This window comes from Mirounga leonina, unplaced genomic scaffold (assembly GCF_011800145.1).
Source record: "Mirounga leonina isolate KUSES-001 unplaced genomic scaffold, KU_Mleo_1.0 Mir_173, whole genome shotgun sequence".
Classification (NCBI taxonomy): Eukaryota; Metazoa; Chordata; class Mammalia; order Carnivora; family Phocidae; genus Mirounga; species Mirounga leonina.
The window spans coordinates 85,185,525-85,246,472 of record NW_023270447.1 but is presented as its reverse complement, the minus strand read 5'-3'; the positions used below and the strand labels follow the sequence as shown (position 1 = coordinate 85,246,472).

Below are 60,948 nucleotides of genomic sequence, written 5' to 3'. Positions count from 1 at the left end.
GAACCCCCAGGCCCAGGTCTTCCACCCAATCTGTGCTGTTGCTCCCGCCTGCCCGCTGACCTTAGTTAGGCAAGGTCTGCTCTGGCCCTGGCAACGCCTCCGTGTAGAACCCGATAGCTGGACTCCCACGTTTGGAGGGCGTAGGGGTGGAGCTGGGAAGGGCTTTAGGGATGAGAGGTCAAGTCTGGGGAGGTGAGGTCTTCGCCAAGGCGGCTTGGCCTGGAGCTTCTCTGCTTCCTTCCCCAGGGCTGACCTCGCAGCAGCCGTGCGCACAGGGGTCATCTGACTGCAGGAAGCAGTGTGACCCCGACTACTACCTGGACAGGGACGGCCGCTGCAAGGCCTGTGTGACCTGTTCTGGAGGTAAGGGCCTTGTTCTCCCCTCCAGGGGCAGCTTCGGGGGAGGGGAGGCCTTTTGGGGGGGGGAGTAGGCAGAGAAGGTGGGGAGCATCAGGATTTGGTGCCTGGACTCTGAGTTGGCCCCCTGGTGCCTCAGTTTACCCCTCTGAATTTGTGAATTGATATCAGCCATGAAGTTTTGCATCCGTTTTTAGAGAGACTTCCTTAACATGTTTCTTCAAGGGAGGAACTCACATTTATTGAGTTTAATCTTCACAAAACCCCTTTGAGATTTTTTTTTTCTTTTTTTTAAAGTAATCTCTCTGCCCAACTTGGGGCTCAAACCCATGTCCCTGAGATGAAGAGTCGCATGCTCTACAGACTGAGCCAGCCAGGGCGGGGGGTGGGGGAGGAAAGTCTTTTCTTATCCCTGCTTTACAGTGAGGAAACCCAGACTCAGGCAGGTCAAGGGCCTTGCCAAAGTTACAAAAGTCTGGTAAGTGGCAGATCTGGAGTTTGAGCTGTCTGTCTGACACCAAGAGCTGTGTTCTTTACCTAAGACCACAAGTGCTTCCAGGAGGAGGCTTCCCATAGCACTTTCACTGTCAATTTCTTATTATAGTTCTTGAATGTGGTTTGTGTGCTCTCTGGTGTTTGTTTTGTCTTGTGTGGGTTTTTTGTGGGGTGGGGTTGGGAAATTTGTTGAGATTTCTTGCACCCTAATGTTCATATTTTTAAACCATGTTTAGTGTGTTTGGGGGAAAAAATGTGTGTTCTGTTTGTTAGGTACAAAATTCTCTATATACCTATCAGATCAAGCTTGTTAATTGTGTTATTTTAGTAATATGCATTCTTTCAAAATGATTTTTTAAGTTTATTTATTTAAGGAATCTCCACACCCAACGTGGGGCTCGAACTCACGACCCCAAGATTAAGAATCACATGCTCTATCGACTGAGCCAGCTAAGTCCCCCGAAATAATATGCACTCTTTATTTTTGCATTCTTATTTTTGTCACCTTCCCAAAGGTTGACGTCTGAGATAGATGTGTAAAATCTATCTCCCCTGTGCTTGTTTTTCATCAGATTTTCATTGTGTTCTGTTTATTTTTCCTCTCTATACGTCAAAGCTGTTATTAGGTACAATGTTCATGAATACTGTGTTTTCTTGGTGTGTTAGACCTTTCACCAGCATGAAATATACCTCTTTGCTCCTTACAGTGTATTTGCCTTAATTCCATTTTGTTTGATATTAATATTGCCATTCTTCTTTGTCTATGTTAGCATTTCTTTGGTATATCTTTAAGTTTTTAAAATTAGTGACTGCATTGTATTAAATGAAAGTTATAGGCATTCATTATAAAGCATTCAAGCAATACATAAGTGTGAGGAAGAAAGCCAGCTCTGCCCCCTTCCCCCTCGTTGGATGTCTGACTGACACTTCTCTGTATCTCTGTATAGAGGGAAGAATGGGAATGTTCGCAGCCAGACAGACTATACACACATAGAGAAAAGGGATTTTTTTAAAAAGATTTTCTTTATTTGAGAGAGCGAGAGAGCACGAGTGTGTGCATGCGCGCGCACACACACGAGAGGGAGGGGCAGAGGGAGAGGGAGAAGCAGACTCCTCGCTGAGCAGGGAGCCCAAGGTGGGCCTCGATCCCAGGACCTGAGACCTGTACTGAAGGCAGCCGCTCAACCAACCAGGCACCCAGGCACCCTGAGAAAAGGGATTTTTAAGAGGATGGGATCATACTGTTTATGACATTCAAGTGATTACATTTAATTTTATTCAAATGTATCAGAGAAGGAAGAAACTAAAGTGAAAATAAAACAATCACAAGAGAGCAGTTTGTAAAAATAAAACCCTCTAAAATTAAGAAGAGGCTATGAAAATCAAGAAGCAGTTGGAAATCATTAAAGGAATAACTATCTCTTGTGGTAAAATCATGTTCTGCTTGTTTCAGTTTTTGGGTGGGATAGGGTAGATTGGCTTCCTGTAATGAAAAATGAAGTAATTAGCTTGCTGCCTCCTTATCCTCTTCCTGACTTTTATTACTTACTTACATTTTTTTTTTACTTTGTTATTGCCTATGGTGTTTATATTCTTTTCTGTAACCTTCAGTCCCTTGGCCTGTTAGCTTTACTTTGCTATTTAAACTTACTCATTGTGCACTATGAGTACATTGAACACAGCTTCTCTGTTCCTGAATTTTTCATTTTGATTTATTGCTTGATTGGTTAGATTTCACTGACCTGTACCTGTACCTTTTTTTTTTTTTTTTAAAGATTTTATTTATTTATTTGTCAGAGAGAGAGTGCACAAGCAGGGGGAGTGGCAGGCAGAGGGGGAAGAAGGCTCCCCGTTGAGCAAGGAGCCCAATGTGGGACTCATTCCCAGGACCCTGGGATCATGACCTGAGCTGAAGGCAGGTGCTTAACCGACTGAGCCACCCAGGCGTCCCACTGAATTTATATTCTTATTAACTTCTTTTATAGTGTGAAGCACTCTTGGGATTGCTTCTGTTTTAGAGTGGGTTCTTTATCTTTCCAAAATGTATTTCTGTCTCTTTTAGATCTTTCTCTTTCTTTTTCTGTCTTCCCTTCTCCCTCCCTTCCTTCTTTACTGCTATAGTGTGTTTGCACTTCTCTATTTTTGCTTAAGCTTAGCAGGGGCAGCAGCTCTGTTACTGCCTTCTTTCTGCCCTGATACAGTGTGACTTCTCCTTTACACCCACCCCACCTCACTGGGCTCTGGTTTGTCTTTTCTGCTCAGAGCTTCAGCTGGGGGCTGAGCGTTCCTTTTCAAAAATACTGTGGTAAAATGTACATAACATAAAATTGATCATTGTAACCATTTTTTAAAAAGATTTTATTTATAAAAGAGAGAGAGGGAGAAGCAGGCTTCCCGTGGAGCAGGGAGTCCAACATGGACTCCATCCCAGGACCCTGGGATCATGACCTAAACTGAAGGCAGATGCTTAACCGACTGAGCCACCCAGGTGCCCGATCATTGTAACCATTTTAAGTGTACTGTTCAGAGGCATCAAGTGCATTCACATTTTTGGCAACACTCTCACCATTTCCCAGCTCCAGAACTTGTTCATTTGCCCCAGCTATAACTTTGTCCCCATTGAACAGTAGCCCCCTAGCACGGTGCCCCCAGCCTTTGGCAATTACCATTCTACTTTCTGTGAATTTGACTACTCTAGGAAGTTCATATAAGTAGAATCCTAAAATATTTATCTTTTGTGACTGCCTTATTTCCCTGAGCATCATGTCTTCAAGACATTGTAGCAGGCCTCAGGCTAATACACCATTGGATGGATCGACGACATTTTATCCATTCCTGCTGATGAACACTGTAGTGCTTCTCCCTTTTAGCTGTTGTGAGTAGTGCTGCCGTATACGTACGTCGACCCATAATCTGTTCAGGTCCCTGCTTTCAGTTCTTTTGGGGTATATACTTAGCAGTGGAATTGTTGGGTCATGTGGTCATCCTGTTTAATTTTTTGAGGAATCCCGAATATTACTTTTGAAACTGATTTTAGGAGCCGGAGGGCCTGGGTGGGAGGCAGAGTGCAGCCAGAGATGGGCGTCGTCCTTGCTGGGGGAGGGATCTGCCTTCCCTTCCATCAGAGGCATTACCAGAGCTCCTGCTACCCGAAAAGAGGTGTACCCCACTCCCGGGGCCTCTGCTCATTTCCACTGGGCCTGCCTTTCTGAAAGCAAGTCCAGCAGCCTTTCCCACCTTTGCCCAGGCCTGAGATACTATGTTTGGGCTGCTACTCTAAGGGCTTTTTCCTTGAATTTTCCAGGGATGTCTACTGTTTGCCCTCAGTCTGCCTCTCCCTTAGATTTTCTAGAATTCTCAGGACTTTATTCTCTGCTCAGTACTGCTCCTGGGGTGCAGGCGAGAGTTAGGGGCTACTCCTGGGCCACTACAGCTAGGAAGAGACAGATGAGAGAGCCTCATGAGATGGTTTTAGGGGCCAGGCCTGGGAGAAACGCCTATCATTTTTGTCCACATCTCATTGGCTAGGATCCTGTCACATGATCCAAACCCAACTGCGAGGGAGGCTGGGAAATGTAGTCTTTCTGCGGGCCAACATGAAATGAACGGGTAAATACAGCCTTGTGCTCCAGCGGATTCTTTTTTTATGGGTTCGATTTCCTTTCTCTCCTTCCTTGAGCTCCAGGGGATTCCGTTTTATAGCTGCAAGTTTCTGAGACTGTTAATTGTACTGATTCTAACGGCTTGTTCCGTGGTTTTTGTTTTTGTTTTCTTTTTCTTTTTTTTAATCTGCTCTTTCGAGAGTTAGTTCTTTTTGAGTTTGGACCTCTTTTTTCTTGGTGCTGGTTTTCTCTCGTGTTTGGTGACGCTTCTGCACACATTGTATCTGATCACTGGGGTAGGGGAATGTGTTCTTTAGTGGCTGATCTTCTGGGTCTGCAGGGTCCCTTCCTCCCACATAGGACCAGCCCTGGGGCACTGTCTCGCTCACCTCACCCAAGAGTCTCCTGGGGGAGTTGCTTGGCTTCTGGATCTGTGGCATAAGTGGATGAGAAGCGTGGGGAGACTGACCCAGCTGGGTGCTCCTGCTGCAATCCCTATCGGCTTCCCTGGGGCCTGCCCGTGCCCTGTACCCGCTGGGAGGCTGGAGTAACCCCCACCCCCCACCCCCCACCGAGCCTCTCCCAGAAGAACCCTCTTGGGTATATTTTGGGCTGAAGGCTTTGGTCTTCTTCTTCCATGCAACCCCACCTGCCTTCTGTGTTTCAGGAAGCCTTCGCCATTTCTGGTTGACCAAGGATGCCTTGTGTAGCTTTCCACGAATGTTTGCATTTGCCGATTACTTATACCAGTGATTTTTTTTTTTCTCTTGAGATAAAATACACCATTTTATTTATTTATTTTTAAAAATTAAGTTACTTATTTATTCTTGCAAGTAAGCTCTACGCCCAACATGGGATTTGAACTCACGATCCTGAGATCGAGAGTGGTGAGCTCTACCGACTCAGCCAGCCAGGCGCCCCTAAAATTCACCATTTTAAAGTGTGCAATACAGTCACAATATGCAGCCACCACCACTATCTGACTTCAGAAAATTTCCACCTCCCCCAGAAGAAATCCCTATCCTCCCAATTCTCCTCCCATTCCACTCCCTTCCAGTCGCGACTCTACATTCTATCTGTGTGGATTTGCCTACTTTGGACCTTTCAAAGCCATTAATATATGGCTTTTAGTGACTGGCTTCTTTCACTTTGCAGTGTCTTCAAGGTTCATCCATGTTGTAACACGGGTTCTTTCTTTTTGTGGCTGAATAATATCACATTGTATGGATAGACCACATTTTGTTTATCCGTTCATCGGTTGATGGACATTTGGGTTGTTTCTACTTTTTGGCTATTACGAGCAATACTGACATGAATATTAGGTTTAGGATCCTCCTCCCAAACCCCTGGCAGCCTCTGATCTTTTTAATGTCTCCATAGTCTGGTCTTTTCCAGAATGTCACAGAGTTGGAATCACATGGCACGTAGCCTTTTCAGACTGGCTTCTTTCATGTAGCAATATGCATTTAAGTGTTCCCCGTGTTTTTTTTTTTTTTGGCCCATTTTAAAATGGGGGCATTAATTTCTTTTTAATATGATTGTACTGACGTCCGGGGATCTGGGCGGGGAAGTGGAGGCTGCCTCATTGGCCCCGCCTGGCTTCTTGCCCCCATTGCAGGAACACTCTGGAAAGAAGGGCTGAGCATGCCAGCTCCCTGCCCAATGGGAGGCCAAGGCGGCATCTTCTGTCACGTGCCAAACTGGCTCTGAGGGTTCTCTAGCTCCCTTCCCCGTCCTCCCCCTGTGCCCTGTGACCCTTCTTTGTGTCCCTTAGATGATCTTGTGGAGAAGGTGCCGTGCTCAGGGAATTCCTCCCGCGTCTGTGAGTGCCGGCCTGGCATGTTCTGTGCCACATCAGCCGTCAACACCTGTGCCCGCTGCATCCCCCACTCCGTCTGTCCCACAGGGATGGTCGTCAGGTTCCGGGGTAAGTATCCCCACCCTCAGCCCAGCACCAAGATCTGGGCCCAACTGCACCCCTCCCCCGCCACTGCCCCAGATCTCCAAACGACCTCCGACCTCCCACTTCCTCCTTCCTGTTGGACAGACTGCTGTCTCCTTTCGAGATCCTGTAGGTGCACCAGCCACTGCAGAGCCCCCTTCCCTGCACTTTGTGTCCCTGGCTCAGGAGACCCTGATGGCCGGAGGCACAGGCCTGCCTGGATGAGGTCTTGGATTGGCTTGAGGCTCGGGGCAGAAGTTCTCTGATGCCTGGTAAACAAGAAGCAAACCTCAAGTCTCTGTCCTGGGAGTTCCCCAGAGGATTAGGGCCAGTTTCCCCAACTCACTATTGAGGCATTGAGAGTTAGAGTTGCTGAGACACTTGGGTTTCTTTTCCAACTTGCTGTGTGAGCCCAGGCAAATTCCTTACCCTCTCTGGGCTTCTAATTTTCTGACAATACAAGGAGGCTTGTGGCCAGAAAGGAGGTAAGGGGCATGGATGCTGTGTGGGTGGTATTGAGGGCACCTTTCAGAAGGGAGGCATGGGGGTGGGTGGGCTTCGGACCATGGCCCCATAGCGGTGCCACGGCCACACAGGCCGGGGAGGGGGCAAGATGGAATCAGAGGGAGCCACGCCCACTGGGGAGAAGAGTGCCAGTACCCAGCCCATGACATTCCCACTTCTAACCTGGTCCTTTTCCAAAGCCCCATCCTTACCACCCTCTCTCCCACTGTCCGTCCTTCCTTTCCTTCCCTCACGCCCGACAGCCAGCGCATCTCCCAGTCCCATGGCATTTGCTCCCCTAATTCTGTCTCCCATTCATCACCCCCAGTTCCTCCTGTCATTCCTTGCGCATGGCAGACAGGCGGGGCCACCCTTGCAAAACCAAATCTGATTCTCTCTCTTTCTCTCTGTCACACAAACACACATGCACACACACACACACACGTGCTAAAAAAACACTTTAGTATCTTCTCATTACTCCAACGATAATGACATGATTCTTTGGCAGAAGAGAACAGGTTTTTGGAGGCACTTCTTTTTTAAAGTCTGTGCTGTTTGGCATTTCTGGGCTGCTGGCTTATTTGGCTCCATGTCTCGGATAGATGAACAAAGAGAAAACCCAAGGGACTCACCACTGTGTCATTCCTTGGGTTCCAAGGCCTTCTCCTCTCCACTGTTCAGAGTCTTCTTTGTTTAGACACATGCACATGGCGTTTAGCTGTCTTTAGTGGGAGGACTAGGGGAAAGGGCACCCACTCCATCTTCCCAAGGCAGTCTCCAGGATGTGATCCTGTACGTGGTCCTGTGCCATGCATGTTGTCCTTCCTCCAGCCTCAGACTCAGTGCCTCCTTTCCTGGCCCCACTTGATCTGCTCTCTTTCGATTCTGTGGGTGCGCGGTGTTTCTCCCTCTTACCAGGCCTTTGTGCATGCGGTTCCCTCTGCCTGGGACACGCTTCCCTCCTGTTCACTCAGTCAGCTCCTCAGCCTTGAGCTCTCTGTCCAGACATCACTTCCTCAAGAGGGCTCCTGCGACTTGTCACAGGTCACGTCTGCATTGTGATCTCTTATCACACAGTGTTTTTCGCAAACATGGATATGAACATTTGTGTCTCTCTTGGTTTGATCAGTGCTGGCCTCCCTCCCTGGGCCGTAGCTTCGTGAGGGCCAAGACCATGCCTATGGTGCTCCTGGTCATCTAGGGCCACAAGCAGGGCCAGGGGGTGGAGTGGAAAATGCTCTGGGCTGGGCATCAGACACCTGGGGTACTGTTAGCTTTGCATGTGTGGGGCGTGTTCCCATCCCATCCTGGGCTTCAGTCTCCCACCGGTAAAATGTGACGTTGTCACTAGAAGGCCTTGGGGGACTTTCCAGCTCAGAAACTCTTGCATCTCTGGGAAAAGTAGTGGAGGTCTGTTGTTCCAGCCCGTGAGGCCCTTTTCGTGGTGTTCCTGCGACTGCCACGTGGTGGCGCCAGAGGCCTCTCTCTGCTGCCCCTGGACCTTTGCTGCCCCTAGCGGTCCCCCTGGCCACATGCGGCCAGAGAGCATTTAAAATGTGGCTCCTTGTGTTGAGATACACTGTCAGTGTAGAATATTCACTAGATTTCAAACACTTAGTAGACAAAAGTGTAAAACAGCTCATTAACTCTTTTTTATATTGAATATCTACCGACCTATTTGAGGTCTATTGGGCTAAATAAATTAACTTCACGTGTTTCTTTTTACTTTTTAAAATGTGGTTACTAGGCAATTTCAAATGACATGTGTGATTCCCATCATATTTCTATGGGACAGCGCCGCTGGCTAACTCCTGGACTCCCCTGTGGATGCTCCCACAGGGCAACTCTCCAGCCGTAAAATGGAAAGTAGTTTCTGCTTAGGAGTCAGCCCATAGCTAAGCTGCAGGTGTTCTCTCCTGAAGGGCTCAGAACTCCATCAAGCAGGCTGAATTAGCCGTCTTTTACAACTGAGGAAACTGAGGTCCAGAGATGGGTAAATTGCTCCAGACTACAGAGCAGGGAATATCTGAACCAGTCCTCATCACCCCACTGCACTGAGAAGCACAAGACACACCCTCATTGCTCATGTCACCTCCACATCCCACATGTGGGACACTTTCTAAGCAATGGACAGGAGTCCAGATGGGGAAGAGGACATGCTGTTTATTAGACATTTACTATATATCACACAGTGTGATGGGTACAGCGAGGATGTGATAGAGTATCAGGTGAACTCAGATCTGCTTATAGAAAGTGCTGTGTGTTTTCCTCTTTACTCCACTTGCACCCAGTATTCTTTAGGAATCTTTGAGTTGCTGGTAACAAAATCTCAAAATTTTTTGGTTCATGTAACTGCAAAGTCTGGGGCTCGCTCTGCGTGATGTCAGGCATGGCTGGATCCAGGAGCTCTGTCTTTTCCTATTTCTCATCTCTCCTCCCCTATGTGTAGGTATCTGTAAGACACCTACCAGCAGCTCCCGGCTTGCTTCCCACCCAACCCCGGAGGAAAGACGGCTCCTCCTTCCTACCTTTTCAAGAACCAAAACTAAAACCTTGGTATTGTACCTCATGGGCATGCCTTGGGTCATGTGCCCGTCCCTGAACCAGTTCATCAGGGTCAGAGGAATCAAATGGATTGATGGGTCCAGCCTGCTCTGTGTTTGCTCCTGGAAGGGAGGGATGTGAGTCAGTCTCAGCTCCTGAACACACATACTGAGATTGGAGAGTATTCCCCAGGGGAAATCGGGATGCTTTACCACAACGGGGACTGGACACTGGGCAGGCACAAACGTCAGATGGCCGCTACGTTTCCAAGCACCTCATTCCCGACTCTGGGTTGTGGTGGTAAAACATCTATGCCTAGAGTCTTTAGGCTCCTCCATGACGTCTCCTCAGTGTGTCTCAGTGAATCTCCTGACTCCTCCGTGACGTCTGTCACTCCTGCATTGCTGTCCCCCCCCCCCCCGGCAGGTACAGCAGAGAGGGACACCATCTGTGAGGAACCCTCCCCAGTGACCAGCCCTGACTGCAGCACCAGCCCCGAAGCCAGCCAGGCGCCCGCCAGGTGACTCCCTCTCCCCATCCAGCTGAACTTGGCTGTCCCGGCCCATAGGATGCCCGGAGCCCAGCTGGCTGTGGTGTGGGTGGGGTTCAGCCCACGGTGTCAGGATTCCAGGGTGCCTCTCTGTCAAGCCCACAAGCCATTTGAGGCCCCACCGTGTGCTCAGTCTTCCCTAAGCACGTGAGAGAAGAGCCTAGAAATCACAGTCCTTGCTCCCAGGAGCTGACAGTGGGGCTGCCAGAGGCTGTGGGCAGAGGGTCTGGGGGCCCCTTTCTCTGCGGAGATGGTTGCCCTTGAGAACAGACCTCCGTTTGCCCCCTCAGGAGAATTGGCAGTGCCATTTCTGGCTTCTCTCTCGGCAGCAGGCCCCCCCAGGCCAGGCCCCTGGGGACTTCCTCGGCAAGCTCCAAGGCCAGGACCACGCTTCCTGGAGGGGGTGCTTCCCTCACCGTGGAAAATGATTCCAAAATGACCAGGGCCCCCAGCTCTCCCTCTTCGGTGCGGAAGCCCAGTCCCGATCCGGGTGAGTTCTCCAGAGAAGCTGTGGGGTGGTTCCCAGGGCAACAGCGTGTCGTTGGCGGGCGACCCCTGTGGGGTGGTCCAGCCGGGGGGCGGTGGTGGGGGGACCCTGGGCTGCAGTCTTTCCCGGTCCGGGGAGAAGAGGGTCTCTGGGTCTCTGGAGGCTGAAGGCGTCGAGGGCCAGAGTAGATCATGGAAGAAGTCATCTGTTTGACAGCTTGAGTGCCTCCTAAGTGCGACACGGAGGTGCTTGCCAGGGAGCAGGTGTTGATCTGATGCCCTCCTGGTTCCCACGGCAACGGACAGGGCCCTCAGTTCGCTCCTGCTTATGACTGACTAGCCTTTCATGGTGGCTCACGTTTATCCAGTAATCTTTGGATATTTGGGTTGTTTCCTCTTTTTGGCTGTAATGAAAAACAAGTCTTTGTGTGAATGTATGTTTTCATTTCTCTGGGGTTTGTTTGTCTTTTTAGTTGACTTCTTAATAGGACTTCTTACAATTCTGGGTTTGAGCCCTTCATCCCACGTGGTGTGCAGAAGACCTCCTCCCACGCGGTGGCTTGCCTTCTCATTCTCTTTATGGTGTCTTTGCTAAAGAGATGTTGTTTTTTAATTTTATTTTAAAAAAGATTTATTTATTAGAGTGCATGTGTACACATGTGTGAGCAAGGGGAGAGTGAGAGAATCCTCAAGCAGACTCCCCATGGAGTGCAGAGCCTGATGTGGGGCTTCATCCCAGGACCCTGAGATCATGATCTGAGCTGAAATCAGGAGTCCAACACTCAGCTGACTGAGCCACCCCGGCGCCCGTAGAGAGATGTTTCTAAATTTTAATGTAGTCATGGGTGCCTGGGTGGCTCAGTCAGTTAAGCATCTGCCTTCAGGTCAGGTCATGATCCTGGGGTCCTGGGATCGAGTCCCTCATCGGGCTCCTTGCTCAGCGGGGAGCCTGCTTCTCCCTCTGCCTGCTGCTCCCCCTGTTGTGCTCTGTCTCTCTCTCTGAAAAAGGAATAAATAAAATCTAAAAAAAAAAAAAGATTGCAGTTTAGAAATAGCCAGATACATTTCTTCTCTTTCTGGGCTTCAGGACTCCCTCTGAAAGATTGATCTGACACGCGTGGAGTTTGGGAGCTGGCCATGGAGCTGGAGGTGGCGACTGGGTGCGGAGGTGGGGGCCTCTGCCAAGGTGGCCCGGCCTGGAGCTTCTCTGCTTCCTTCTCCAGGGCTGACCTCGCAGCAGCCGTGCGCACAGGGGTCATCGGACTGTGGGAAGCAGTGTGACCCCGACTACTACCTGGACAAGGACGGCCGCTGCAAGGCCTGTGTGACCTGTTCTGGAGGTAAGGGCCTCATCGTCCCCTTCAGGGGCTCCTTCCTGGGAGCAGGGGGTCTTAGCCGAGAATCTGGGGCTGGGGGACCCTGAGTTCATTCTGGGACTGCTCAGCCTTCGGGAGCCTAGCTCACCTCGCTGGTGTCTCTGAGCAGTTGGCCTTTACTGAGTCCCATTCTTATTGTGGGGTGTTGATGGGGGTGACCCCTTCTCAGAGAGCTTCCATTTGCTCACACTTGCAAGGAAACATTCGTTATTATCTACCTGTTCCAAGCTCGTCTCGTTCTTTTTGGTAGCTGTCTTCTGGTGTGTGGATTATGATTGTCCCCATTGTACAGAGAACACTGAGGCCTTACAAAGGCCACAGGCCCTCCAGAGCAGCAGGGCCAGAGTTTGGACTTGGAGGTTCTGGGCGCTGGTCAGTCACTGCACTGTCCCTAGAGCATGCTCAGAACGGGCACTCACTGGCTGACTGCTGTGTACCTGACCCGCTCAGCACAGCCTCCCAGCACCACCAGCTGCCCCCCGGTGTCCATGAGAGCCGCGCAGGGCAGGGGAAGCTGCCCAGGCCCCGGACTGCTGTGGCTGGGTGCAGCCCCAGCCCCCTCACAGAGGGGCGGGGCGTGTGCGATTATGTCTCCTTGTCCAAGGTTTCTTTCACACCCTGGCTGAAGTCAAGGGAGGCCAAGAGAGGAAAGAACACCGTTCCAGTTACTAAGGCCACATAGCAAGTTTTCTCAAAATGTGGTGGCAAAAAACAAAGCACTCATTGTACTCATGAATTCCGTGGGTCAGAATTCAGACAGGACACTGAGGGGATGGCTGGTCTCTGCTCCACGATGTCTGCGGTTTCAGCTGGAAAATGTGAAGGCTGGAGGCGGGAATCATCTGAAAGCATTTTCATTCATGGGTCTGGGGTTGGTGCCAACTGCTGGCTGGGGCCTCAGTTGCCCTCCACGTTGGCCTCTGGGTGGCTAACTTGGGGGCTTCCTCAAGGCCTGGTGGCCGGATTCCAAGGATGGGGCGGGGGGGGGGGGGGGACAAGTCCTATCCCTTCTGCTGACCTTTCCTTGGATGTCACATGGCGTAACTTCCGCCAGTTTCTACCTCTTGAGGCAATCACAGATCCCAATAGAGTCAACGGTAGGAGAAGAAAGTGAACTTCTCGACGGGTAAGTGGCAGAGGCCTGGAAGAGCAGACGGGGCCAGAAATACTGCTCTGGCCATTTTTGGAAAAAATATAATCTGTCATAGCCACCATGACAGAGAGAGAAACAAGAGGTGGCTCTGCGTCTGAGAATTCCTTCAGCTCTAAGGATGAAAGCCCTGCGAAGCAGTGGGGTGGAAAACAGGGGCCAAGAGCACAGACTCTGGAACCCAAGAGCCTGGGTTCGAACCTTGGCTCTACCAGTTTGCAGCTGATAAACACAAGCAGGTTTCTTAACGTCTCTGTGCCTCAGTTTCCTCATCTGCAATGGGCATAATAATAGTACTCAGAGAGCTGTTGCAGGAATTAAATAGGTTAAACTAGGTCAATCTGGGCAGAATGCTGAGAATAGGACCCCCACGCACTCGATGGTATTACTGCTGCCTTGCTTGCACTCAATGATATTTTTTAAAAAAGATTTTATTTATTTATTTTGAGAGAGAGAGAGAGTGTGCACGTGGGGGTGAGGGGGGGGAGAAGGAGAGGGAGGGAATTTCAAGCAGACTCCTCACTGAGCGCAGATTCCCCACACGGGGCTCGATCTCACAACCCTGAGATCGTGACCAAGAGTCGGATGCTTAACTGACTGAGCCACCCAGGCCCCCCCCCCTCAATGATATTAATACTGCCTAGCACACAATCAATGATATTAAAAGCTATTATCGTGATAATAGCTGTCACTGTCCCAAGTCATCTCTCTCACTGCTGAGCTCACTCTTGCCATCCACACAAATTCTCCAAATCCTCCCCAATGCCCACTCTGTCTAGAGGTTTCAGGAAGAGACTGTGAGGTTCTTTATCATTTGAGGTCTCTTAAGTATCCTGTTGATTGAGAAAAGTCCTCATGAGCAAGTCACATTAATCTACTAAGGCGGTCATTCTATTTTCACCCATTTAGAGCACATGAAGTGTTCCCAAGCATATGTAAATGCATTATCACATGCTTTCTTTTACAAAACCTCTAACATTTTATTTTTTTATTTTTGGAAAAAAAAACCCTTTTTATCATTGAAAATTTCTTTGTTTTTAAGATTTTATTCATTTATTTGAGAGAGAGTGCACGAGTCGGGGGGGATGAGCAGAGGGAGAAGCAGACTCGCTGCTGTGCATGGAGCCTGACCCGGGGCTCCATCCCAGGATCCCAAGATCATGACCTGAGCTGAAGGCAGACACTTAACCCACTGAGCCACCCAGGTGCTCCATCATTGAAAATTTCAAACATATTCAGAAGTAGTGTCAGGAATGGTTATGGACTTCACCCAGTTTTAAAGAATGATCAAGTCACGGCCAGTGTGGGTTCATCTATACCCATGCCTGCTTACCCTGTTCTCTAGATTATTTTCTTTTTAACAGCTTTATTGCGATAGGATTGGCATGCAGTGCAATACAGGTGTTCAAAATGTGCCATTTGATACATTTTGACATAGTGTGAGGCTGTGAAACCGTCCCCGCAATCAAGGAAAATGATTTCCCCAGAAAGTTTCCTCGTGTTCCTTATCCTCCCTCCCACCATTGCTCACCTTGCTTGCATTCCCAGGCCATCATTCTGCTTTCTGTCACTGCGGAAGATTTTGCATTTTCTAGCATTTTCTGTGAACATAATCATATAGTACATGTTCTTTTTTTTTTTTTTCCCTACCTTCCTCCACTCAGCCTGTTCTGAGTGTGCCAAAAGATCTGCTCAACAGAATAGTCACATGAGTGTTTGCTTCCAGGCAGATGCTTCTCTGCTCTCCTGGGGGGTCTCTGGACCCCCTGCCCTTGCCATCCCAGATCCTTCCTCATGACCCTTCTCTGTGTCCCTTTGAAGACCTGATGGAGAAGGCGCCGTGCACGTGGAACTCCTCTCGAGTCTGCGAATGTCGATCTGGCATGTCCTGTGCCACATCAGCCACCAACTCCTGTGCCCGCTGTATCCCCCACTCCGTCTGCCCACCAGGGATGGTCACCAAACCCCAGGGTAAGCTGTCTGCACCCCCAACCAAGGGGCTGAAATCTGTGCCTCTGCAGCTGAACTTCTCTCCACCCCCAACTGGGCAAATGACCTTCAACCTTAGTTGTTAACTAGGTCAGGTTTGGGCTTTGGTTTTGTTTAGATAGTTAGATCTGGTAAGTGGAATAAAATCTAGATCTGGGGGTGCCTGGCTGGCTCAGTTGGAAGAGCATGTGACTCTTGATTGTGAGTTCGAGCCCCACATTGAGATTACAAAAAAAAAAAACAACAAACCTTGAAAAAAATCTAGATTTGGCATTTTGGTAAGACTTTTTTTTTTTAAGATTTTATTTATTTGACAGAGAGAGAGGGAGAGAGAGAGTACAAGCAGGTGGAGTGGCAGGCAGAAGGAGAGGGAGAAGGAGGCTCCCCGCTGAGTAGAGAGCTGGATGCGGGGCTCAATCCCAGGACCCTGGGATCATGACCTGAGCCACCCAGGCGCCCCTTGGTAAGAGATTCTGATGATTTTTAAAAAATTCTTCCTTCTGAAATTGTTGGGCTGGTAAAATCTTCACTTATTTGAAAGGCTGTTTCATTGAGTCAAGATAGAGCAATATGAGATTTTTGAAGACGGTTCCAACTCAAGATGGTAGACACTTGGGGCACCTGGCTGACTCAGTCAGTAGAGTGTGCAACTCGTGATCTTAGGGTGGTGAATTTGAACCCCATGTTGGGCATAGAGTTTACTTAAATAAAAAAACAACAAGCGAAAACAAAGAAAAAAAAAGATGGTAGACGTTTGCCAGAGTGCAGAAAAATATAAACTCTTGACGGTGGGGGGAAAAAAGGTTAATCAAGAGACAAGAGATTTCAACAAATTTCTAGAAGGTAGAAAACAGATGGGAGGGTGGTGACAAATGAAACAAGGGGGAGGAAAGCTCGCCCCAGAATTCACTCCATGAGTGCTGCAGGAAAAGTGAGAGGTACCTTGCTTGTAAGATCCCCACGGAGGCTCTTGGCTCAGAGCAGGCAAGTAAAAGGAAAGATGGGAGTGAAGTGGAGATGGGTGGAACAGTGCAGTGGGGTGCGACTTCCTCTTGAAAATAAAAATTAGAAACTTGAGACAGTGGTACACCATGGACATGAGCAGTTGGAACAGATGGAGCTTGAGTTTTCATCCTCTGGTGACGATCATCAACTTTTTGGCTGAAGACACTGAAGGAGCATTTGGGGAAACAGGGCTGCTGGTGTGGTATTACCCCCCTGTGTAAAGCCCTCTTCGGCTGTGTGTTTCTGAGTGTAGCCTATTGATAGGCTACCCCTGCTAACTCACCCTGAAGTGAAGACTGCCGGCCCCACTCCCCACCATGGGCCCAGAGTTCCCAGACGGCCCTCCTCCTCAGGGAAGAGACCTGCTGTGGAAAGGCCATGCTAGCCCCACAGCAGAAGAACCCCCCCCCCCCGTCCCCTCCAGCTACTGGAATATTCAGCAGAGTCCTTTTAAATAATGAGTGAGCAGTAAAGCTATTCAGACTGTTAAGGAAAACCAGCTGCATGATGGAGAATAACAAGATACACTAACAGAAAACTAACTGTGGGTGAAGCAATAGAAATAGCTTCAGGAAGAGGAATAGACGTTTAAAATTTTAAATTAGCGTCCACAGAAGAATTCAAGAAGTTGTCACATCCATAAAGAGAGAACAGAATGCCGTGAAAAAGAAACAGTAAGAGAGAAGAGGACCAAAAAAGGCTTTTGGAAAGTGTGCTTGTTACCAAGTATTGCCTCTCAACTCTCAATTCACCTTCAGTACCTGCTGTGCAGTGAAGTATGGGACTCTTCACGCATTTCTCCTAGTGAACATGATAAGCTGTGCCAGAGGGCACTGGGGAGCCATTGTAGGAAGAAGGAGGCTTCTCTTGGCTGCATCTGCTTCTTGTTCTTGCTGTGTCCTCTGTCAGCAGAGCACATGGGTGGGGACATCTGGTCGTGCCCTGCCCCAGTCATGCTCCCAGAGTAGACAGTCCCTGGGCAGCCTCACAGCCCCAGCCTGGTCTGGTGACCACTGGTGTGACCCTCCCAACGGGACTCTGGTGTACTCCAGGCCTCATGTCAGCGGAAGTGCCGTAATTCCCTCTGTGCACGCCCACCCCAAGCCTTGGGTCTTCTGTATTCCCATCGCTTACGGCCCTCTTGACCCGGTCCCTGAGTGCTCTGGGCCTTGTACCCACAGTGATGCCCCAACTCTCCTTGCATACTTGACCTGAAAAATGCGAGACTTCAGATGGACCTACCAAGAGCAAGCAGGATGAATAAGATTACTCCTACCTAGACACAATAGATGTATTTATTTACCCATTCACTAGTTGACAGACATTTGGGTTGTTTCCAGTTTAGAGCAGTTATGAATAAAGCAGTTACAAACATTCTTGTACAACTCTGTGTAAACATATATTTTCGTCTCTCACGAGTAAATACCTAGGAGATGGATGGCTAGATCACTGTGCTCACCACACAGAATGTCTTTGAGGGCCAATTCAAAGCCTGTCGCCACCCGTGATCTGGTCTTACCCACCTAGTTTTATGGATGGAGAGGACCAGAGCTAGAACTGGAACGCAAGGATCCTGAGTTCCAGCCTGGAGTACTCTCTACCAACCACATCAGCTCCTTCTTAGTTCTGAACCTAGAATTTTCTATTCGGTTAAGATACAATTAAGTTTGGAAGCAGAAAAAAAAAAAAACCAAAACCATTTTCAGACATAAAAGGGCAGAAAGATTTTCCCTCATGTGTCCTCTCTTAGAAAGTTACTTGAAGATGTTATTTGGCTAAATGAGGGGCTCAAAACAAAACAAAACAAAAGCCATGACTCTAGAAAACAGTGATTCTATCCCAGGAGAGCAGGGAAGTCCCAGTATGACAGCTGTATTGCAGACCAGTTGAGCCAGATAAGAACAGAAAAATGAAGGAGGGCTCCAGTGAATTGTCTTGTCTGCGGGAATGAAAGGAAGAATTTCAGTAAACTTCATGAGTAGTATGTTTGAAAAACTTGATCATATGGTAAAGGCACATTATTCTTTTCTCAACAAGAAAATGAAAGGCAGTTAAGAATTCTAGGGAAAATTCAAAAGCTGACAAGAAATTTACACTCCAGATACGAAGATGAAATGTCATCTGATTTTAAGTACTTGTTGGATGCATTAAAAGAGAATCCATTTGACCTTGATGCTAAGATCATTCTCCTTCAAATGGCCCGAGGATCAGGTGTTTGGATTTAAAGAGAAATATTTCAGTCCGGTAAATAATATCCTTTTTAGTTCTAAATTGGGAGTAAGAATGGGTAGTTTCTTTTTTTTTTTTTTTCCTCTTTCAGTGGGCCCTTACCAGAGAACACAGGCAGACTAAGTAGGGGCTAAACAATACCTTCTGCTCACCTCCAGATTTAAAGGAGAAGGAAAAGGGGAGGGTCACTACACCAGGGAGGAAGGAGGAAGGCTACAGGTAAGGTATGATACACATGGAGAGGTTGAGAGGCACCCAAGGAGCACTGGGTCCATCTTCTCCACTTAGAGAAGGACAGCAGTACTTTTTTTTTTTTTTAAGGTTTTATTTATTTGAGAAAGAGAGATACTGAAAGAAAGCATGAGTGGGGATTGGGGGAGGGACAGAGAGAGAGGGACAAGCAGACTCCCCACTAAGCAGGGTGCCCGACGTGGGGCTCAATCCAGGACCCCAGGATCTTGAGCTGAGCCGAAGGCAGAGGCTTAACCAACTGAGCCACCCAGGCGCCCCAGGACAGCAGTTCTGTTGCTGGATTCCAGCAGGTGTTTCAGTGGGAGCTCAGACTGAGGCTGCCTTAGAGAGAGGCCAGAGGGCTTTCCCCTCATGGTGCTACGTGGGGGTAGCCACGGTGATATATTTCAACACAGGAACTCCTCCAGTCCTCTCAAAGTCAACTCTTGTTGAAACCAATGACATTTTAAACTTAATCAAATACTGATTTGCAAATAAATAGAAATTATCATAGCAAATTGTATCATCTTCCTCATAGCTTAAAGCCTGCAGGCTTCAACTAATTCAGGTAATAGTCTGGTGACCCTGAGGAAAGACATAGCATCTATTTGGAGACCGCCCCCCCCCCCAAAGGGGATAGTTCCTCAGGATACTACTAATCCAAGAAGAAAATTAATCCTTGCTTCACTTTCTCTTCAAAGTGTTTCAGGAAGAATCTGAGAAGCACCATGAAAGCTTTTCAGAAGGGAAAGGAGTGTGGGTGGGGGATCTGCTTTGCACCACATCAGAGGAGGGGTGCCGCCACCAGGGACATGGGGGTAGAGAGGGATCGTGGCTGGGCATGACCTACTTCAAATGTGGGCCAGTTTTCTTAACCCTAGAAAAGCAGTTAATTGTAAACTTGTAAGACTGTGCTCAGTCCCCAGGCAGGAGGTGGCGTGGTCCAATGGAGTGTGCTGTGGGCTGGAACCCCGGAGTCCTGCCTTCTGGCTCTAGGTCTGGCGCTGTGGTTCTCTCCCATCTGTAAAAAGAGTGGCTGGGTCAGATCAGAGGAGACCATCTTTGAATGGGTCCTCAGAGGCATACTGTCTGGTCAGCACAGGCTTCCCCCTCCGAAGTGTCAAGAGGAATGAAATTATATGTCCTCACAAAGACTTGTACAAGCACATTCAGAGCTGCCTTATTTATAATAGCTTCAAACTGGAAACAACCCTGATGTCCATCAACTGGTGAATGGATAAATAAATGGTGGTACATCTCTACAATGGAAGACTACTCCGTGCAACATAAGTGAATTTCAGAAATACTATGCTGAGAGAAAGAAGCCAGACCCCAGAAAGTACTTACTGCCTGAATCTGTCTAATGAAATTCTAGAACAGGCCCACTAATCTGTAGTGACATAAAGTAGACCAGTGGTTGCCTGAATGTGGGAGGAGGATTTACGGCAGAAGGTTACGAGGGAACTTTCTGGGATGGTGGGAATGTTCTAGATCTTGAATGAAGGCACAGTTACATGGAAGGATACATTCTTCAAAACCCATCAAACAGTATAACTGAGGGGACATTTTCTTCTATATAAATTATGCCTTAATAAAGTTGATTTCAAAAGAAAGGAACTTTCAAAAAATTGAGGCTGTGTTTAAATATCAGGAGATAGTATTTACATTTATTTATTTATATGTATTTATTAGGTTTCTCTTTTACATAAAATCAGAAAGGCTAGAGCCACCAAGCCACCTTCCTGTGAGATCACAGTTGGCTGGAGATGAGGATCAGCTTTTCCACTTTGATCTTTCGAGACACAGGCCTGACCGTCTCAGCCAGCTCTAGCTGCAGGCATAACACGTGGAAAACAACGCTGACATGTCAGGGTTCAGCTCTCCTCCCCTGGTCAGCTGGGCCTTTGCTGTCTTGTCTGGGCTCACAGGTTTGGTTTGGGTTTGCTTCGAGTGTTTCTCATACTTCTGGGACCAGCAGGGACCACCACCTGGCAGAGCATCCTCTCCTTACAGCCGTGGTGGAAGTGCAGAAAGGCCCAGGCTGGGAACAGGCACACTGTTCCTTCCATCCTGCTCCACTGAACATCCGAGTCACAGGGCCTTGGTGAGGCGGGGATACAGACACCTCCCCGCCTGAGGAGGGGGGCCGGGGGTGTAACCTACCGCACCGATCCCATTCCCTTGCTAATTAAATCCTGGCTTTGGGGAGCAAGACCTAATTTTTAAGAACAGCTTTGTTGCAGTATGCTTGACATACCCCAGAACCTACTAGCTTTAAGTGTGTAATTCAATGATTGTAAAGACATTTACAAAGTTGTGAAACCATCACCATGATCTAAGAAACCTCATGCCTTTAGTAGTCAACCCCCGTATCCGTCCCCAGCTCGTACAAGCACTGATCCTACTCTCTGTCCCTCTAGATGGACCTTTTCTGGACATTTCCAGAATATGGGCTCTGTGTCGGGTTTCTCTCACTGCACATGATACGTTTGAAGTTCATGCGTGCTGTAGCGTGTATAAGTGCATTGTTCCCTTTTATTGCCACACAATATTCAGGTACAGGTATACTATGTTTTATTTATCCATTTACCAGTTGATGGACATTTGGGTTGTTTCCACATTTTTGGCTACTATGAAGAATGCCGCTATGAACAATTGTGTACAACGGACCATCGTGCACACGTTTTAACATGGCTGCTCACCAGCCTCTCCCATGTGCTCGCGCTCCTCCCTCCCCCACCTAGGGGCCACCCTGCCTTCGATTTCCTCTGCTTAGATAGCTCCCCCTCAAGACACCGCAGCAATGGCCCCTGACAGGGATCTTGTCTCTTTTGCTCACTGCTATATCCCAGCTCCCAGGACAGTCCCTGATGCATAGTAGGTGCTCAATAAAGAGTTGTTGCGTGGAGGGAAGGAAAGAGGGAGAGAAGGAAAGAGGGTCAGGACACTAGCCCGAGTCTACCTGGCTGCCATGTCCTTCTGGCCTCACCATGCCGCCTCCCCTGGAAGTTACCAGTCCTGCTGGGTATGGCTCCTTGACACCAACTCTAAGACCACTCCCTGCAGGTGCAGCTGAGAGGGATGCCACAGATGAGCTCCCTCCCTCCGAGGCCCGCCCTGAGTGCAGCACCAACCCAGAGGACAGCAAGACGCCCACCAGGTGACTCCCTGGCCCCTTTTGGGGGCAGCTGGGCTGGGGCTGGAGGTGGGGCCTGGGCTGGATCTCTGTGCCAAGGTCGCAAGTCATTTTGGAGGATGTGTGCCCGGCTCTGGGCTGGAACCACTGGGAATGGTTCCTGAGCACATGCTTCCCTTTCTCCATCTCCACCGTCAGTCTTACTTCTGGCTTCTCTCCTGGTAGTGCCCCTGCCCCTCTGGTCTCCTCGGCAGACCCCCAGATCAGTCAGGAGCATGGAGGGGGCATCACCCACGCCTGGGGAGACACCCCCATATCAACGAGCACACCCATCTCTTTCTCCTCCACGGCAAAGCCCATTCTGGTTTCAGGTAACTATTAGAGAGGAGCGTCTGCCTCCCAGAGGGCCGGGAGGAGGGAGGCTACTCCCTGGGCAGCAGCATCCACTGGGTGGGGGAGACCAGAGCTGACCCCAGGTTTCTGGCTTCTTGAGCTGGGGATGTGCCTCTGTCACTTGCTAGTGATTGTTCCTCGATTCTGGGCAGGGATTTTATTCACAGCTTCATCCCCGTGGCCCATAATTGCTACTCAGAAAATACTTGGAGAACGAAGACATGACCTTGACTAGTTGCTTAATTCCTTTGAGCCTCAGTTTTGTCGCACGGACCACGCAGGGCAGTAAGCGGTGGGGTATACGTAGCTAGCACCTTACGGGGCTCCTTGGAGGCATTCTAAGGTAGGCTTCGGTTTGGGGCTTGCAGTTCTAGTGTCAGACACGAGGTGGCGGCAGTCCTCCAGCCAGCCGACCTCAAAGCGCAGCCCTGGACTGGCAGCATCAGCAACTTGTTAGAAGAGCAAATTCAGGGCTGCACCCCAGCCCCGCTGAACCACGGTCTGTATTGGAACATGGTCCCGGGAGATCTGCATGCATGTTAAAGTTTGAGAAGCACATACATGGCACCTACTACTTTTTAACACCTGAACGTGGACTTAACAGTGATTGGATACACCATCTTCATAAGGGACAAAGGAAAAAAAGGAACAAGTTAAGTCCTGAGTTAAGTTGTAAAAGAGTATACCCACATAGTGGTGAAGTGTGTGGGCGCTGGGGCCGCCCGGCCTGGCCTGGCCCAAGCCGTGATTCTTGCGGTTTACCCTTTGCCATTTTAGTGAGTTACTTAATCTTCGCCAGCCTCAGTTTCCCTCGTTTGTAAAAGGAGATGGTAATGGTGCCTACGTGATATTCAGGGAACAGGTGCTGAGTGGGTGTATGTGCAGAGAAGACCCCGTGCCTGCCCATCTGGAGGGGAGCTGGGAATCCTATCAGACTCCCCACTTCACCCTCCTCGCTGCTCCACCCCCCCCGCCCCCCCCCCCCCCCCCCCCCCCCCCCCCCCCGACTCCAGCCACACTGAATGTGCTGCCGGCTGCCCCGGGGGCCGCACTTGGCATAGGCCCTCCCCCACGGCCCCCAGACCATGTTCTTTTGGACCTCAGTTCCTTCCTCTGACTCCTCGACTCCTCAATTTCTCACAATCTAGAAATGGTTCGTTTCTGTGAACCGTTTAGCTGCCCTGATGGGCCCCCTCGAGCCAGGGGAGGGAGGGCAGGTGGATAAGGGCTGCACCAGGGAGGCAGAGGGTCTGGGTCTCAGTTCCTGCTTGGGGAAGGACCGGGTCCTGCCAGCCCCAATGGTGTCTGTGTCCCAGGAGAAGGAGATCATAGTCCGGGGTGAGGACCATGTGGGGAGGTTGCAGCGGGGGCCCCTGGCGCACTGCTGTGGTGTAGACTTCAGAGCCCCCGAGCATCAGGGCAGAGGGTGCAGGGCTGCCTCTGTGTTCCAGGGCCGATGCTCTTCTGGACGGTCCTGCTGCTGGTGGTGGTCCTGGGCTCCGTGTCCTTCCTCCTGTGCCACCGGAGGGCCTGCAGGAAGTGGATTCAGCAGAGTGAGTGGATGTGTCCCTGGGGCCTGGGGGAGGGCAGGTGCCCCGCGCTGGGCTGGCCGGGTCTCTGCGCTGCCCTCGGAGGCCCTCGGAGGCTCTCCAGCTAACTCCTCTGTCGTTCCAGAGCTCCACCTCTGCTACCCTGTCCAGACCTTCCGGCCCAAGCTGGAGCCCGTGGGTAAGTGTCCACATGTCCAGAGGGGGCTACTCGGGCCCCATGGACACAGCAGCTCGAGGCCCTGGGTCTGGGGCTCCCTCTGTGCACAGGCTCATCTGTAACGGGAATGCAGTGCGGGTGGGACCCGTCCTCCACGGTCCTCTGCAGCGTTCAGATGGCAGGCTGGCAGGAAGGTTTAAGATCCATCTTGTCTCTCATTCTTTCCTCCACAGTGCCCACCCCCTGGAGAGGCATTCCTGAATGCCTTCCCTTCCTTCCTGGCCTCCCTACCCCTTCCTTCCTCCCCATTGCTCTGTGCCCCTTCTGCTGGCAGCGAGGGGCATAGGGGTCTGTAGGGCAGGCTGACAGGGCCGGAATCCTGGTTCTGCCACTTACGAGCTGTATGGCCCCGGTGAGTTTCTTTGTTCCGCTGTGCCTCAGTTTCCTCACTGTAAAAGGGGATGGTGGGGCCCACTTCAGACGGTGTGTGGTGCAGGAGGTGGTTGCTGTCGGCCGACGGGCCGGCCTGTGTTGGGGGCCTTTTTCCTCACCAGGAATCTCAGGGCCTTCTGATATCTACGCTGTTCTGAAGCGCTCCCTGGCCCTGGCTCTCTGATCCCGGCCCAGCTTCCAGGCCAACTTTTGCAGACCACTTGTCAGAGCCCCTGACCTACTTCCAGCCCTCACCTGGTTGTGTATGTGTGTGTGTGTGTGTGTGTGTGTGTGCGCGCGCGCGCGTGCGCCCACGCCTTTTCTCCCCTATGCAGCCATTTGCAGGCAGGGCAAGGTCTTCGTCAGCACTCCATAAGCACTGACTGAGCACCTACTGTGTGCTGGGCCCTGACCACAGGGGAAGGAGTGAACGCGAATTTCTGAGCTTCCCTTTCTGGTTTCAAGGCAGGCTCCCATAGAGGGTCTCACCGACCTGGGAACCCCAAGGGAGGTGGGTGATGATCTGTCTCCCTTCCATAAGGAGTCAAGGCTCTGAAAGGTGGATAGCTGGCCAGGGCCACACAACCGATGAGACTCAAGTCTCAGGCGCTGGTCCTTGAGGTTGCGGGCTTTGTTTGTGGAGGGCTCAGACCTGTCCCCTCCGCCTCCCTCCCCTCAAGCTTTGTCCACCTCCAGTGTCCACCCACGAGCCCAGGGGGCAGTCTTGGGCCAGGTCACAGCCCTCTTGCCCCCACCCCCCTGCCGTCTCCCCAGGACCCTCGGAGACCGTCACTGCAGCCTGCCTTTGGACTTGGGCACAAAACCTGTCCACTGAGGCCTGTTTTGAATTTGATGAGTTTCACAGCAGGTGCTTGTGCACTCTTAGCAAGGGGGGTTTTTGTGTTTTGATAGTTTCAAGCCTGTTTCCATGAGCTGTCAGCCTTAATGTCTCATTGAAACCCATGTTTGCTTTCTTGACATTTTTCTAGTATTAGAATTTCCATTGCTGTCAGTTTATTTTTTTCTTCAAACCTTCGTGATGGCAGTTTTGCCACAGAGAAAAAGAGAGAGAGAGAGAAAAAGAAAAAAAAAGCACCTTCCCTTAAAAAGGCAGACCTATGAGAAACCAAGCCCTGAGACTCAGTGGCGGCCATCCTGTTTGGGGCTGTTTCTGGCCCTCTGGCTTCCGGCGGGTCCCTGGAGGGTCTGGGTTCCCAGGCCCGAGCTGGAGGGAAGGTGAGGCCAGGATAAGCATCCAGGGGCTCAGGATGAGAACGGATGGAGCGAGGTGGATGCCCTATTCCCTCCGGAGCAGTGGGTGCTGAAGGGGCAAAGGAGCTTTCATTCACGTGCTTGCTCGTTCAAGTGTTCAGATCATCGTCCAAGTGGCTCTCTGCTGGGTGCAGAAACGGGTCCTCGCTCTCCCGAGCGTTCAGACCAGCATCAGTTGCTTCAAGGGACTAACGGCTGGCAGGGCGGGGATGCATGCCCCAGCCCTCCCTGTCCCAGAGCAACAACGCTTACCAGCCATCTCTTGAGTCGATTCGCCTTTATGGCCCGTGTCCTTGGTGGCAAGCTTTTGCAGAGGGCAGACGCACAGTGGACCGGGGAGGCACCTGCTGCTTTCATCCCCATTTCACAGATGAGGAATCAGGAAGGTGGAGGAACTTGTTTAAGGCCACTTGGTTAATAACAACCTGGGGGTGGGAATCGTGCCTGGTTAAGAAACACTGACTAAAATTCTTCATTCTAATGGGCACTAAAGTCCTTATCTGTTACTTCAGGCAGGTTTAAGTCGAAAAAAAATTTTTTGTTGTTGTTTTGAAACAATTTCAAGCTTACAGGAGAGTCACAAGGACAGTACAAAGAACTTATTTTTCTGAACTTTTTGAGATGAGTTAGTGACTCAATGCCTTATCATCTCCACATACTTTAGTGTGTGGTCATACAAACAGGGGTGTATTTTTATACGATGTATAAAAATACGTGTCACTACACCATCAGAATCAGAATTCACACTGATGCGTTACCACTGGCGAATTCTCAGACCTCATTCAAGATCCTTTGTCCCAACCATGTCCTCTGCAGCAGAAGAATCCAGTTCAGGATTTCGTGTTGCATCTGGTTGTCACGTCTCTTGTCAGCCTGGCTCTGTTCCTGTCTTTTCTGCCACGTTTGTGCTCTTGCCACTTTTGAGCATTCCACCACCGACTTGGTGGGCATCCCTCCCCTTGGGTTTGCCTGGTGCGTCCTCATGGAGACCGGAGTCAGGTCGTGCTTCTTTGGTGGCGGGAAGATGCCAGGAGTGACGCTGAGCTTCTCTGGTGGCAGCCGTCCCGCCAGGTTCCAGCCGGTCAGTCCCTTTCCCAAGTCCCTCACTTGGCGTGAGCGCTCCCTGCCAGGCCGCTCCTGCACGAGGCTGTTCTTTTCTCCTTGGCAAGCAGTAAGCACTTTCGGGGGAGGTACTGCGAAGCTCTGTGAATAACCAGTTCCTCATCACACTTTCTTCTTCCTCTCTATTTATATCTGCATGGACTGGTGGCTTTCTATTTGGTTCTCTTGCCCTCGTTATTCTGATGTTCAGATTCAGTCCTTGAAGCTAGCCCCGGTGTCCTTCTGTCCCGTCCTTCCCTGTTCTGAGCACTTCTTTAAGACGATCCCAACTTACCCGGTACTTCCCTGCCCTCACCCTGGAATCAGCGGCATCTCCCAGGAGCCGAGATCGGAATTAGGGGTGCCCGTTGCCAAAGCCTGCTGAGCCTCTGTGCCAGACTCCTTCCTCAGGTCTGTTCCGCTTCCCATGGCAGCCAGGCCCCCAGGCCAGATGGGGGCCGGGACTGAAAGGGGAGAGTGACTGGGAAGGACAGGACCGCAGCATCGGTGTCAGAACTCACGGGCTCGGCTGGAGTGGCCCTCACGGCAGCCCCTGGGAGAACATGTACTTGTCCCGGGGGGGCCACCGATGCCTCGGGTGTCCCTGGACTCATGTCCTTGGGTGCCGGACACGTTTACGAGAAGATCTCGCAGTTACTTCCCAAAGCGAGGAAACCAATAAATGAAGACAGTGGACTGAAGCCACATTTTTAGGGGAAGTGCACTTAGGAAACCTGATCTCTGTACTCAGCGCGATTTGTCCTGGGTCGTTAGCAAAGTACACATGTGGGTTGTGAGGCAGCTGCAGGCAGACCTTGGTGCCTCTGGATTCTGCCTTTTCGCCTTTATGTTGTTTTATGCTCGTTGCCAGGAGTCGGTATCAAATGCTGGTCTTCTCTTTGGTGCGGTGAGCGCGGCGCCACGTTAATGTCCTGGGACCCCCCGCATGCTAGGCAGCCTCCTGGGCACTGTCCCTTTTTCACATTTAAATTTTAAAAAAATTTTCGACAGACTTCAATTTTTAGAACCATTTTAGACTTGTAGAATATTTGAAAAGATAGTTCAGAGAGTTCCCGTGTACCTCACACCCAGTTTCCTCCATCGTTAACAGCTTACGTTGGTGAATTTGTCGTGATGAATGAGGCAATATTGACACATCACCATTAACTAAAGCCCATACTCTGTTTAGATTTACTTAGGTGTTTGGTTTTTTTTTTAATAAGAGACTCTTTTTTTAAAAATTTATTTATTAGAGAGAGAGTGAAAGAAAGCTCCAGTGGGGGTTGGGGGAGGGGCAGAGAGAGAGGGACAAGCAGATTCCCCACTGAGCAGGGAGCCCAACGGGGGGCTCGATCCAAGGACCCTGGGATCGTGACCTGAGCCGAAGGCAGATGCTTAACCGACTGAGCCACCTAGGCGCCCCTGGGTTTACTTAGTTTTAGCCAATGTATTTTCTTACTGTTCCAGGCTTCCACCCAGGATACCATGTTACATTGAGTTGTCATGTCTGCTTGGGCTCCTCTGGACTTTTCTGACTTTCCTGTTTTTGATGACCTTGGCAGTGCCGGCCAGTTATGTGCAGGATGCCCCTCTATTGGAATTTGGCTAATATTTTCCTCCTAGTGAAAGTGGGGTTGCAGGTTTGGGGGAGGAAGACCACATGGGTGCAGGCTTGTTCTCATCACATCATATCAAGGCACGTGCTCTCAGCGTGACTGATCACTGGGTACCTTCACGTTTCGGGTCTCATTTAGTCTTCATAAAAACCCTCCAAATTTGGCATGCTGTGTCCCATTTTCCAGATATGAGGACTAAGGCTGGGAAGGTGGAGTGATGTTGTGTTGGGGGTTCCCTGCCAGGAAGCCCTCTGCTTCAAGACTGCTAAGCCGCCTCATTGTTTGGCATCTGGCTTGTTTTCAGTTTTTTGATTATTGCACACAGCCTTGTTGTATTCTCTTGGGTTATTTCCTGAGGGTGTGTCCGTAAAGAGGGATTACTGGGTCAAAGGGTGTGAGGTTTTCACTGCCAGATGGCTCTTGAGAAACATGGAACCAGTTCACAGGGCATGAGCCGCTGTGTTCCTTTTTACCCACATCCTCTCCAAGACTGAGTTTTATCACTTTTATTTTATTTTATTTTATCTTGTTACTTTGTCGCACTCTTGCCCCCCCGCCACCCAAACCACAGCTGGCTGTTTGCAAAAGTCAACATTACTCTCAAAGGACAAAAATTAGGCTTCACTGACATCATTTAAAAGAATGTGCCTCAGGTCAGAGAGCATTTCCCCAAGCGGTAGCTTGGGTAACAGACAGTGGCCACCCAGCGGGAATGAGCTGTGGCCTTCCAAGGTGACCACTCTGCTGGGAAGAGCAGTTACCAGACGAAGGAAACTTTAACATTTGTTAAATCAAGACTCCAGATGGGGCGCCTGGGGGGCTCTGTTGGCCAAGCATCCGACTCTTGATTTCAGCTCAGGTCATGATCTCAGGGTGTGAGATCGAGCCCCATGTCAGGCTCTGTGCTGGGCGTGGAGCCTGCTTGAGACTCTCTCTCCCCCTCATCCCCAGCCCCAGCCTCTGTGCTCACTCACTCTTTCTCTCTCTCTAAAAAAATAAAAATAAAAAAAGAAGAGGAAAGAATCCAGAATTGTGTCATTTTATACGTGTTCTTTTTTTGACCGTCAATCTGGTTCATTTCCTCTTTAGACACTTTCTGCACGCTGATAGTCACTTAGGAGGCACGTGTAAGTGTTTCCCCGAATTGACCTAGTGTCTACACAGCACGTTCCAACCACCTGTCTTGTTTGTAGTATCACAGTTGGTTGGCCTCCAGTGAGTGTTTCAGCTAGGATTCAGGGCTGGTGGTTCCCAGAGCTGCTGATGTCAGAATGTTCTGGAGATGACTTAGCTCGCTGGCATTTTCAGAGCAGATTTCTCTGGTCAGGTACGCACACCTAACAGCAGCATATTCCAAGTCTCTGAGAGGGCCTCCTCAGGACTCCTCAAGGGCTGTGTGTCCCCAGACGACGGTCGATGCTGGGAGTTGATTTGCCCAGTGTAGACCAGATGCCTGGGTGCCATCTCCGGCTTTCTCAGATGGCCAGTGGGCCATGGTTAAATGTCACCATATGCTTGGCCATGACCTGGCCCTGTATTTGATATGAGAGAAGTGCTGGTGTGGAGGGTGGGGGTTTGGGATGAGAAGATAAAGTTGTGCCCTAAGAATCAGGCAGCACCTCCTGAGTCCCGCAGAGGGAGATGACAGGTGGTAGGATGATGAGCAGCTGTCCTCCTCATGGGTGGTCACACAGGCTCTTTCAGGCGTGTCTAGTAGAAAACCGAACTCCCACCAAAGGCCTCCAGGGTTGATTGGCTCTGGGTGTGTCCAGCGCAGGGTTCAGCAGAGGTCCTCAGGATCGGTCACCTGCTCTCACCCAGCCTTGAGGTCCTCCATGTGAACTTTGCATGGTGCTCAGGGGAGTTCTGGGCTCTCTAGACCCTGGGCTACAAAGCCACAGACCAATTTCTGAGCCCGCAGAAGCCTCTGCCTGGGCGCCAGCCGGGGCGTGTGCCAGTCAGGTGTCTGGGCCCCCTCCCTGGTAACTGTAGGTTCAGGGTAATGTTTGCAAAGCCCCTGGCCCAGCACCTGCACACAGCAAGCTCTTTGTAAAAGACAGGTGAAGAGATCCTTCCAGCTCAGGGCAAGCTGACTGGCTTAGCGGTTGGGGGAGAGGTCGTTCCTGGTTCTCCCGCAGCCGCTGCCCAGGCGAGGGCTGGCGAGTGAGCCTCTGTGTCCGGGCGTGGGCGTGGGTTCTGAAACCATCCACTGTTGTCCAGCCTGAGGGCCGGACAAGTGTCAGCTGCCACCCATACGTCGATTGGGGCAGGACCAGGCAGCTGCCAGGTTCTCCTTGGTGAAGTCACTACTCTTTTTCTTTCTGCAGATTCCAGGCCCTGGAGGAACCCGACAGTAAGTAGCCCTTCCTTGCCCCACCTCCCCGGCTTTGTGCCCCTAAAATCGGACTCTTTTGCTAACAGAGCCGCTGGTTCTGAGAACTGCTGGTGGGTCATTCCCCTCCCCCAGTGACCGGGGTGCGGGCTCCCCCTGCAAGTTCAGGCTGAGTCTGCCCCATGTGGGGTGCTCTGAGCACAGTGGGGCCTCTGCCAGGCCCTGGCCGGCGATGGGGAGCTGCAACCCCTCAGCAGTCTCTGGCTCCTGGCTCATCCTGCCGGGGACTTCCAGAAGGGCCTGGCAGACCGTGGATTTGGTTTTGGCTACTTCGGGTGCCAGGTGGGGTCATTTCCCTTTTCTCCTTCACTCCGCTGTGGTTCTCATTCTCACAGCCGGAATGACAAATTCATAGCACGACTCTTTGAAAACTTAGCCATCACGGGGCGGGGGGGGGGGGGGGGGGGGGAGGAGGCGCCTGGGTGGCTCAGTAGGTGAAGTGTCCGACTCTTGATTTCAGCTCATGTCATGATCTCAGGGTCATGAGAACAATCCCCACCTCGGGCTCTGCGCTGAGCGTGGAGCCTGCTCCAGATTCTTTCTCTGTCTCTCCCTCTGCCCCTCCCCTCCTGCTCACGCTCGCTCTCTCTTTCTAAAAAAAAAAAAAATGAAAACTTAGCCATCCCGAATGGAGCACTTACCATGAGCCAGGCACCTTGCTTTGTGCTTCTCAGAGTTATCGTGGGTAGTCCTGACAGCACTCAGAGGTTGGTGCTGTTGTCCATTTTACAGAAGAAGAAACCCAGGCACAGACAGGAGAGGTGGGTCCACAATTGGAAAGTAGATCAGCGAACCCTGGCTTGACTTGAACCCTGGTTTGTCTGGCTTCAAAGCTGGTACCCTGAACTCTTGCCCTGAGCTGGAAGGATCTCTTCACCTGTCTTTTACAAAGAGCTTGCTGTGTGCAGGTGCTGGGCCAGGGGCTTTGCAAACATTACCCTGAACCTGCAGTTACCGGGGAGGGGGCCCAGACACCTGGCCCTCACCAGGCTGGGCCTGGCACGCTGCTCTGTGCCCAGCCTCCAGGAGCAGCCTCGGGGGCAGGGGTGAGAGAAGGGACGTTGCCCTCTGGGGCTGAGGGACGAGGCAGGACAAAGCACTCCATATGGCTGCGTCTCAGCTATGTATGGTTCACCCAATTTTTTTTTTTTCCATTTATCAATTTTTCCGTGACTTTCTTTTAACTCAAAATATTCATAGATGGAGAAAGGTTTCCATCCTTTAATTTTTTAATATAACAGACAGAACCACAATATGAGTTCAGTTTCGAATTATGGGAGGTCACATTCAAGTATGCTTGGGTCAGATAAGTGGCTGTTACAATACCAGGAAATTTCATGAAAAAGTCATTTAATGATTTGTGAGATAATCAAACATTTTTTGGCCATGGGAATCAGTGTTTTCACTGTAACTTGTTTAAAATGCTGTCTTTTGGACTTCAGATGATTATAAAAGGATAATCAGGATTGTGTAGATACACTTTGTGAATCACTTGACCTCATTCCATTTTGAAGGCTGGAGGTACATAGTATGCTTTAGAACATTTCATGAGACTTTTTTTTTTTAAGATTTTTTTTATTTATTTGTTTGACAGAGAGAGAGAAAGTAAGAGAGGGAACACAAGCAGGGGGAGTGGGAGAGGGAGAAGCAGGCTTCCCGCTGAGCAGGGAGCCTGATGTGGGACTCGATCCCAGGACCCCGGGATCATGACCTGAGCCGAAGGCAGACACTCAATGGACTGAGCCACCCAGGCACCCCTTCATGAGACTTTTATACTTACCTATAAAAGTTAAAAACGAAACCACCATTTTCCTGAAGATATAGCTATTTTTAGAATACGTTAGTGTCGTCATACCGGATAGCTGTCCCGGGAGGTCAGGGCTGCAGAGTTGGGGTGGGTCTAGAGTGCACACTTACCCACAGGGGCTTATAAGCATGGATTCCAGAGCGAGGTGCCAGGGTTCAAGTGCTGGCCCACACACTTACTTGAGCAAGTTACTTGACTTCTCTGTGTCTCAGTTTCCTGGTCTGTGAAATGGGGAGGGTGCTAATATTAGCCACCTTAGAGGGTGGTTGTGCGGATTCTCAAGCACTGTATGGGATTCTGGCTCCTGTCGTTATTTGGTACAAGTTAAAAGCAACAGGACTTCTGAAACTCAACACAGGGCATCAGGCTCTCAAAGCCGAGAAGCCGTGGGTGGTGTGTGGCAGCTTTAAGGCAGAGAGGGAGACTCACTGGAGTCTACAGAGGTGAAGAAACGGGCTTCCCAGGGCGGCTGGGGGCACCCTGCATCAACTCCACACCCTCTGTGCCCACAGCAGCTGAAGAGTATATCGGTGGTGGAGTCAGGCATGGAAGAGCTGAGGTTAATGAGCCCCCCGCCTGTGGAGACCTCCCCCAATGGGGCAGCCTGCCTAGAGAGCATGCGGCTGCTGGAAGCCAGCCCACCCGCCGCTGGGAGCCCCTCATCCCCCAGGGACCTTCCCGAGCCCCGGGTGACCTCAGAGCATACCAACAACAGGATCGGTGAGTCTGCTGATTTGGAGGGTCCTGGTGTGGTCAGGGCTGAGGGGGCAGGGGGAGCTGGGCACTGGACCCTGGGCCCCCGACGGGAGCCAGGGACCCTGGGGTAGGAAGGCCCAGCGAGGAAGAGGCGTGGGTTCTCCTGCTGGCCCTTGTAAGTAGGAGCAGCTTTTTGTGGGAGAGTTAAAGCTTGTTCCGTCTCGGTAGCCCAATTTAAATTTCTGGAAAATCGGTGTAATAGTGATTCGGCCCTCACAGGGCCATTGCAAGCATTTGTGAAGTTGTCTGGGTGAGTGGGGGTGAAGGTTGGGGAGAGAGGCTCCCCCTTCCCCCGGGCCTGCCAACGTTGAAGTGGGACGTGAACGCTGCTCCCACCCCCAGCAAAGAGCCCCTTGCTGGGACAGGAGGAGACATGCCAGTGACAATAAGACCAGCCACTTGTCTGGGCGGAAGTCTTCTCTTGTCACGTGGCCTTCTGAGGACAGTGTCTGCCTCCCCTTTTCACACCCGGGGCAATGGCACTGTGAGGTAGGTGCGGGGAGATGTTCCCTGTCACATAGCTGCGGGGTGACAGAGCAGGGACTTGGCCTCACCCCGTGCCCGCGGGGCTCTGAACCCCTTGGCTTGCCCTCACCGGCGCGGGCCTCAGCAGATGCATTGAGGCCAGCCCTTCCCGAACTGCCGCCGCCCTCTGCCTCAGGCAGACCTTCCGCTTTGGCCTCCCAAGGGTCTCCCTGCCTTCTCTCCAGCTTCTCTCCACCCTTGCACACCAGCGTGTCTCCACCAATATACAAGCCTTTCCCGTCTGCACCCCTACTTCAACCCTCCTGGGGGTGGGGGGTGGGGGTCCCTGTCACTGTCAGGATGAATTCCAGATTCTTATTCTGGAGTTCAGACTGGTCACTGGTCACGAGCTGCCTCCTCCCCCCAGACTCACCTGCCTCCTGACCCCTCTGGCCTACTTCACCCACCCACTGGCAGTTTCCAGAGTTGACAGAGCCCTCCCTCCCTTTGGAGCTTCTCTGTGGGAGCTGCTTCCTCACCTGGGACAGCCAACTCCCCCTTTGAATCTAGTCAATTCCTGATGTCCTGAGGCCACTGCTTATTTGCCTCCTCCTCCAGGAAGTCTTCCTGGCCCTCTCCACTCTCCTGTCTGGACCAAATGCCCCTCTGCTATGCTCCCTCAGACGCTGGGCCTCCATACCCAGTATCCTCAGCCCCCAGCAGTATGACTGTATTTGCGGCCTCCCCACCTCCTCGCCCCCACCTGGCTGTGAGCTCCCTGAGGGCAAGGCCTTAGTGAGCTCCATCTCTGTCTTCTCTGGAGGGTTAACTATTGCTGGGTTAATACCAGAGAGGCATTTGTAATTGTCCTACACATTTCTATAACAGGCATTGGTGGATAGAACTCTTTGGGGCAGGGTCTTTAATATGAAACCAAAACTTTTGGCGTTGTAGCTTTCAGCACGTTTTATTTAAAAAGAGTGTTATTTGGGGCAGTACCACCAAAGCATCTCCTTTAAATTTCCTAAGAAGTCCTAACTTGAACATTTGGGTCTGTGCTGCGTGCAGTGCCCGGAACTGTGGGGGCAGGTGGAGGGAGGTACTGGGCTCCCAGGATGGCTGGGGTGCAGCCTGTTAGCCTCGCTGGGAAGCAGGGTGGTTGGGAGAGAGGGCCTTGGAGGTTCGCTCAGGAGCCTTTTGTCCTTCTGACACCATCCCAGGGGGCACCCCCTGCCCCACTGAACCTGTCTGGTACCCCAGGGGGACCAAACTGCAGCCTGAGCTCTATCCCTCTGCCCCTGGGCACCAGGCAGGGGGAGCCCTTTCACCTCCCACCCCACCAAGATAACTTCCCTGGATTCTAGAGCTCTGGGTGGGTAGAAGGTTCAAGCAGCTCCTGAAAGACCCTCCTTTCCCCTCCCAGCTTGTGGCGGGAGTGGGGGGGGGGGAAGGGCAGCCCTGTGATGAGGGATAGAGTCGGAGCAATCAGGACCCTCGGAGGTGAGGGAGGGATAGCCTGGCCCCTGGCTTTGGCTTCTTCAGACAAACCCACCTCCACTTCTCTCCCACCCTGCTCCGTATGCCTCAGCTTCTCCCCTAGTCCTGTCTGGCTGCTCTGTGCCCTGTCTCGCTCCCCAGGGTCCCCTCTCTTTCACCACCTCTGGCTCCCACCTCTTCCTAGCCCATCTGCTCAGGCTCCCAGGGCAAAGGGCCTGCAGGCCTTGGTGGAGGGTGTGTGGCTGGGGCCTGAGGCCCTGCTTTCTCTTTTGGAGTGTGTGAGGGGCTTGCCACACTTGTAGCTTTCCTCTAGTCCTCGCTGCTATTTTGAACACTTCCCTTTTTCCTGGAGGTGTTAAAAATCAAAACAGAAGAGCCAGCATTATGCAATTGGGTGGCGGGTGCAGGGCCCCCAAAGATCTTTTGGGTGTTCCTAAATCAGAGGGATATAACTGGGTGACCCAGAGAGGTAGGGGTCCCCAGCGCCCTGCTCCACCCTAGCTTTCAAGTTCCCTCTTGAGCATCCTCATTCAGACTCCAGAGAGAGAGTCCCAGGGCCAAGCTGCTGGGAGCTTGGGACCCTGCCCTGAGCTCAAGGCCATCAGAAGCTGGGCTGAGTGAAGGCCAGGCTCCTCACTTCCCAGCTTCTTGGGCAGCTTACTTAACTCCCCTGAGCCTCTGAAGCACCCCCTCCCACCCCCGTCCCCACAGTGGATGGTGGTGAGGACTGCAGGGGGTCCTGCCTCTAAGGGGCTGCGCTGCCGATTCATCCAAGCAACACACAAGCAGTCCTACTATGCGCAGGTCACGGCCTAGCCGTGAAGGCCTCAGGCGGGAGATCGGCCATAAGTAACAAACACTGAAATATGGCCCTGAGCGAAGAATCACAGGCTGGTGTTCGTTATTAACAGGGCTGGGGTTCTTAGACTGTGATCAACTGTCTGGATTTACCTGAACTGAAAAGGTCCATAGGCCACAGGACCTTCACTACAACAACCAGGAGCAGCCCAGGCGAGCCGGAACACGTTGGTCACCCCAGGTTTCTGATGTAGGCACGTGGACAGGAGTGGAAAGGGCAGCTAGTCGGGTGGGAGTTTCTGCCGAGATTTCTACTAACTGCCTGGCGACTTTGGGCCGGTCATTTAACCTTTCAGGGCTTTAGGTTCTTTGTATCTGTCCACGGGGACAAGAGTAGACTGTCTACCGTGTGGCAGTGGTGTGAGGACTCAGGGGTCGTGTGGAAGGTTCTGGACGGTGGCCAGCACGTCCGCTGCTCACTGGGGCCGCAGTCCCTCCCTTCTCTGCCCCAGGCCCGCTTTCTCTCCCAACGCTGTGCTCTCCTTCCCTACCCCATCCCCACCTAAATGCTGAGAAGATCATGAGCCTCTCCCACAAGGGAGCCAGTCTTAGCATGCAGTTTCTAGCTGTTTTATGTCCTTTGAGCCTCAGGACACCTGTGAGGTTGATGGGGCTGGCGGTGTGTCAGAGAGATTGTGTCATCTGCCTGCAGCCACACAGTAGGAGAGACAGAGTTGGAGCTTGGACCCTCCTCTGCCTCCTCACCCTGTCCAGCTAGGGCTCCGGTCCCCTCACTTTACCCATCCTTTTGCCTTGCAGAGAAGATCTACATCATGAAGGCTGACACAGTGATTGTGGGGACCGTGAGGACTGAGGTGCCTGAGGGCCGGGGCCTGGTGGGGCCGGCGGGTCCTGAGTTCGAGGAGGATCTGGAAGTGGACCATGCTCCCCACTTCCCAGAGCAGGAGACAGAGCCTCCTCTGGGCAGCTGCGGGGATGTCATGTTCTCAGTAGAAGAGGAAGGAAAGGAGGCCCCCTTGCCCATGACCGTCTCCGAGAAATGAAGCCTGGCCTGGGTTGGGGCTGAGAGGGCAGTGGGGTGCCCCCCCGGGAGGCCAGGGTGGCCCTGGTGGCACCAGGCTGGTGGCAGAGGCCCCGTGTGGCCTGGACTGAGGTTCCACATCCAGGGGTAGAGCAGCCTGGAGCAAGGGGGTTCTGGTGGTCTCTAGTTGCATCCCCCCCGACCACTGCCCCCCAGCTCAGACCCTCGGGGAGCCTGGGCTTGTGCAGGAGAGACAACCTAGGGGCTGGATCTGAATGGCAGTGTTTGTTGGAACAGCGGACAGACAGCAGAGACTGGGCACCTTGTCTCCTGCCAGTGCTGGGAAGATGCCCCCAGGGCCTTGAGCATCACACCGCTGGGGCCGGGGCTCACTTGCGGAGGAGGCATCCCCCTGTGCCTTCTACTCTCACATGGACCTTGCCGCCATGCCAGCAGCCCCCAGTTACTGTAACGTGGCCCCCTGTGGGCACTGAGCCAGCGCCTGCCATGGTCGCTCCTGAGTCAAAAGGGACGTCAAGGGGTGGGGCGTCGTCGGCTGGCCCCATCTTGGCAACAGCCAGCGCACGGCGCTCTGTGCCCTGTGTCCGGGTGAGTGCCCAGCCTGACCCCCAGCCCTGCCAGGGCTCGAGTGAGACCCTCCTGGTGCTGCCAGCCCTCCCCTATTCTGTAGCCCTCACGGTGGGCTGGAGGCCTGGGGTCCCTGACTGGTCTCACAAGGTCCCCACCAGTCCCCTCCGTGGGAGGCATCTTAGGACCCAGAGGTCTGCAGACGCTCAGCAGCTGTAGCACCCTGCCCCCACAGGAGACCCTCCCCAGCCAGCTGCCGCCTAGAGAAGGGCCTGCTGAAGGGGAGCCCTGGGCCCTTCCTGGGTCCTTGCCTGCTCCGTGGGCACCTCTGCTCTGTCCCGGGGACATGCGCCTTCCCCACACCTGCCACGCCCTCGGAGCCCAGTGGCCCCCGCCCTGCCCTCACGCTCCAGCCCCCAGCACCCATGGCTGGGATACAGATGTCGGAAAGCAACACCATTTCGCCCAGACATCCTGCCTTATTCCGGATTCTCAGAAAAGCAAGTAGTCCAGTCTGGCCTTGAGGACTTTTGCATTTCACGCTAAGGAGTAAAGCTGTCCCGACTTGGGTCTGCGGGCCGGCTCTCCCCAGGGCTTTCAGACTCATGTAAGCAAACCAGGGGCCTTGGAGAGGGACGTGTGGGCAGATGACAGGGCTGCCCGCAGCTCAGGCCGTTCAGTCTCGGCTGCCTGGAGGCCCCTGGAATTACCCACTGGAGGCCAGGCCTAGGAAAGCTGCTATTTACCCGCCAGCCTGCTCACTCTCTGAAGGAAGTTGGGGCTGGGTCAGGAATCACAAGGTAGTTTCTGAAATTACTCAGATGTTTGGGGGAAAGGTGGAGAGGTTAGGACACCGAGAGGGACTCACACCGGAACCTGAAGATGTTGCCATGTGGTGGACAGTATTTGCCCGGATGTCTCCTGTGGGGACAGCGTGGGCGCACCACGCCTGCAACTCCGGCTGGAAGGGACCCGAAGACGTCCCACCCTGCTGAGCAGGGCACTGGCAGTCTTGGCTTGAAGATATGGACCGCATGTTGGACGAAATGAAGCACTCCTTTGCCCAAAGTCCCTTCACAAAACCTCTGATCCTCTGAAACCTTTGATCCTCAGAAAATTTGTAAGGTCGCTTAAAAATAACCAATCGTAAGTTTCAGGAAATGATCTTTGAGATTGAGTATTTGAGAATGTCTGAGCAGGAATGGTCTGGGCAATCTCTCTCCCCCCAGAATAGCAGGTTCCTCTTCATCCCCCTACCGAGGCGGCCAGCTTCTATGCTCTGTGTGCTGTGTCGAAGTGAGTGCCCAGCCTGGCCCCCAGCCCTGCCGGGGCTCGAGTGAGACCCTTCTGGTGCTGCCAGCCCTCCCCTATTCTGTAGCCCCCAGAGTGGGCCTCGGGTCAACTGACTTGTCTCACAAGGTCCCCACCAGTCCCCTCTGTGGGAAGCATCTTGGGACCCAGAGGTCTGCAGATGCTCTGTGCAGGAAGCCAGCTACCTGCTGGGGCAACCATTCCCACTGCTGGAGGTTTTTCTTTATCCTCAGAGGCAAACCCTTCCTCCATGTAATTCCCACTCCCTGGTCTAAGACTTATCCTCTGAGGATATTTAAAAGAAAGCCTCTCTTGCCATAAGTCTCCCTTTGGGTATTTGTAGAAAGAGATCCTGAGCCTCCCTGTGGCCCTCCCTCTGGACGGGGCTGAGCTGCCCCGCAGCTTGGGGAAAGGGAGTTCCAAAGTAGCAGCATGAATGCCCAGCTTTGGGGGCAAGGAGAGGACTGAGGGGTAAATGGAAGCCTTGGACTTGGGGCCTGAGCTGGAAAGGGCCCAGCCTGCAGCCCTGATCACAACTCAGGGCCAGTGGGGGGCCTGCTCCCCACCTCAGGCAGCTGGCCCGGAGCTCCCCTCTTGACTGTGGCGCACCTGTGGGGTGGACGAAAGAGACAGAGGGCTGTGGTCAGACCTCACCCACCCCATCCCCAAGACTCCAGCTCATGCCCAGACCTCACAATCAAACCCAGCCATTTACCCAGTGTTTCCCTGCCACGTGGTTGGTCCGAGAGCCAGGGCGAATTTCCCTGCCCTGACCAGTGATCAGGGACCATTTCTTAACCTCTGTCCGTTCTGACGTCCAGGTGGGCAGAGGACTCAGGGTAGCGGACGGCAGGCCGTAAGGGAGCCTCCCACGCATGAGTGACATCCATCTTCCTGAACACTTGTATTCAGGGAGTGACGGTAAGTGATGTGTCCTAAGGAAGCTAGGCAGGCTGGTAGGTTGTAAGCTGTTTTCGGTTTATAGAATCTCTCAGGCCAGGGCCATTCCCCGAAATGGAGCAAGAGGCTGAATCTCCAGAGCCTCTTTGTCCTCTCACTGTTCCCCAGGGCTGAGATCTTGAAGAGCAGTCACCGGGGACTGGCTTGTTGGGCTAAACAGAAATGAAAATCTGTGCAGGGACAAGGCAGCTCTCTCGCTGCAGGTTCTTGGGTGCCTTCTGTCCCACCCACACTCTTGACCCTGTCCTCTAAGAGAGAACAGTGGGGGAGGTATGGGATGGGAGGGGCAGGGCCTGAGACGGAGATGAACTCAGGGCAGAAGGCTTGAGTGGAGGTCACAATGAAAATATTAAAAGTTTCGAGGTCGGCTCTGTGGGCCTCATGAGGAGCTGGCAGAGCCCACCTGGGGCTCCTGCACCCTCCCACATATCCTTTACCCTGGCCCGGCACCCGTGATGGGCACACACCCCGAGGCCATGTCCAGGGACTTGCTGTGAGCAAGGTGCAGGCAGAGAGGCCTGCCCACCACTCTCTGGAGCGTAGACACAGAACAGCAGTGATGTGCAGGTGGGGATGGCTTCTGAGGTCAGACTTGGGTTCAAATCCCGGCTCTGCCGCTTACCAGCTGGGCGATCTTGGTTATGGGAGGCCCAGGGGGTAACACGGGTCTGGCTGTTTCCTGGTCTGCGAGGTGAGGGTATCAGCCCCTATCTGGTAGGGTCGTGGGGTCCTGTTAGAGGCCACCTGGTCCGTGGCTCGTGCTTGCTGCTGGCCACCTGTGTCCTGGGTGCAGCATGGCCCCACCTGCCATGAGCGAGTCCTTCCTAGGCTGGCAGAATTCAGCTCCAGGTAACCTTTGAAAGCGTGTTGTAATTGGTGGTTGGTCCCAGTAAGCCTGTGTTGGCTCGGGTAAGGTTCACTAGGGCTTTCAGGCTCTCCTGGGACCTGGCCTCCCTTGCCGCCAGATTGCAGTGGGAAACCCCACAGTGAGTAGACCCCTTCTTGCTCTGTGGGTGCCCTAGAGAACCTCTGAAGTCAAAGTCCTAGGACTGGGCTGCTTGTTAGATGTCTGAAACTCGGGGTGTTTGCGATGTGCTGTGGGTCCCTCTGCAGGGGACGTCCTGCTCATGGTTCTAGTGCATTCCAGTGCATTGCTGCTTAAGATCTTTCTTGAGTGGCCTCCCTCGCCCCCTTCTTCCCTGTCTCCCATCCTTTTAAAAACACCTAAGATGAGCCAGGCCCAAGTCTAGCTGCAGAGGATATACTGCACTCAGACAGACTTGCTGGCGTGGGTCCTGTGTCTGGTAGATGGAGACTGATGACAGTGCCTAACTGATCAGTGAACAAGGTGATTCCAGAATTCATCATGCTGTGTGCTATGAGAAGCCCCCATTAGGGGTCTGTGGCAGAGTGTCTGTAGCAGAGGACCAGCTCCAGCCAGGTGGCCGGGGAAGGCTTCTCAGCGGAGATGTCCCCTGAGCTCAACCTGAGTGACATGACAAGCTGGGGGCGGGGGGGGGGGGGCGGGGGACCTGGGGGCAGAAGATTCCGGGAAGTTAGGGGAACAGCAGCTGCAAAGGCCCTGAGGTGGGAATGCTTCTGGCCTTGAGATTCAGGAAGCACAGCCCAGCGGTAGAAGCAGGGTAGAGAGAAAAAGGAGGTGAGCAGGGAAGCCGGCCGGCCGGATCACTTAGATTTTATCATAAAAACATCGGTCCACGGTTATGTCTCTTTTTCTCTATTAGAACAATAAACATCCTGGTATTATCTCAGGACTAGGCCTCAAAGGCCCAAGCAGAGGCACCAAAGGTTGTTTTAACCTATTTCTGAGGGAAGTCTAGGAAGGAGGCAGCGGCGGCTGGGCGCCAGGAGGCAGTTGGCTGAGCTTTCTCAGAAAAGGCAGAGAGTTCAGACTGCATTCCTGGCTGATGGCAGGCAGTGCAGGGTCCATGGCTGATGTCACTGCGGGGGGCTGGGAGCCGGGAGTCTAGGTTCCCCTTTCTTCGGGTGTCTTCCAGGAGAGTAAAAACCACACCAAAAATTCCTGGGGGAGGGTGGAGCCTTTGTGTTTGGGTGCGGGGGTGTGGGGCCTCTTCGGACCCCGGCCTGCACGCACCCCCTTCCATTCATCAGCCTGACTTCTCCTGCCCAGGAAGGGTGCGGCTCCATCAGGGTTCACTTCCCGCTCGAGCAGTTCCAGCCACATAGCCCCCAGCTTCGGTTTCCTAGATCTGCAACACGGACGTAATAACCCTCTTACGAGATGGTGAGGCACCGAGGTAACCCGGGTCAAGTGCTTGGCCTGGCTCTAGGCACCTTTCCTGTTCGGTACGGGGCGGCCCATATAGGCATTTCAGGAGCTTTTGAGTTGGCTCCCGCCTTTCTGCATTCTTTCTGTGTTCGGGCTTCATTCATAATAGCCGAAAGGCTGAATATCAGCACTGTGTTTAACAGACTAGGGCTCAGAGAGGCGCACCGACTGACCCACTGTCACACAGCCAGGAAGGTGCCCTCCCGTCCACGTGGCTGGGCTGCCCCTGTGGTTGGGGCCACGTTTATATCAAGGTTATCATCGGGCCCTGTGCCCTCTGGACAAGCAGAGATGGTTGCAGGAGGCTGGGTAACCTGCCCGAGGTCAAGCAGCAGGCCAGGTGTGGCTTTCTGAGTCCCCCTGGCAGGGCAGGAAGGACACGGAGCTGGCCCAGGCAGAGCCTCTGTCTTCGGAGCTGTGCTCCCTGAAAGTGGCCTGATTCAGGGGAGACTCGGGGCTGGGAGTACAGGCAGTGCAGGGGGCCTCCTGATGATGGTATCGCTTTGTGCGTTCTCAGCCACTCCTCGTACCCCACTCTGCCCCACGCCCCCGCGGAGCCCTGGAAGGAAGATGAGTCAGGGGCAAACCTCCCCAGATCACAGATGGGAAAACTGAGCTCCATGGAGGTTAAAGGGGTTTGGGCTAAGGTCCCAGCTCAGTGCTGCCTGCTGGAGACAAGGCCTGGGGAGAAATCACCGTTCAGTCCAGGTGAAGGGTAAAGATGACTTGCTGCTTTTTATTCTTCCTTTTACTTACTGACTTTTTAAATTTGGCATTAAAACAAAAGTGCGGTGAGTTGGGTTCTTACTGATAAGGCAGCTTTGCAGGCGTCGAGGCGGTCCCATAATCAGATGGGAACATCACACGAGCAGTCTGCAGCCTCACGAGCACGCGGCTTGTTCAGTCCAACAGGGCTCTTGCTTTGGAGGGCCAGCGCTGGGTTTAATGCTTTGCTGTGCTGTCCGAAAAACTGTGCATTTTTGAACAAGGGGCACTCTGTTTTCCTTTTTCCCTGGGTCTCCCAAATTAGGTGGCTGCTCTGCATCAGGGGCAGCAGCATCGTCTGTCCGGATTGTACTCGATGCAGAGGCACTTTCCACACTTGACTGCTTACGATCACAGTGACCATGATTACAGATGAGCTCGCTCAGCCCCATTGTTCAATAAAGTGGAGTGGCTACTAACTGACCTCAGCCGTCCCGGTTATCTCTTGCTACGTCATAAACCACCTCACAACTTAGCGGCTTGCAACAACATCCGTCACTGATTTTGCTCACAGATCTGTAGTTTGGCCGGGGCTTGGCAGGAAAGCTCACCTCTGTTCACTGCTGGCCTGGGGGATCGCACTTCTGGCAGAGCAGGCAAGTTGGTGCGGGCTGTGGGTTTCTCTCCACAGGCCTCTCTCCGGGAGGCTAAGGCTTCCTCACAGCATGGCGGCTGCGTTCCTAGAACAAACAATCCCAGCGTAGGAAGTGGGACGCGCCAGGTTCTTAAGATCAGGGCCCAGCACCGGGCCCAGCATCACTCTGGCCGCACGCTATTGGTCAAGCAGCCCCAGAGCCCAGGTTCAAAGGGAGGGGCTGCAGACCCCCCCAGCCCGTGAAGAATTTTGAGATCTTACTATGTGACAGGCACTGTGCGTAACGCTTTGCATCCTGCCTTGTTTCATTCTCCCAGTAATTGGACTGTTCTTGCTCCCAAAGTTGCCTCAAGGAAGCTAAATCACATGTCCAAGGCCACCTGGATGGAATTGGAATTGAAGTTAGTCTGTGTCCAGAGTGTGAGCTCTGACCTCGGGGACACCCTGTGCATTCAGGAACCCCCACAGGCAGAATGTGGCAGGGCCAGAAATCAAGCCTACCTGTTTGATTCGAGAACGTTTGAGGCTTTCAAAATAATCAGCCCCAACACCCCAGTTTCCACACGGAGAAACTGAGGCTGTCAGAGCTCTTGCTGGGTGTCTTCTGGGAAGGGGGGCAGGGTCTGGCACCTTCCGGGGCCGGATGGGGGGCCCCCCTGTCGGGGCTGCACCCAGCCTGGCCAGGAAGTCACAGAGAACTGTGGGCAGATTATGCAAGAGGCTGTCATAGGGACATTGTTTTTCGTTGTGATTACACTTCACTCAGGAAATACCCACAGCCTTGGTGTGGAGGGAGGAAGGTGTCGTGGCAGGTGTCAAGGGAGGTCTCCTCACTGCAGGCAGAAGACCCCTCGTGAACCCTGGGGCACACTCGAGATGGACCAATGTGCCCTGGGACAGGTCCAGGCACACGGGAAGTTCTCGGGGAGCCTCCCTGTGCCCCTGTGAGCTGGGCTCTGACAAAAGGGGTAGATAGAGCTCCATCCCTACCATCCAGGAAGTCATATAGTCGTTAGAAAGACAGTTAAGAACTCTGGCTTATCGAGGCTTGCTGTGTTCTCCTTGCAACCCCGAGGCAGTGATTACTATCGTTATCCCTATGTTCCGGTGCTAGGAAACAGAGGCACAGAGTAGTTCGGTCACTTGCCTGAGGTCACACAGCTGCTAAGTGGGGCAGCCAGCATTCAAACCCAGGCCACCTGGCTGGAGTCCAAGTTCCCAACCACTGGACCATGCTTGTTCCATTGGAGCTGAGGCTGGGGTCACCACCGTGCTGCGGCCCCATCCCTGAGTCCCAGGCCCTGCAGAACTCGCCGGGGCATCCGCCGGGCTCAGTAAACGTACAGCGAATGGAGTTTGCCTCCCAGCCTCCAGCCGCCTTGTCCTTTCCGAAGCCCGGCTCTGACCGGGCTGTTCTCACACAGAACCTTCGATGATTCCCCGGTACCTGTAGGCCGAAGTCGGCTGGTCAAGCCCTCACAGGCAGGTCCGGCTACCTCCCGTGGCTCCTGTATCCAAACCACTCTGAAACACGGCCGTGCCCCGCCCCCTCCATCACCAAATACCGGGGGCACGTCTCACCATGAAATCTCAGCCCAGTGCCCCAGTTCCCAAGCCTCCATCCTCAACTTTCTCCTCTTCCTCCAGGAAGCCTTCCAGGACCACGCAGGGCCAGGACCGCTTTGTCCTCTGAGTTCCCACAGCACTGGCTGTGAAAAGGGTTGGAGGCCTAATTCCAGCAGGTTCCCAAGAAATACCTCTGGGTGAAAAGATGAATTTGTCCATTCATTTAGCTGCTCACTGAGTCATCTGAGCAGCAACCCGTACCGAGCACCTACTGTGTGTCAGGAACTGTGTGGGGAAACACAGTGGGGCTGGGAGGAGACGGGGATATATGGAACTGCTCTCGGGGACTCAGAGCCTGACTGGGGAGGCCTGCCTGGTGTCTGGCAGTGGCTGAGGGCGTGATCATTGCTGGGGCTCTAGCGTGTGGCGCCTGGCCTGGACAGTGGGCCTCTACCTCTTCCTCTGTAAAATGGATGTATAAGAGGACCTGTCCCAAAGAGAGACGACAAGGATGAAGCTCATTCATTGATTTGTGAATTACTGAGCTCAAACTCTATGTGCTGCTAGGTGCTGGGGACACAGCCCTGCCCTTGTGGAGGGACAAGAAAGAGAGCATGAGATAACACCAGCCAGCGGGAACTGCTCTAAAGACAAAAAAAATGCAGTGGTGTGTAGGGCCCCTAGTTGTGGGTCAGGGGTTGCAGCCAGGGCTTGAGGATTCGGCACATGGTGTACAAAGGTCCAGGGTAGGGGGTGAGGAATTCGGGACATGCAGTGAGCAGCTGTGATGGGGATGTCAGCGACGAGAGTGTTTGCAGGTCTGGGGAGGAGAGTGCCGCTCTCCTGCCTTCCCACGTTGAGGTCTCTAAGGAGAGAGGGGCGAGATGGTGGAGGAAGGGCCTTAGGGGGCCCGTCCTTGTGCAGGAGTTAGGAGGGAGACTGGAAGGGCTGGGCTGGCTGTTGGTGGGAAGTTGCAACAGCCTCCCGATGGTGGGGGAACTGCAGGGGAACAGGCCTGGGGGTAGTTTCCTTTGAGTGTGGAGGGGAAGAGGGAGGCTGAGCACTTCGGGAACTTCACAGGGAAAACTTCTCCTGCACATTGGGGACCCAGGGCTCCCATTCTGGGAAGGCAGAATGTATGGCCACCATCAAGTTCTGAGTTCCCTTTTATTGAGCACCTACTATGTGCCAGGTGCTGTGGACTCCCAAACTCTGATTTTTTCCAGCATCTCTGCAAAGGGGACTTAACTTATCCCCATCCTAGAGATGAGGAAATGGAGGCTCAAGGAGATGAAGTGATTTGTCCAAGGTCAAGGTCACATGCCAGTAAATGGCCTGAGCTAGGACTTGAACCCAGGTCTAGGTAGTGGCAAAGTTGATGCCTCTTTGGTGCTTGAAATTCCGCCGTCATTGCTAGGAGCTCCATGTTCCTGGGGTCCTCATTTGGGCACATGGCTGGAGCAGGGTCTCCATGAACCGTGGGTGAAGGGGCACGAGAACTCTGCCTCGCACACAGTAGGTGCTCAGTAAGTATGTGTGTCATCTGCAGGGAAGGTGGGACAGGCCTGGGGGGATGAGGAGTGAGGTCCTGTAGACAGATACCACCTGCCTGCTGAACTAGGGGTGGCCAAGTCACTGTCATCTAATTCAAGTCCTCAGGATCTTGAGCCAGGTCCCTCTGTCCCTCCCCCAAGCTCTCAGCCTCCCAAGCTTCTGCAGGGGTTGTGCATACACTGAGTCATCCCTGTCCGGCCCTGCCCAGCTCAGCTCTGGCCAGTAGACATGTACTCATAAACATCTAAATGAGTGAAGATTGGGAAATCGTACCAGGGGAAAAATTATTTATTTCTTCCTCCTTTTGAATCAGGGAAGGGAAAACTTGCTGGGAAGATGAGGTCAGTGACTTCAGTATTGTGTGCTCCTTGCTGATGAGCAAGGAGATGTCTCGTGTGCTGGGTACTGCGTCAGGGAGATGGGCACAGAGCCACGCGGTGTCCAGCGTGGGAGGGCACTGCCCCCTCCCAGCCCTGTCACCTCCAGATCGCTCCCTGGCTGCTTCAGCTCTGAGCCACGGTCTCGCTAATGAGAAAAACATGTGCGAGGTCACCTGGCCACGAGCAGGTCATCTGAACCGGTGGGTCGCCAAAGTGAGGTGGCGCCCTGATGTGGCCTGAGGCAAATGGGGTGTACAGGGCAGGGCTGATGTGCAGGAGGAGTCAGGACCCCCAGGCCTCAGAGCCCCATGAAGCCCCTCCCTCTCAGAGTACAGATGGGAAAACTGAGGCCTGGAGATGAGAGACATGTGTCCAAGGTTAGCAGCCTCAGAACTAGAACCCAGGTTGCTGGTGCTTTAAATATTAAAACAGGGGCATCTGAGTGGCTCAGTTGGTTGAGCGTCTGACTTCAGCTCAGGTCATGATCTCAGCGTCCTGGGATCAAGCCCTGTGCGGAGCTCCACACTTAGCAGAGTCTGCTTGTCCCTCTCCCTCTGCTCCGCCCCCCACTCTCTCTCTCTTTCTCTCAAATAAATACCTAAAAAATATATATTAAAACCCCAAATCCTTACAAATAAGGAAGTAAATATAATGGGGGGGCAAGAATAAAATGAATAAATGCAGCAAAAGTATAAGGAAAATAATAAAAATTATGCCTGATCCCATGCCCCTTATAACCACTTCAAACATTTTGGTTTCCTTCCCTTCTTCTAAATAATTTTTAAAAATTATCTTCGGTGATTTATTACCAAAATAAAACTTCCCAGCCTATGGTTATAACTCTTATGGGTCTTTGTTCATAGCTCTCCTCACACGGTTTAAAACCATTTCCATCCCACAATTATAATTCTAGCAATTCATGACTTGGGCTGTCCGCATGAACCTCACCTCAGCAGAGCCCCCACTGAAGGATTTGCTTCTAGTGATTCTAAATGGAATTTCTAGAGGGTTCCTGCTTTTAGTTCTTATTCTTTTTTTTTTTTTTTTAAGATTTTAAGTCATCTCTATACCCAACGTGGGATCGAACTCACACCCGAGATCAAGAGTCACATGTTCTCCTGACTGAGCCAGCCTCTTGTTCGTTTATTTTACATAACAGACCTGCTCCTTCTCAAACTCCGTGCTGTATTAGGGAATCACTTTGCCTATTTCAGTTTTAAATGATGCACATTATTCTGCATAGTCTGGATCATGGATCCAGACCGTGGGATTTAAGGGTTCTGGGGATGTAACTCAGGAGTGAGCCAAGTTAGTGGGGAGCAGGCCTTTCTAAGCCCCCTTCAGATGAAGTAGCAACCCTTGGGTCTGTCTTCCCAACTAGGTTTCCGTCCTAATTGTCATCATCACTGATTGCCCACTATGTGCCAGGTGCTTTTCACGTATCATCACGATTACTCCAAAGCAACCTTTGGAGGCAGGTGTTATTACTGCCACTCTACAGATCAAGAAACCGAGGCTAAGAGAGGTGTAGTGACTCTTCTAAGGTCACACAGCCAATGAGTGGCAGAATTGGGATCCATACCCCGGCAATCTGAGAAAACTGAGTTCTCTCTCCATCTAAGAGTCCACTGGAACAAGGAGTTTTATGGCCAAATATACATATATTTGCAAGTCTCTGGTTTAGCTCATTTTCTTTTTCTCCAGTGGCAGGCTTCCTGTAGAGAGGGCAAGAGACGCCTGTGGCCTGGAGACATCTTGGAGGGTTTCAAGAAGGAGGTGAGGTTGGAGCAAAGCCAGGAAGGATGGCTTTGCATCAGAGGAGGAAGGCATCGCATTTCAGTGTGAGAGCGGTATGCCCAAACTGCCTGGGGGGTCCAGGTGAAGCCCTCTGGGAAGTTACTTTGGAGGAAGCCTTTGGGGAAAGTGAGGTAAGGATAGGTTTAAGAAAGCTATTTTCTCTAGGAAAGGCCAGAGAAGATGTGACAGGTATGGTCTTTGCCTCCTGGCCAGGCTTGTCTGAAGAGCTCGGGCCACCAAGTAGGTATAAGCTACTGATGATGGGGGAGATGGGCCTGGTAATTCCACCCCTCCCTAGGGGCCAGCCTGGAGAAAGCCTTGTGTTCGGGGCACAAGAAGAACCCCAGGTTCTCCATCCATGAAGTGGATGGAGCCTCTTTAGAATGAGTGGTATAACTGAACATAAGTAGGCCCTGCCTTGGGGTCCGGCAAATCCCTTATGAAATAGAATTTTTCATATTTTAATGATATTCGTCATAATACCGATTTGTTCTATGTTATGGGTTCACACTCTGCTGGCTGTGTGGACGTGGATGAGCCATGTAAGATCATCTCTTAGATCATCTCATAGGACTACTAGGCTCCGCCATTCAGCTCACCTGGAAACATGGCAGAGATCAGGTGGCAGTCAGGGGGGTAGAGTGGTGGGTTAGGGAGGGGTACTGACACCTTTCACCCAGCCACACCCGGACATCCAGAGAAAATTCAAAAATATTAAAAGACATGGAAGATGCTCTGAACAGATGAAGGATACACCATGGTGATAGGTGGGATACGTCGATGCTGCCATGAAGTCAATTGTCTTCCACATTCACCTATTAATTCCGTGCAAATCATAGCTGGAGCTCACAGAACATACAAGTGTATTTCAAAATGCGTATGGAAGAATAAAGAACCTTACATAATTCAGTAGATTTCGCAAAAGAAGAGCAAGGGGGACTCACTGTAGCAGATACTAAACATTCTGCAAAGCCCTCCTAATAAAAACCATGTGGAACTATCCCAGGAGCAAGAAGACCTATGGAGGAGGAGATTCCTAGACCCATGTAATTATGATCAGGGATTACAGGATGGGCTCTGGCCTGTGGTACAGGAGAGACCAGCTCACTCTGTAGAAAAATGAAGTCAGCTCTCTAGATTTTACACACCACATACAATCTGATTGTAATAAAGACCTTGATGGGAGATGTAAAAGTGAATGAGAAGAATTATGGAAAATACCTCTTCATCCTACTGGGAAGGACCTTTCGACAAAGATCCAAATGGGAAAAAGATTGATGGGTTTGATTCCATTAAAATGAAGGATATATATATTTTTTAACAACCCTAAGGAAGGACACCAGACCGAGGACAGAATGAGAGAAGTGTTTGTAATGTCTAAAAATGACAAGGGATTAATATCTAGAATATACAAGGAATTATTGTAAAGCTACAAGAAAAAGACAGGAAATAATAGAAATACGGTCAAAGGATGTGAATAGGCAGTTCACAGAAGGGGAAACCCAAATGACTAACAAGTAATGAAGAGGTGCTCAAACCCACGAATATTCAGAGAAATGCAAATGCAGCCGGAGTGGGTTCCACTTTACACCCATCCAATTGGCCAAAATCAGAATGCTGGCTGATGGGTGAGTTTGGGGGAGAGTGTGAGGAAGTGGGACCCTCTCACCCCGTTGATGTGGCCATCCTGGGGCGACTTCCGACAGTGTCAGGGAAATAGGTACATGGTTACCCCCAGACCCAGCAGTCCCACTGCAGAGAAATCCAAACCCCCCCACAGACGCCACAGGACACCTGGATTGAGCTCAGGGTGGGCGGGGAACGGGAGCAGGGATTGGGGAAAAAAGGAAGCAAGCGCAGAGCTTTACGTAGAGGAGTATGATTGACTAAACCTGTTCTATGTGAGGTCCAACAAACAGCAAGAAAGAAGTTAGGCAAAAAAAAAGAAAAAAGAGTCCAGGGCACTTGGGTGGCTCAGCTTGGTAAGCGTCTGCCTTCGGCTCAGGTCATGCTCCCGGAATCATGGGATCGAGTCCCACTTTGGGCTCCCTGCTCGGCGGGGAGTCTGCTTCTCCCTCTGACCCTACCCACTCTTTTTCTCTCTCTCTCTCTCAAAAAAAAAAGAGTCCATTCATACCAGCTAGCAGATTATAAAATACTTGGGAATTATTTACAAAACAACGGAGGGGGAGTAGGGGCCTGTTGAGGGGAGCCCCTCCTGCCCAGGCCAGAGCGGCCCAGTTTGTCATGGGGTGGAAAACTCAGAGGGGACCCAGGAGAGGCAGGGAAACTGAGGCAGGGTAAGGTGTGTCTGGGGAGAGCAGGGCAGAGGGCAGCCATTGTGTCTTTGTGTCTTTAACTAGAAAGTGGGTACCAGCTTCTTCCCAGCTCCCCCGGGGCCTGAAGGGGAGACAGTGAAATAGGGTGAGGAGGGGGGTTTGGAGAGTGGGGTGGCGGGGAGGGGGGTGGCAGGTTGGGAGGTTGGGGGTCGGGAGACTTTGAGGCACTCATCCCTCAAGTGAGAAGCATGCTCGCAGGGCCAGGGTGAGGCTGAAAGCAGGGAGGAGAATTGAAAGCCGTCTGAAAATATGAAGGGCTATAAAAGGAAACCCACTGCCAAGATCAAAGGTCCTCGCGCATGTGGGCCCCCCGGGAGTCCCACAGGCCGCTGGTGGGAGTGTAACTGGGTACAGCCCCTTGGGAGAGGGATTTGGCAGGACCTAGTGAAAATGAAAATATGCAAACCCCACCGCCTGGCAGTTCCACTTTCTAGGTTTATGACCTAGGAGTCTAGGAGGTGCTCCATCCTGTGCTTCAGGGAGGCGGGGAGTCCCAGAGCAGGGAGCAGGGAGCAAAGGGTGGGGCAGGCATGCGGGCCATCCGCACAGTAGGTACAAAGAATGAGCCAGGTCTGAGCTCATCACCACGGAAAGTTCTCAGAAACACAGCCAGGGGGAGGGGAAGCAATCAAGGGCCAGAACAGCGAGCCCGGTTTTCTACCATTGGTATAGATGCAGAGGCACGAATATAGAATGATGCTCTGTGTTGTTTGTTTCAGCCAGAAGGTGGAGAACAGACTAGAGAGAAATAGGGCACAGAGGAACAGTTGCCTTTGGGGAGAAGGAGAAGAGATGAGAACAGGGGGGTCAAGAAGGGCTTCGATTTTAATGATAAAATAATTTGAAGCAAAAATAATTCAACAAATACTGAGAACCTACTATTTTAAATTTATATATATATTTAAATATATATTGTATTTATAAATATAAATATATATTTAAATTTATATATATTATTTTATATTTATATATTTATATAAAATCGGTGTCTGTGCTGCTTTTCTAGGTGCTGGGGACCCAGGAGAGAGCAAAACAGTCAAGGTTCCTGCCATCGAGGGAGAGAGAGACAGTACACAAACAGAAATTATATAAGTGCTAAGAAGAAAAGTAAAGCAGATGTTTTAGTTAGGGGGGTCAGAGAAGCCTGTCTGAGGAGGTGACATTTGAGCAGAAGCTGGACGGAAGCAAGGAAGTGAGTCATGCAGGTGTCTGGAGGAAGGGTGATCCAGGCAGAGGGAACTGCAGGTGCAAAGGTCTGGTGGTGGGAACGTGCGTTGCGTTGCGTGTTCAGGACCAGCCGGGAGGGCAGAGGGGTGAGGGGTTATGATATGAGGTCAGAGAGGAATGAGGGCAGCCTCGGATGTTAACATTGGTCAGTTCCGGGTGGTGGGAATATGGGTGTTTCTGATCGTATGCTTTGAATTTTTTTTTTAATTAAAAAAAAAACCTAAACAAGGACAACGTGAGGTTAAAAGACAGATGGGTGTCAAATACAGCAGCCCCGGTCAGGCAGTGGGATGAGAGGGGGGTCTCATCAGGTGAGGTCCTGGAAGGGATCAAGGGCCAGGCATTCCTGCAGGACAGGCACACCCTCTTTGTACTGTTAAAGGCGGGGATTTCAAATCCGGCTCAGCCCTGTTCCATCCCCACCTCCCCACGTCTCTGGAGAATCCGAATCCTCAAAGGTCAGGACAGGAGAGGCACTGGGTCCTGGTCCCCAGATGGCAGAGGAACGAGATGATCATTCTGTGGTGGCCTCTTCCCCGCCCAGCGCGCACCTGGCTCCTCGGCTGGGCATCCGGGCATCCTTCCCTACAGAGCCCACGTGCAGGCTCACAACCTTTCTGAACACCGAGCCCTACCTAGGCAGCCACCATGGAGCGGATTTGGCGTTGGGGATGAAATCAGCCTCTCTCACCCATCTAGTTCAGCTCCCTCCTGTGATAGATGAGGAACGTTGGCTCAAGGTCACACAGGGAGGGGCTAGAATGGGAATTCCCTGGACTCTTAGCTGGCCCCACTTGCGGGGCTTAGAAATGGGTCTTCGGAAGGTTTGGGGCTGGTTTTGGGGGTTGGTTCTTGAGAAGAGGCAACTTAGAACAGGGAGGTTTGGGTGGAGGAGGACTGGAGGCTCTCTGGATTCCCTTCCCCAAATGGCCTGGGGTCCTCTCTGAGGGTTGGGGGAAGGGAGAGCTGCACTCCTTGGCCCTCCTCTCCTTTGGAAGGAAATGGGGCCAGGAGCTGGCCGCTCGATATGGCCAGCTTTGCCCAAGATGTGGCCCTGGGCTGGCAGGAGGGCAAGGGGGAGGCCAGATGAAGGAGGCAGCTTCAGGGCTGTGGCTAACACCAAGTGTTACTTCCTGTTCGTGATTTTAGGACATGAGTCATAAGGGGCTGGCCCAGAGCATTTAGGGTGCTGAGATAAGCAGGACAGTGGGAGGAGAGAAGGTTGCTTGCCCTGGCTGCAGGCCAAGCTGGGTGGGGAAGGGGAGGGGCTCAGGACGCCCAAGCAGCCCCTGCAAGACAGGATCCCACGGTGGGGCGGGGAGGTGCTGGCTTCGAGGCCGTTCTGAGACCTCCCCAGAGTGTGAGCTGCCACTCCCCACCCAGCCACAGCTCTGCCTTCCAAACCGCCCTTGACCACAGCACCTGCTGCATGCAGCAAAATCCTCTGTGTTTCCCAAAAGATAGCCATTAGTCACCTGAGGGCGTGTTAAAAAGCCAGCTCAGCAGGCCCTCAACAGCACAAGGGGTGAGGGGGCATGGGGCCAAGGAATTTGCATGTTTAACAAGACTTCCAGCTAACTCTGATGCTTTCTGAGGCCCTAGAGCCGTTCCTCCAAACACCTGGCACACAGTAGGTGTTCAGTAAATTTTGACCGACAGACGGGCTGTTCTTGGGCCCGACGCCTTCCACGCCACCTGCCTGCAAAACAGAGTCATCAACTAGGTGGGGTGAGATGGTGGGGGGCTCTCTGAGGGCCATGGGATGCACTGGGAAGGGAGGAAGGCTCCAGGGAGCCCCGGGCCAAGGGTATATCCTGTGCATGCAGCCCCTGCACTGGGGACCAGAGGGCCACAGTCCTGTCTGCTGGAACCTTCTTATTCCCCATTGCCGAGGAGCAAAAACAGTGGGCTTTTTCTGCACCGTGGGGCTTTGCTGTGTGAGACATGCATGGCCTGGGACACCAAGTTGAGTGGGTAGGGCCTGGGAGCGATGGGGATCACTAGGGCCTTGACCCTGACGTCCACTCACTTGCTCACTTCTGCACCCCTTTATTGCCTCCTGCATACGCTAGTCCCATTGTGCAGTCCAGCTTTACCGAGCCCCTTCCTCTGTGTATCACCGGGTCCCCGGGGACCAAGTCCCTCTGCCCTCAAATCCAGTGGCATGAGAAGCAGCCGGCGGAGCAGAGTTCCTTGGCCGTGGGGGACAAACTCAGCTGGAAGGCACTGTTCCCTTTACTAGCTGTCTAAGCTTGATCCAAAGCTTGGCCCCTCTACTGCAAGACAATGTCTGTAAGTCATCTGGCCCAGAGGAGATTTCCAGTGCCTGCTAGTATCGCAATTACTAAGAGAGGAGAGGGACATGTAAGCAACTAACCATACGGAGGTAAGTGTTTTGCTAAAGGTCTGTAGCAGTACCAGCCCCTGCCTGGGTTGCTGGGATGTGATTAAGGGCAAGTTTCACAAGAGGGAGTTGGGCTTCAAGTGCAAGGAACAAGTAGGTGATCACCAAGCAGATGGAAAGGGGAGGACATCCCAGACAGAGGAATCTTCGCGGACAATGGCACGAAGGTGGGGACTCAAGGTTATTCAGGGAGTCTGGGGTGGTTAGAGTATGGGGCGGGGGGAGATCTGCCTGGCAGACAGTCTGGGCCAGGATGTGAAGCCTCCAGCATCTCCCCGAGGAGACTGAGCTCAGTTCTGAAGGCTGCAGGGAGCTACAGGCTAGGGCGTGGAGGACCCCAGGGGTTCTCAGTGTTGGCACTAGGCACATTTTGGGCTGGGGGCTGTTCTGTGTGTCATAGGGTATTTAGCAGCATCCTGGCTTCTACCCACGAGATGCCAGCAGCACCACTCTGCCCCCCTGCAATCGTGACAATCCCAAATGTTCCCCAGACATTGACAGATGTCCCTTGCGGGGCAGGGGGCAAAAATCGCCCCTTGATTTCAGAACTACTGGATCAGGGGGGAAATGACATGCCTGCCTTATGCTTTTGAGAGCTGGCTCTGACTACACCACGGAGAACAGCGTAGAGGGACAGAGCCTGCAGGCCAGAGGACCAGTTGGGAGGCCACTGGAGCATCACAAGTGAGAAATGGCCAAGGCCAAAGCCTGAGCCGGTCTGTGGGGCGGGAGGAAAGGGGCCAGGTGATCCAGACTGAGGCAGGGTGTAAGGGGGACTCGCTGTGCTGTGGCTGAGTTTTACCAGATTCCCCGATGGCAGGTACAATCTGGTGGCTGCCAAGATCAAACCCCATCTTGAAGAGAGAGCTCCGGGCCACCTGTGCAGGTGTGGTGAGAGACTGAATGTCACTTGGTTCACCCAGAATCTGCCATTGCCCAACCCCAGCCCAAAGAAGACGTTGGGGTTGGAGAAGTCGAGAGAAGGGATTTGGGGAAGGGTGTGGCCATTGTGCTGAGCGCCCCCTGCTGCCTCTTGGGGGAGGGGGGGCTTCCCTTTATCTTGGGCGAAGCAGGGGGCACTACAAAGGACCACTCTGAGACCTTGATATCCAGGGAGTTTAGGGCCCACAAGCCTGATAGGAGATTCTTGCCTGCTTTGTGCACTCCTGAGTGCCCAGCACCCCAGGGCTGGCAGAGCACCCCAGGTGCTCGACAGAGGTGTGTGACATGGGTTAGAGCCTGAGGCTAGATGGGCCCGAGGTGTCCGACCCGGAGCGAGACGGGGTGCATGAGGTGGGAGCTGGGCTGCTACAGGGGAAGGGCAGAGGGCAACTGCGGACTCCAGGGAAGAAGCCGGCTTTGGGCCATCTCTAACCCAAAGTGCTTCCTCTGGGGGAGCAGCCCTCAGCAGAAGCCTGGAGGACCACCATTTATGTTGCAGGCCAGGGGATGTAGGCAGTTGTGGCCAGCAGGAGGCTCGGGCAGCTCCAGTGTGGGGGAGCCGTGATCAGAGGAATTGCCAAGAAAGCCTTAGATGCCTACAAAAGTGCCTCCAGAGAATGAGCCAGATACTGCTTCCAAAAGGCCCCAGTGTGAGTGTGGTGACACCTACAGTTCCCATAGAACAGAGGGTTGGGGAAGGTTTGGGGGAGCTTCTCCCCAACCGCACCTGGCAGCATGAAGAGAGAAGTCACCAGATCCTTCCCCTCCGACGCGGTTTCCAAGCCTGGCTTCAGCAGGGGAAGGGGAGAAGCTCCCCCCCAGTCAGAGACTGGAGCTCTGATGAGTTCCCAGGACAGGACTGAGGGTGGTTTCTTGCCTGAGACGCCTGGAAAAGCTACAGGACCTGCCCAGGATTTCATGCAGAGGCTAGGAATAGGCAGACCCTCACAGCAAGTTTAACGGGGGCTGCGCCTTCTTCCTTGGAGCAGTGCCAGCAGGTGGGCTGTGCTCAGCAACAGGTCCTGCCATGCCCCTGCTCTGCTCTCCACGGCAGTGGGCTGACCCCACAAACCACATTTCCCAAGTTCCTTTGTCAAATGTTTTCCATCTTAGGTTCGGCCAATGGGAGGCACTGGTGGGAGATTAGTGCGAGGGAGGAAGGGAGAAGTCAGGATATTTCCCTCTGCACTTCAGGTGGTGTCTCCAGCAGAGGTCTCCTCCATGGTTCCAGATCCCCGCCCGCCCCGCCCTCTGCCCCATGCCCTGGCTCCTGGCTGAGGAAGCTTTGTCGCCCGCCCCAGAGATGGCTTTTTGCAGTTGCTAATCTCAGGGTTGTCTTCCCTTCCCCTAATTGTTCTTTTAATTCCTCTAACATCTTTATAACTAATTCCTCTGTATTAAATATCCTTTATAATATATATTTTTGTTAACTTTACACCTTTTTTTTTTTAGAGAGAGATGGAGAGGGGCGCCTGCGTGGCGCAGTTGTTAAGCGTCTGCCTTTGGCTCCGGTCATGATCCCAGGGTCCTGGGATCGAGCCCCACATCGGGCTCCCTGCTCCCCAGGAAGCTTGCTTCTCCCTCTCCCACTCCCCCTGCTTGTGTTCCCTCTCTCACTGTGTCTCTGTCAAGGAAAAAAAAAAAATCTTTAAAGAGAGATGGAGAGAGCACAAGTGGGGTTGAGGAGGTTGGGGAAAGGCAGCGGGAGAGAGCGAGAATCTCAAGCAGTCTCCATGCCCAGCTAGGAGCCCGACACGGGGCCTCACGCAGGGCTCAATCTCATGACCCTGAGATCACGGCCTGGGCCGAAATCAAAAGTCAGTGCTTAACCGACTGAGCCACCAAGGCGCCCCCAAATACCCTTTAGAGAATCACTAGGCATAGGGTTTGCTTTCCTCTTGACTTGGCTGTCACCCACCCACCCCTTGGATCCAGCTGATGGAGTTGGGCTGGGAGGTGGGATCCCAAGAGGATCCCCACTTTTGGGTGGTGAGGGTGCCATTCACTGGGATGGGGAGCCATTGCAGGAGATGAGTCCATGGGACCCACTGGGTTTGAGGTGTGTATGAATCATCCACGGAGAGCCATTTGCCCCTGCTTCTACCAGGTGACACCTCATTCCTGGTCTTTGGCTCTCTCTTACGGATCGGGGAGTCCTCAAAACTCCCAGGTGAGACTTGTAAGGGCCATAAAGAAGAGATCTTTATGCTCGTTTTAGAGACAGACTCTCTATGCGGAGTTCAGTTTGTGGGCTGTGTTAGCTGCACCCTCATCATGGCCTAGCTCTCAGAAATGTTTGGGAACCAGGTAATTTCCCAGACTCCTGGTCAGGAGGTGGGATTTTCCATCGCACAAGTCACTTCCCAGTTTCTCATTCAGCGCCTAGAAGCACCATCCTTGCCGTCTCCATCATGGGGGTTGGTGGTCCAGAGGAGAGGTCCCTGAACCTCTTGGGCAGCCTGCCGTGAGGGAACGGGGGAACAGAATAGTCTCCTGCCGCCCTGCCCACCCCACTCCTCAGAAATGTCCTCTGTGCTGGGGACAAGGACTCCCAGGGCTGGGGGGCGATGTTCTTGCCACACAGGGCTGGCCTTTGCATTAGAGTTGCCACTCAAAGGAAGAAGGTAAGATGGCAGCTTGAGTGGGTGCTCAGTCATGATGTGAGCCCTAGGGAAGCCAGCCAGCCCCATTCTGGGCCCCCTCAACTCCCTGGATGGCTTTCTGCCCCAGCCTCTGTTTACTTGTCAGTTACCTAGACAGGGGAAGGCAGGGCAGGGTCTGGCCCACTCTCAAAAGGGCTTGAAGAATGTTTAAAGATAGGGGGGCCTGGCTGGTTCAGTCGGGGTGGAGCGCAGGACTCTTGATTTCAGGGCTGTGAGTTTAAGCCCCACACCGGGCATGGAGCTCACTTTAAAAAAAATGTTTAAGGATAAATGCACAAGTGAATGATATTAATAACAGCTAATATAGTATACACAGTTTATTAAGTTACAGATACATTTTGTAAGCGTACACACATATATAATATATACTATATTATATGCATTATATAGCTTTTAATCTTCAGGAAATGTGACACTATGAGGTTAATGCAGAGACTCACTCAGGTGGTCTGGCTCTAGTCTAAATGACTGAATTATGTAGAACACCGGCGGTCCCCCCAGAGCTAGTGGCACTTTTGTGAGATGATTTCCAAGTTAGGGCCTCACCCCCACAGGGGTGGGGAGTCTGCGGGGAGGTGGGAGGGGCGGGGGGGACACAGGCCGGGTTGAGAGGCACAGCCTGGGGGCAACAGCAAGCCTGGTGGGAGGGGGACTCGAAAGGGGCGGGGTGCAAGAAGGAGGCGGAGAGGTCCCCGAGGGCTGGGAGTGGCTGGCGCTGGCACACGGGTCGGTCGGTGGAGCCGGGTTCGAGCTGGGCCCCGCTGGGGGGTGAGAGCCGGGGAGGGGGCGTGGGGGGAGGTGTGGCGGAGAGGCCCCGCCCCGCCGCCCCGCCCCGCCCCTCCACCTGCCTCCCTCCGGCAGCCCGCGCGCCGGGTTTCGCTTTCCGTCCGAGGCGCCGGAGGCAGCGGAGCGCGGAGAGGAGGCGCGAGGGCGCGAGGGCGCGACAGGCAGGGAGGGCCGGACCCGCCCGCGCTCGGCCGCCGCCGCCCGCACCATGGCGCCCGCCGCCCTCTGGGCCGCGCTGGCCGTCGGACTGCAGCTCTGGGGCGCGGGGCACGCAGTGCCGGCCCAGGTGGGTGACTCGCGCGGCCCGCACGCCCACCGGCTGGCGCGCGCCCCCCAACCCGGGGCGCCCCGGCCGCGCCCCCCCCACCCCCCCGGGGCGCCGTGCGGGGGCTCGGGGCGACCGAGGCGCCGCCCTCCGCCGGCCAGACGCACGGCGCCCGCGCGCCTGGACACCCGCTGCGGCCCCCGAGGCCGGTGTGGCACACGTGCGCTCGGGCCACCCGAACTCTGGTCCCCGCGGCGCAGCCCGGCCCCTCCGCCCCTGCGGGCCCGGGTGTTGGGGGGCTGGCCGGCCGGCCCTGGGATGATCCCCGCTGGAGCCTGGACCCCGGCTCGGACACCCCCGCCTGCCTGCCGCGGCGTGGGGGAGGGGGTTCCGTACTGGGGCGCTGTCCCCGCGGCGGACGCCGGCACCCTCTTCAGACTTACTCCTCCTTGGCCTATGGTTTTCCTCTTTCTTAGAAATACCGGGGTTGCGCGCCTGAAAGAACAGGGTCAGGTGTGCAGTAAGCGCCTAGTAAGGCACGGGAGGACCGCGGGCTGTTCCCGTTGCACCGGCCCCCTCCCCAGGACCGACTTGGGGTGTCCGGCGACCATTTCAGAGCCTGTTCTCTGTGGGCTCTGGGTAATGGGGAGGAGACAGTGTCTTCAGGTTCTCCTGGGCTGAGCTCTGGGGACACAGGAGGTGAGGGAGGACTTCTGGGCTGGTTACCAAAGACAGACGGGGCTGAGGGACTCCAGGAACATGGAGAAAGCAGAGGCCCCAGAGGTGCTGGTCAATATTACCTGCACCCACCACAGTAGCAAGGTAGAGTCTGCAAAGGGATTGCTCATATTTTGCCTTCTTTGGCTGTCTCCATAGTCTGGTAAGATAGAGTAACCCCATTTCACAAAGGAGGCAAACAGAGCCTCGGAGAACTTGGATTTCATGGACGGGCATGGGGCGCTCTTCCTTTAAAGGGGGGCATTTCCCCTTCCACCCCGCCTGCCCTGACTGGGGAGGAGGTGTGCCTTCGTCCCTTCCTCTTGAGCTTATCCTGATGGATGTGTGGTGTGCTGACTGAGGTGAACGTCTTGCTGGGAGGAGGGTGGCAGGTGACATTGGCTGATGTGGTAATGTAAAGTGATTCACTGGCTGCGACTAGAGGCAACTTCAGAGTCCATTTCTTTTTTTTTTTTTAAGATTTTATTTATTTATTTGAGAGAGAGAGAATGAGAGAGAGCACATGAGAGTGGGGAGGGTCAGAGGGAGAAGCAGACTCCCCACCGAGCAGGGAGCCCGATGCGGGACTCGATCCAGGGACTCCAGGATCATGACCTGAGCCGAAGGCAGTCGTTTAACCAACTGAGCCACCCAGGCGCCCCAGAGTCCATTTCTTGAGGGCAGAGGATGGAGGCTGTCAGAACAGGATTGACTCACCCGCAGGGGGTGCCAGGATGTATCCTGGGGGGCTGCCCCAGAGGTTGTCCTGAAAACAGGGGAGGGTCAGGAGAGAGTCCCAGCTCTGAGAGCCTGAACGCAGGATCAAGTCACAGACTCAGGCCTTGAGGGGTGTTGTCCTGCGCTGGTGAAACCTGGAGTCATGGGAGCCCCCCCGGGGAAGAGG

The 60,948-nt window shown here is 52.8% G+C and overlaps 2 protein-coding genes across 3 annotated transcripts in view; both read left to right on the top strand.

The window, feature by feature from the left end:
* Nucleotides 1–205: 205 nt before the first annotated feature.
* Nucleotides 206–39,586, top strand: TNFRSF8 (TNF receptor superfamily member 8). Its single transcript, XM_035019771.1, has 13 exons — nt 206–363; nt 6,229–6,381; nt 9,871–9,964; nt 10,285–10,484; nt 11,704–11,820; nt 14,828–14,977; nt 21,527–21,620; nt 21,822–21,967; nt 23,441–23,542; nt 23,664–23,717; nt 30,445–30,470; nt 32,829–33,036; nt 36,652–39,586. Exons 2-13 carry the CDS (start codon nt 6,294–6,296, stop codon nt 36,894–36,896), a joined length of 1,524 nt encoding a protein of 507 aa, XP_034875662.1. The 5' UTR covers nt 206–363; nt 6,229–6,293; the 3' UTR covers nt 36,897–39,586.
* Nucleotides 39,587–59,194: 19,608 nt separating this feature from the next.
* TNFRSF1B (TNF receptor superfamily member 1B) overlaps nt 59,195–60,948 on the top strand; it is a 34,031-nt gene continuing 32,277 nt past the window's right edge. The window contains exon 1 of one of the 2 annotated variants that reach the window (XM_035019768.1): nt 59,195–59,348. In XM_035019768.1, coding sequence (XP_034875659.1) covers nt 59,271–59,348 — 78 coding nt within the window. In that variant the 5' untranslated portion in view covers nt 59,195–59,270. The remainder of the gene's footprint in view (nt 59,349–60,948) is intronic. The other variant, XM_035019769.1, reaches the window with a different exon arrangement.

Coding starts and splice junctions, on each gene's coding strand:
- TNFRSF8 (XM_035019771.1), top strand. CDS start 6,294: ATGTTCTGTGCCACATCAGCCGTCAACACCTGTGCCCGCTGCATCCCC. Junction 11,821..14,827: donor CTGTGTGACCTGTTCTGGAG/GTAAGGGCCTCA, acceptor GTCCCTTTGAAG/ACCTGATGGAGAAGGCGCCG. Junction 33,037..36,651: donor GCATACCAACAACAGGATCG/GTGAGTCTGCTG, acceptor TTTGCCTTGCAG/AGAAGATCTACATCATGAAG.